Source organism: Hoplias malabaricus, chromosome 14 (assembly GCF_029633855.1).
Source record: "Hoplias malabaricus isolate fHopMal1 chromosome 14, fHopMal1.hap1, whole genome shotgun sequence".
Classification (NCBI taxonomy): Eukaryota; Metazoa; Chordata; class Actinopteri; order Characiformes; family Erythrinidae; genus Hoplias; species Hoplias malabaricus.
This window is the reverse complement of record NC_089813.1, coordinates 77,680-149,768: the sequence shown is the minus strand read 5'-3', so window position 1 is coordinate 149,768 and position 72,089 is coordinate 77,680.

Sequence of the window (72,089 nt, the reverse complement as noted above, 5' to 3'; positions counted from 1 at the left end):
CGCTTATTTTCTGAGGTACTGTTTGCTCCCTGTTTTTGAACCTTGCTTGCCTTTTGATTACTCTTTTGGATTACGTCAATAAACTGTTTACTGTGATCCGCAGGTCAGCTCTCTGTCCTGTCCTGACAATTGATATGGAATAAGAATATAATGAATGAATTACAGCAATACATGAGGGAGCAGGGAGATTAATATATGAGGGAATTTCTTCTGCTCAGAAAATCATTCTGAGGGAAATTGTGGCCTTCTTCTCCGTCGCTGATCCCGAAGCTCTTGTCACCACTTTGAGGGTCAGAGGTCTGAGGTCTTCTTCATGCTCTGGGCATGGCATTGAGCTTTGCTGGAGTTAATCTATAGCTTTCCTTAAACTATTGTTTTCTACTAGAAATAAAATAAAACTTCTGGTTGGAAGTTCTGGGTTTGTTTTATCTGAACCCTTCTTGAGGAGCCCAAGACTGTTTAAGAGAGAGCCATAAGAGTGTCCGATGCCTGAAGAGCTGGACTCTGAACTGTGAGCTCTAGAGAGAGCTGGGGCTCTCCCTTAACTGACTACTCTAGCTGAGATGCATTAAAGAGAGAAGTTCTTCTTTTTCTTTTCTCCTTTTTCTGCATTACCTTTTTTTCCGAGTGAGTTTTTTTGCACCACTGGGTTTTAACCAGTGTAATGGAAAAACGCAGATTAACACTAATGAGTAATGTTTTATAATAACTAATGACAAAAGATATGGGGTTTTGATTAATCTTGGTTAATTCTTAGTCATATAGTAGGCCTTAGTGCTTGAAGTTGTGGTTACGGTGACCTGTGAAAAATTACAGGCCTGAGCTGTTTAGAAGGAACTGAAGGACATTCTCACCATTTTTCCACCAATAAGGGAATGTTTGGGTTAAAACGTTGCTGGTGTACGTGACTGGGGCTCTATATGTATGACTTGATTTTGTTCAATAAACTCGTGAGATAAGAGAGAATCTTTGACTGTGTGTCTTATTCCTCTGTTCTCCCCAAAGAATTCTTTGAGCAATAGACCTCGATTTTCCTTCCTGGAAATTAAAATTCCTGGATTAATTAAAATTTCCGTAACAATTTGGGGGCTCATTGTCCGGGATATCTCGTGTGTCTGGTGTCTTCCGAGCGGGGGAAAAAGGCGGATTGAAAAGAGCAAATACAGCCATCCACCAGAAGCCTCCAGAGTGAGGAGGTGGCTCCGTTCTGGGTCCACCGGCACCGCTGATATTGAATTTGACAAGGGCCTCAGCACCGCCTCTCCCACCGCAGTCACCTGCATTTCCTCCACCCGCCGAGACGCAACCAACCTCAGCCTCAGAACCTTCGCTTTCACCGCAGTCACCTGCATTTCCTCCACCCGCCGAGACGCAACCAACCTCAGCCTCAGAACCTCCGCTTTCATCGCAGTCACCTGCATTTCCTCCACCCGCCGAGACGCAACCAACCTCAGCCTCAGAACCTCCCCTTTCATCGCAGTCACCTGCATTTCCTCCACCCGCCGAAACGCAACTAACCGCTCAACAAAAACTGCAGACTCCGCCAAGGGACCCTCCCTTTCAGGCAGCGCGAGAGATAAGGGTGAAGGAGGACGAGACTCAGGAGGGAGAAGAGCCACTGTTCCCAGGCTCTCCCCCTTCAGACATGCCTGAGAGAATCACAGAGACAAGCGTAAAGCCCAAAGCCAGAAAAATGGAGATTGCTCCACTAAGCATGAAACTCCGCTCCAGGGACAACGACGAAGAGGACGAGATTCCCGGCCTAGTCGAGACCATGAACCAGTTTAGCATGCCGATGCTTGAGGTTCCAATGGGTGAGACCATCGGACAGGTGTTCAGACCATGGACTTTTGCTGAGATCAAAGAGGTGGCCGCTTCTCTCCCCGAGGTGACAGATGGGGGTTAGGAATTCTGCAAAAGCCTCAAACAGTTCTGTGAGACTTTTTGTGTCCAAGCCTGCATGAGCTGGGAAGAGTGCTGGCCGTACGGATGGGAGTTGACTGGACGAGAGTGCAAGGAGATCTCAAGACTGGAGTGGACATTCAACCCAGCAGGACAGAATTGGGTCAGGCGTATCTCACCAAATTTGATGCATTTTGTCTATGCATCAAAGGGAGGTATCCGCACCACCATGACCCGCGACAAATTGCAGAGTGTAAGCAACAACCAGGCGAATCCGCGCGGTCATTTCTTTCCCGCCTCCTGGAAGTGACAAAGAAACACGGAGGCGGCGGACCACCAATGGAGGAGTGGGAAACTGCGAACATAACAGCCTGGGAAAGTCAGCTGAAATATCACTTCGTGTGCGGATTACGCCTAGATCTACGTGTCTGTGTTGAAACCAACTGTTTAGATGTGGACGTGGGCCAGCTCAAAGAGGTGGATAAGTATGCAGCGCATGCTGAAAAAGTTCTGAACGCCAAGAGAGATAAACAACGAGAAAAGGAGGAGCGCAGACTGGTTGATGCACAGCTGGCATTGTGGAAGCAGGTATCGGACCACAATCAAAGAGGTGGGGGATGGCGCGGAGGCCAAGGCAGGGGGAGAGGATGCGGAAGAGGCTATGGCAGAACTAGGGCAGGTGCAGGGTGTTTCGCCTGCGGAAGCCCTGAGCACCTCATAAGAGACTGTCCCAACAGACATGGAGATGAGAGACAAGCCCTGCAAGCAATGGAGCCTTTCGACTGAGAGGAGGCCTTGGGGGTAGAGGAGCTGGACAGGGATGGAGTGCCTGGACGAACATCAGAAACGATAAGTGAACAACTTTTATTATTAACACAAACTAATGCTTACACAGCCATGCCTAGAATAACCATGACAGTGGCAGGGAGAGAGCTTAGTTTTTTAGTTAATTCAGGGGCCACTACATCCACTCTTAGAGCTTCACACTTCCCCGAAAAGCCTCAGCTTACACAGAAAGCCATAACATCAATAGGTGTATCAGGTACCAAAACCACAGAATTTGTCACAGAACCTTTAAAGTGTTCTTTACAAACAGGGGAAACTTTCTTACATGCATTTTTGTTTTCAGAAGTGTGTCCAATTAATCTCTTAGGAAGGGATTTAATGTGTAAATTGAAAATTTCTTTAAAGGCATCCTCTAACGGCATCGAGGTTTGTGTGGAGGACTCAGTGGATTATGCAATGGTAAAGCAGGCATGTGGCCAGCCATTGTATAATTATGAGTGGAAACTGGCTAATTTAATATTAGCTGATGACTTATTGACCACTGTACAAGCTAAATTTCCAATATCCACTGACCGCCTCACAAACATCGATGTGATGTTAGCAGAGGACCTTCACTGTACAGCTTATGTGCATGAAGGCCCTGACAGTGAGTTTGAATCAAAATGGGACATGTGGGTTTTAAATGAGAAACTGATTTTGAATTACATTTACTGGGAAAATGGACGTTCTGCAGCACAGGTCCTTCTCTCACCCTCACAGAGTCATTTGTTTGATCCAGTAATTGAAAAAAGGTGCCGAATTGAGAGCACTATAGCCCATGTTTCACTGACAAAGCCCTGTGAGGATGAGTGGATGGATTTGGGTCCATGGTTGTATAGATGTACCCTTTTGGGAAATTGGGAAAATGCTGATGCTGGGGTACAGAGAAGCAGGGGAACAGGGGTTTTCCGAATCCCATACACAGCTATGGTCTCTGTTTTTCACACTGTTCAGCTCGTCGATCCGCAGATGCACACAGGCCAGAGCTGTGTAGGGGTTTCAGTTCCTACTGGGGAGTCGACAATGATTCCTGAGTGTCTATGGGCAAAAAACAAATACGACGTCGGATTAATAAAATCTGCCCAACCAGTCGTGGTCACTCTAAAAAGCGATTACCGACCAAAAAAATGTCAGTATCCTCTGAAACGTGACGCTGTAGAGGGTATCACCCCAGTATTTGACTCGCTCGTTGAGGCTGGGGTTATCGTTCCGTGTCCTGAATCTCCGGTCCGAACTCTCCGGTGAAAAAAATCCGCTGTCCGGGGGAGCCTGATGAATGGAGGTTTGTACAGGATTTACAAGCTGTAAACTCCGCCATTCACCCGCGTGCGCCAGAGGTTCCAAATCCACACACAATCCTATCACAGGTACCTGCAAATAGTACTCATTTTTCTGTAATTGATCTAGCAAATGCATTTTTTAGCATTCCGGTTCATCCGGAAAGCCAGTACTGGTTTGGTTTTCATTTAAGGGTAAAATGTGGACGTGGACACGCCTGCCCCAGGGGTACGCGGAGTCTCCAACCATTTTTAATGCGGCCCTTAAGGCTGATTTGGAAGATTTTGTTTTCCCAGGGGGAAGTGCACTTGTACAATATGGTGATGATTTGTTGGTTTGTTCACCTCATGCAGAGACATGCAAAGAAGACACAATAGCGTTGTTGTTTTTCTTAGCAGAGAGGGGACACAAAGTCAGTCAGAAAAAACAGGCAGTTTGCCAAATTCCGAAACTGTACTGTAGACAGTGGATTCTAAATTATGCAGAGCGAGAGGCACCATTATCTGCTCTAATTCATGGGAAAGGATTATCCACTCATGACAAATTTGAATGGACTCCTGAAGCTGATTTTGCTTTCACAGATTTGAAAACTGCTTTAACACAAACACCTACTTTGGGTTTACCAGATCCTGACAAACCTTTCTTTCAGACAGTGGATGAGAAAAATGGTTTCATGACTTCTGTGTTGCTGCAAGAGCATGGGGGTCGTAAGCGCCCAGTGGTGTATTTCTCTAGCAAACTTGATTCTGTAGCACACTTAGGGTTGCCTAAGTGTCTGTGTGCAGTAGCGGCAGCAGAGAGAGCAGTTTTAGCTTCCCGAGATATTGTGTGTTACAACCCTCTGACATTGTTGGTTCCACATGCAGTTTCAATGATTTTGTTGGAGCAGAAAACATCTCATTTGTCAGCAGCGAGATGGTTGCGGTATCATGTTATGCTGCTCAATTCACCCAGTGTCACTATTCAGCGTTGTACCATTTTAAATCCAGCAACCTTACTCCCTACATCAGATGATGGAGAACCTCATGACTGTTTAGCAGCCATTTCACAGTTGTGATCTCACAGGCCTGATTTGACTGATGTTCCAATTCATAACGCTGATCTCAATTTGTATGTGGACCGATCTACATCTCGCGATGACTGCGGAAAAAACAGAGTGGGATTTGCAGTTGTAACCTTGCATGAGTGTTTGTGTTCTGGCAGGCTTTCAAGTTCTCTATCAGCGCAGGCAGCAGAATTGGTGGCTCTCACAGAAGCATGCAAACTGGCTGAGGGTAAGACTGTATATATTTGGACTGACTCCAAATATGCATATTCCTGTGTGTTTGATTTTGGAATGATATGGTCCTACAGGAATTTTCTGACATCCACAGGGAAACACATTGCACATCACACATTGGTGGCAGCATTATTAAAAGCACTCCTGTTGCCAAAAGCTGTTGCTGTGATTAAATGCCAGGCTCACACAAAAGACACTTCAGAAGTGGCACGGGGAAATGCTTTTGCAGATGAAGCAGCGAAGAAAGCAGCTGATAATGTCCTAATGTTTTCTCTTTTCCAGGAATCCTGTGTTCCGGAGCACCACCCTCTCAGTCTCTCACACACAGAACTAACCTCGCAGACCTCAGAGGCAGAGCGTTCTGCTTGGCGCAAAGCAGGCTGTGTTTTCAAGGATGCTGTTACACTGACTGTAGGTGAGTGTCTCATATATAATCCTATGATTTCTCTTTTAAACACAGTGTCTAAAGCCCTATTCATGTGTGATTAGTTTTACATGAGGATTTGTGATAATGTTATTATTATCAGAGATTCTAAAAATCCCAGCAAAGTCTCTAAGTGAATGACTCTGTATTTCTGTGGTGGGAAGGCAGTGTGTAAACTATGTAGCCCCTCCCACCTCTGTCCTTCACAGAAAGGTCAGTTATTTCATGAGAATCAGCCATAAATATTAGAGAGATCTTGAGCTGAAATTACATTACCCTACCTCCACATTTAAAACTAATCCGGTTTGTAAAGGGTTTAAAAACCAGTTGAATTCTGGGATCTGGTCATAATTCCACTCACATTGTAAAGGGAAATCAGCTCTGATCTCTACATCATTTCATATCAACAGTGAAACCTAAGCCAACATTGAGAGTGGAGCCTCAGAGCACTGTCTACACTGGAGACACAGTTACTCTGATCTGTGAACTGCAGACAGCACACACTGGATGGAGGTTTGTCTGGTTCAAAGGCACTCAATTAGTAAAACTGAAAGATGCAGATGGAGACAGAGTCAGTGTAACAGTGTCCAACACAGGAACACCAGAGTATCAATGTGTAGCACTCATAGGACAGTACTATCAATCAGAATACAGTGATCCAGTCAAGATTTCAGTGAGAGGTGTGTTACAGATTCAGTTTCTTCACAAACGGTTGACTGAAAATATACTAAAATGGTCAGCAGGGTCCACTTCACCTCTACCCTGTGTCTGGTGACATCACACCACACCCTTAATGTGGATCTTGTGGGTGGTGAGCTCACACAATCTCACAAACTGCTCTTTTGGGCTGAGACCAGCCAGTTTCTGTGGTCTGTCCAACAATCAGGTGCTCACCGTTAGAGACAACCTCAGGTCTGGCTCCAGGGGAGGTCCCATTCACCCTCTCCTGGGCAGAGTACATACTGTTCTTTCTGTACTTTTCACAGGTGTGTTTTTTGGATTGCATTTCCCCTGAAGACATTCAGAGGTGTACACTGACTGACACAAGTTCATATGTTAATTTCAATTATATATCTGTACATATATTTTATTTCTTACACCTCTTCCCTTCTTTAACAAGTAACTATTTATTATATAAATAGTTTCAGATCTCATTCAGATAAAGAAGAATGCCTTTGTTTCATTCTCATCTCAATGAAATCTGGTCTTAAAGTCTTAGAATAGTTAACTCATTGTTAACAGGGTGTCGTCATTTCCGGCTGACAGTTCGCGCGCTCAGTTTGTTTGTTTGCTTGCTGCTGTTTAGTACTGTTCCTAAGCTCTTTACTTAAAGTCTTTACTGCTAATACCTTGTTAACTTATCCTTATTAGTTGTGCTTAGTGTTAGTTGTACACTGTTAATACCACTAACATTTTATTATTGTTGTTTTCATATTAATAACTTCTCTCAATTAATAACTCCTTCTCTCCTGATTATGGCGACCGCGGAGGAGCGATCTCTCTCCAGGCTCAGCACGAAGCTTGAGCAGTTGGGCCGCCGAATTCAGCGTCTCCTGGAGAAGCAGACGGAGTTCCAGCGGGAGAAGACGAGGCTCGAGGCCGCCCGCGATGCCTCCTACGTGGCCGTTGGCGCGCCAGCTCCTCCATCGCGACGGCTCCCCGGGATGGCCATCTTCACTCCAGCCCCGAGCTGGGAGCGTCAGCGTGGGCGTGGGAAGCCGAGGTCGTCTCCCCCTCTACTGCAGCCAGTCTTCACCTCTACTAACCGGTTTGAGGTGCTCAGCTCCTGGCCCTCACCTGCTCCGGAACCGGCACCGAGAACTAAACAGGGCAGTGTTCTTATCATCGGTGACTCTATAGTCAGACATTTAAGAGTCTCAGGCACAAAGAGTAAGGCTAGTGTGTCCTGTCTTCCAGATGCTCGTGTCCTGGATGTTGCCAGGCGACTTACCTCGGCGCTGCGGCAGCGTGAGGATCTCGTCACCGTTCTCGGCACCCCACGTGGGGACGAACGACACTTCCGCCCGCCGCAGCGAGGTCTGGAAAAAGCACTACCGTTCGCTTCTGGATACCACTCGGAAGAAGACGGAGGCCAGGATCGTCGTCTCCGGCCCCTACCCACCTACAGACGAGGATGTGAGGCGTACAGCAGGCTCTTCGCACTCCACTCCTGGCTCCGGGTTTGGTGTGGCACTGTCGGCGTGGACTACGTCGACCACTGGGAGTGTTTTCGGGAACGTCCTGCCCTCTACCGCCGGGATGGGCTTCACCCTAGTCATCTAGGTTCTGCAGTTCTCTCTGGGAACATCGAGGATGTTCTTCGCCAGGCTTGACTAACCCCACCCACCAGCACAAACCAGGCAAGTACATTACACAGCAAACAGGTAAGTGATTTTAAGGATACACTTACAGATAATGGCCATTTGTTTGCCCATAGTAAGGGTATATCTACAAAGCTTGCTTTAAGAATTATAAAAATTTGTTACAGTATCAAGACTGTGTCTGTCCCCCGAATCAAACTTAAACCCAGAAAATATCAAACCGCGTGCCCCAATAACCTAATCACTATCAAACCATCAGAAACAGAGGGTAGTATCATCCCCACAGACCTAAAGTTTGGCCTACTCAATATAAGAGCACTTAACTCTAAAGCAGTCATTATACATGAAATAATAATGGATCAGAAACTTGATGTTTTATGCCTTAGTGAAACTTGGGTCAGAAATGATGAATATTTAGCACTAAATCAAGCCACTCCTACAGGCTATAAATATGTACACAGCCCCAGACTGACAGGCAAAGGGGGTGGATTATGTATAATTTACAAAAATAATTTAATTATTAACCAAAAACCTGGTTACAACTGTACTTCCTTCGAAATTATGTACATTAACATAATTAACCCCGCTACAAATAAGAACATTATCTCCTTATTAAACATTTATAGACCACCAGGGCCCTATTCAGAATTTATAAAAGAATTTGGTGAACTAGCTGCTAATTTAGCAGTGTCCTGTGATAAGTTAATAATTGTAGGAGACTTTAACATTCATTTTGAGAAAAGTGATGATCCCCTAAAAAAGGCGCTCACATCAATCATAGATTCTGTTGGTTTCACACAAAATGTATCAGGTCCTACTCATTATTGTAATCACACACTAGACTTGGTTTTGACCCTGGGCACGAACATAAAAAACCTAAATACACTCCCTCAGTCTTCCACGGTCTCAGGCCACTACCTAATTTCATATGAACTGAGTTTAGATATTAAAAAATGTACATGCCCACATTATTATCTAAAGCGCTCACTAACCCCATCTACAGCCCCTAAATTTACTGAAAACATCACTGATTTATTGACCTCAGTCAGTAGTCCAGCAGACCCACTGGAGCTGGACAGACTAACGGACTACTTAGATAACACTCTTCGATCAACTTTAGATAGTGTAGCACCGCTTAAGCGTAAAAAGCTACAACAGGAAAAACTCGCTCCCTGGTATAATGAAGAAACACTCTCCCTAAAACAAACCGTAAGGAAATTAGAGCGGAAATGGCGGTCGACTAAACTGGAAGTATTTCACTGTGCCTGGAAAGACAGCCTTATCCAATATAGAAGGGCACTCGTCAATGCACGTTCAGCATATCTGTCCTCACTGATTGAAAATAATAAACACAATCCTAGAGCACTTTTTAATGTAATCTCTAAACTTACAAGCAATCGGGCAGCTACTGATCCACAGATCCCAGCCATTCACACCAGCAATGCTTTTATGGACTTTTTTAACAATAAGATTGAAAATATTAGACAAACAATAAATACCATATTACTAAATCCAGCCTGTCTGTCATCTGGTGTGGATGATATAGAACAAAACATAGAAGAAAGACTAGAGGACTTTGACTCACTACCACAGCTAGAACTGGAGAAAATCATCTACTCGTCAAATTGTATGACCTGCACACTTGATGCAATACCAACAAAACTATTTAAAGAAGTATTACCAGTCATAATCAATCCCATTTTAACAATCATAAATTCGTCCCTTAGTCTAGGTCACATACCCAAAGCATTTAAACTAGCAGTTATTAAACCCCTGATCAAAAAACCGAATCTTGATCCTAGTGTACTATCCAATTACAGACCCATCTCTAACATTCCCTTCATATCTAAGATCTTAGAAAAAGTTGTGGCCCAACAACTTAGGTCATGCTTGCATAAGAATAACATATATGAAAAATTTCAATCTGGTTTTAGGCCACACCATAGCACCGAAACAGCTTTAGTTAAGATAACAAACGACCTTCTTCTCGCCTCTGATCGAGGCTGCGTATCCATGCTAGTTCTACTAGACCTCAGTGCAGCTTTCGATACAATTGATCATACTATTCTGCTAGAAAGATTAAAAAACATGGTTGGAATAACAGGAACAGCCCTATCATGGTTTAAGTCTTACCTCACAGATCGCTATCAGTTTGTAAACGTAAATAATGTTTCTTCTACTCATACAAAAATGAGATTTGGAGTTCCCCAAGGCTCCATTTTAGGACCTTTACTATTCATATTATACATGCTGCCACTGGGCAGAGTTATTAGCAGGCATGGCATTACCTTCCACAGTTATGCAGATGACACACAGTTATACATATCAGCCAAACCAGATGACAAACCTACACTAAAGAAAATGGAGGACTGTGTTAAAGAAGTGAAGCATTGGATGTCATACAATTTCCTTCTGCTAAACAGGGACAAAACCGAGGTTCTCCTTCTAGGTCCAAAACCTGCTATAAATAAGGTATCAGACTTAATACATAATTTTGACTTCCCTGTTCTCCCTAGCTCATCAGCTAAAAATCTGGGTGTTATAATTGATTCAGATCTATCATTTGATCAGCATATAGGTAACATTACAAGAACAGCTTTCCTACATCTTCGGAACCTCGCTAAGTTAAGAAATTCCTTATCCCTCCCAGATGCAGAAAAATTAGTTCACGCTTTTATTACATCAAGATTAGATTATTGCAATGCACTTTTATCAGGATGCTCCAGCAGAAACTTGAGTAAACTCCAGTTAATTCAAAATGCTGCAGCCAGGGTCCTCACTAAAACTAGAAAATTTGATCATATCAGCCCAGTATTATCGGCCCTTCACTGGCTTCCAGTTAAATTCCGTAATGATTACAAAATTCTTTTACTCACGTATAAATCCTTACATGGTCTCGCCCCTGAATACTTGCAAGACCTCATCACACACTATGAACCACCAAGATTACTCAGATCTCAGGGCGCCGGCCTCTTACTAGTACCCAGAATTCATAAGACTTCAGCGGGGGGGAAAGCCTTCTCCTACAAAGCCCCTCAGCTCTGGAACAATCTTCCAGCTAGTGTTCGGGACGCAGACACAGTCACTATGTTTAGGTCTAGGCTCAAAACACATTTGTTCAGTTTAGCCTTTGGCAACTAACCTCTGTCTAGTTTAAGGTTGTCATTTCAGGAACTCATGGACATGGAGAATCAGGGTAAACCTGGATGATGTGCTCACAATTTCTCTTGCTTGGAACGAAGGATGTCTTTGCCTGAGCTCCTTCTGGTTTCCCTACTCCCAGTCTGTTACAGTCAGATCCGTCACCACACTAAAAAAATATTCACATGGTCTTATTCTCTGCTGCACTCAACTAAATTAACTGCTTCCCTTTACTGTTTTACTGTTTTCTGAGAGAATGGTGGCCCACTGATGGAAGATTGTTTGCTGGATTCTCCTGCAGACCAGACCAGACCAGCTGCTCACCTTATTATTATTATTATTATTATTATTATGTAGCATAATGACACTTCATTGGTGATCATTTAAAATTCAATCTATAGTTTGATCAGAGGAGGATGGGTCCCCTTTGTGAGTCTTGGTTCCTCCCAAGGTTTCTTCCTCCAGCCTCGAGGGAGTTTTTCCTTGCCACTGTCGCCTTCCGCTTGCTCGCATTGGGCTTTGATTTAAATGTCCTGTTTTGAAACTGTGAAGCTGCTTTGTGACAACGTCAGTTGTAAAAGGCGCTATACAAATAAATTTGATTTGATTTGATTTGATTCATTGTGACCACAATTTCAAAAATGTAGTCATCGACAGAGAAAGTGTTTTTTCCATCACATATACTTCATTTACCAGGTTTTCCCAGTCATCTATTACAGGAGGATCAGGAGTCAGCCACGTCCTGGTTATGACATTTTTTATGACATTCAGATTAATAAAATGCCCCACAAATATTTCAACTAACCCATAATGTTAGGGATATCTCTCCAAGAACAGTGTATCAAAACCCAAAGGTAATCCTAAATTAAATGTTTTCCAGTTTTTAATGCAATTCTGTACAAAAGATGTTTCAGTTTCATGCACTCCCAAAATATAAGCCAATGGCCAGCCTCCTGAACCCCACATAGTCTCTGACATATTTGGCTTTCTCCAGGTTTTTGCTTTGGTTTAATACAAAAACTAATTACACACTTCCACTTAAATTCCCTTGAGTTATATATGAAGTGATACATTTTCATTGAAGCTCACATATCCTAAGCCATATCCTTCATTGTTTTCTCAAAGTAAAGTCACAGCTGAAGGTAATGATAAAAGTCTTGATTTTCAAGGTTGTAAATTTTTTTAACAAACTGAATATATCTCAACTTGCCTTTTTCCACAATACTGCAATATGCTGTTATACCTTTGGTCAATCGCAAATTTAAACATGTGTCAGATTTGGTGTTTCCCTCCTTTCTTTTCTGTTCCCCTTTTGATTTCATTTGATTCTCATTCTCTTTCTCTGTTCTGTGTTTTGTTTACATTCTACATGTTTTTTGTGATTTCCTTTGTGACTTTGTCCGTTCTCTGTTAATAAATGTCTGTGTGTTTACCTCCATTTCCTCGTTCCTTGTGACACTCTATTACCTAGATATTGGGTGTGAACTCAGTGTCATAGATGCACCAGCTAATTTAATAGTTTTTCTCAAATTATATTGCCTTATTATTTTAATCCAACATTTTAGTTGTGTTTCTATCAGAGGATTCTCTACAATGTCAACATTTTGAACTAATTCAGTGTTTCCTATTAGCGCCTGTGTAGGAGGATCTTTTATCAATAATGATTCATCCAGATTTATCCAGATTTGGTCGAGCCATATCTCTTTAGACTTTTGGGAGCTGTAAAGTCTGAAATTTTATTCTTAGTTTTCTTCCCTGCCTCATAAACCTGGAAATGATCTTATCCCATTCAGAAACAGCATTAGGAGGAATTTTAAAAGGGAGAGCGTGCCACAGAGAAAACATGGATGTATGTTCATCTTTATGGCTTCAACCTGGTCCTTAATACCAAGAAATGAAGTCAAGCCCCATCTTTGAATATCTGTTTTAATATTTGCAGTAAGAGGCCCCAAAATTTACCTCTGACAATTTAGAATGATCATTAGGTAAGGTAATACTGAGTGATGTTCCAGGAGTTTCAATTTTGCACGATAAACGCACTGTGACTGAAGATCATCTGTTATTACTCCACAAATTGCAAGTAACCAAGCACTGCACTTACAAGACAGAGGTGGTGTGTCTAGACTTTTTCAACCAATGGGGAACAGATTCATTTTTTTAATTTGTGGATTTTATTTTGAACAGAGTAAAGAGTTATGGCTTAGTGATTACATTATATACTTTCTGTTTTGTAAACAAAAGAAAGCTGCAAGCATACCAGGAAGATGCTACGACTGTGAGGTGTCTGGTGACTATGTTCAACTCGTTGACAGTTTATACACTTATCTGACATTACATTATTTAAAAATGTAGACACACTGACAGGTCAAATGACCGTTTCAGCTGCTGTAGGTCTGTATCTACAGTTGGATGAACTGGTTCTGTGGAGAGTCTAATGGGAATGGGTCAGTGAATGGTCAGTGCGTTAGTGAATAGAGCTGTATTTTTGACAGTGAGGTGAAACATCTGAAAAATACAAGATTGTACATATAATACAAATAATTTGTGTGTGTGTCTTACGCCTGTCTGATTCAGGAGCTTCATTCTCAGTCCTCAGTTTGCTCAGTAGTCTAATGGCAGTGTGTCCATATCTGCTGGTGTCCATCATACTGGGAATGAAATGCTACAGAGCTCGAGGTAAGAGCTCACACTCTTCATGTTTTTCTGTAAAGCTCTAAAGAACCACTAAAAGGAACTGAGTAGGTGTGTTACACGCCATCAGCCTTCAGACATTGCTGCATTAAACCTACACTGAATCCTGACGTTATGTTCATCATTGTGTATTTCACAGCTAAACCAGATGAGATCATTACATGAGGCCTGACAGATGCTGGAGCATCTTACCACTGCTGACAACCACATTTATATTTTTATTTCCACTCCTCTGTGCGAAAAGCTCCTTCAACTGAAACTTATACACATCATAGGCCTTTTCTCACTTCCATTAATAACGTACAAAATTATTTTCCTATTTTAATAACCGTGTGCCTTGCTTATATTATTATATTCATAGCATAATGTAACAAACAATGCTCTATTCTATTTGTAAAAAGCTAAGGCAGTGGCAGTGTTAAACAAGAGTTTTCACAAATGTATTAATGTATTTGTAAATGGATCAATTTACATTTGAGAAGCTAAAACTGATCATTGTTAATTAGTGTGATTAATCATTTATTCACTGTTATTGTTGTTAATGGTGTTTTTCATATGGTGTGTTTCCTGTTCTACTCAGGGTTAGTTTTTTATTTTATAAAAAAATGCTGAACTGTATTAATAAGTGTAAAGACTCTTGTTGTAGAAAACAATTTTATTACTTTGTGTTTGTTGACAAATATCCTTAAATGATGATTAGTTAAATTAGCATACTCATTGTGTGAAATCCTGTACCCTATATGCATTTATATGAATGACTAACCAGCATTTACATTATGAATTACTTACACATGTAGTTAAACATTTTTGCTTGATTCTGCACTACTAACTCATATGATAATTACTCCTAAAGATATATTATAAGCTAACTTCACTATATGGCATGATAACTTGATATTTACACACAGTTTTAATTCTTAACGTCTAACCTTGAACAGATGTGCACTCCAGGATTGTAACACACTGACATCATAATGTTGGGCATGGAGGCGCTGATCTGTAGCTTCTTCTTGTGGCCTTGAAGTGTATTTCTAACTCCTTCAAATTGGTTTCTAATCTTCAAATTGGTGACCCCGACGTGCGGGAGGTCCAGACGGCGGACAACTTCGGACTCCTTTCCACTTGCGGCCGCAATATAATAAGGTGGGTGTGCAGACCCTGTTTTATTCAAATTCTGCATATTGGACATTTTAAATTGGAGTGGTGTGGAGCCCCGAAGGTGGTCCGGAGTGGGGTATTGAGCAAATCAATTTATTTTGAATATGTTTTTATAATTTTTTATTGGTTTATACATTTGGGGTTGCTTGGTTATGGAATAGATGGATGTTGTTCCCATCATGGTATTTTAAATTGTATTTATAATGGTATAGATGGACGTTGTACCCATCTGAGACAGAGTGGTGGCGTCCTCAGCTCGGAACCTGACGAGGTTTCGTGTTAATTGCCTGGTCTAAGGGTAGGCCGTGAGAATTCGTCTCCTCAGAAGTATATTAATATTAGCGGATGTTGTACCCGCGAGCGGAAGTTGTCCCCGCGTATTAATTAATTAAAAAAAAAAAAAAAGCAGCGGAAGTTGTCCCCGCGTATTAATTAATTAAAAAAGAAGCAGCGGAAGTTGTCCCCGCGAAATGATTAAAATAAAAAGAGCAGAAGTTGTTCCCGCCACAATTTGTTGTATATTTTAATGAAATTTGATTGTGTATTCATGTTTTATGTCTGTTTGGAATTGCCTGTTATTCTTACAGGCTGTTATGTGACTGTCGTGTATGTTTTTGCGAGCTAGAGGGCGATAGAGGAGTGTCTTGCTGTGTATGTGTATGTGTGTGTGTCAGCTGAAACAATTTTTTTTTGGGAGAAAATGGAGAAAGTGGGGGACTGATCAACCCCCTTTTCTTCTCCGGTTGCTTTTGAGTGTGGGTGTGAAGAAGTCTCCATGTGCTGTACAGAGCCATAAATTTTATGTGAGTGTGTTTAGAGAAAAGGGGGGAAAGGACATCTCTGTTTTTAGAGTGTCAGAGAGAGAGTGTGTTTAATGAGAACGGAAAATGTCATAAAGAGAGATTTAGAAATTAATAGGGAAAGAAATTTGTAATGGTATAAATTATGAGCTTCGTTCAAGGACAGTTATTTAAAGAATATGAACCTCAATAAAATGAGGGGTTTGTTTATCTATGACAATGAGCCTGAACGGAAGACGTTTTAAAACAAAATATATAAAGTTAATTAAATGAGCTTTCTTGGAGACTATACATTAAGAAAATATAAACAATGAGCTCCAGAAAGACGTTTTTAGAGGTTGAGAATAGGTGAAAGGAGAGCAAGGTGTAAAGCTGAGTAATTAATAGGATACATTGGGGAAACTGTAAGGTTTAAATATGGGAATTAAAGGGAAAATTGTTAATTGAACACTTGCTCTAATTTTGAATCTGGTGTCTTTGATATTGTTAATTTAGATTTGTGGTGGATAAAATATATTTGGTATTTTGTTTACTGCTTATTGTCTTAAGAATCTTATTTTTCCCGTTTAGTTAGTATTTTTTAACTATGGTAGTTTGTCTAAAAATTTATTTTCTGCCACGGTTTGAATTTTTCGTTCATCATAACATATTTTGTAACCTGCTTGCTATTTCTCTAGTTCATAATATTTTGCTTTCACTTGCTATAACATATCTTGTGATTTCACTGTGGCTTGTGGACTGTTGAGTGTGGCTGGAACCTTGTTTTCGTTTTTAAAATATAGTCGTTGGTTTAATTCTGTGTTGTGTGATACTAGTCCTGCTTTTCTTGCTTTTTCTATTTACTATAAATTGTATTTCGTATATTGGCGTGGTATTTGCTTCTGCCTAACAAGCTTTTTCGGTCCGTGGGTCGGTTTCATAATTAATGTAAATTAGGCTTGACTTGCTTTTATATTCAATACTGTGTTTGAAGACAAACTTATGTTTTATATCTACCTGTGAAATTATTCACAGGGTTGAGGAGGTTCTGCTTTTCTTGGCTGAGTTTGTAAACTTGACTGTAAAACTTTGGACTTTTTCTTTTATATAAACTAAGGCGGACTGTGCTGAGAGCAGCGGCGGCTGCGTGGGCGATTTGTGTGGGTGCTGGGAAACTGTTTTGGTTCACTCTGAATTGATTTGCAATTAAAGGGTGAACTAGAACGAAGACCAATTCAGGTAAGGTCCAATTTTTTAATCAGCTTCTTACAGACATTATGGCTACTACTAGAGACTTAAATAATGAATTAAACGCCATTTACGGCGTGGGGAATTGGGAATGGAAATTGTTTGTAAAACAAATTGAAATAATAAATGAGGGATTAAAACAGGGAGAAATATATTTGGAAAAGCGGGATATTGTGCACAAAAGTGTGCTACAGAGATTTGAAACGTGGGCTAAAAATACACACAGGGGAGAAAACTTATTTAATCACCGGTATTAATCAGTTGAAAAGAGAGCTGGAGGTAATATTAGGTCAGGCTGAAGCAGAGGTTAGTAAGGCTAGCCTTTTCCAAAGACCTAAGGCAAAGACAAGTTTAAAAATAGCTAAAATAGACATTGCGGAGCTTCAAAATTTTAAAATGGCATTCCTCAGTCTCATTCCGCAGCTCTTACTTTGAAAACACCAGGTCCGTCACACTCGAACGCCGTTTCACTCACTGCGGAGAACACGGAAGTGGACAGTGAGTATATGAAACACAAGGGGGAGGAGCCTACAGCTCCGCCTCCGCCATACAACCTAGGCCTCGTCATAATAGTTGATAATATCCTACCAGTCTTCAGTGTAGAATCAGGTAGAGTGAGTGTTTGGATGGACAACAAGGGAGGGGCTCTCTTTCTGAGCAGCCAGCTCAAAGAGTCAGAAACACAAACGTACACACAGACGACCCATTCCAATTGCGAAAGACACGAGTCAATTTTAAATACACACACGGATATTAACACCGACTGTTCTGACATTATGGATGACAAGGGAAAGCATGTAGAACAGGATAATCCGCGCCTTGTCGATAAACAAACACTGACAACACCATTTAAGAACCCGATGCCACGTAAAAATAAACAAAAAATCAGGATTAAAGCTGATTTAGAGGGATATATCATGTGATGACTTTGATCAAGATGAGGGACTTATAGCAGATGATGAAGACAAAACATTGCATGCCATGGAAAAACTCATATTGGAAGAACAGAGACAATTGGACTTAAAACAACAGACTTTAGAATGCGACATGCATACTTCAGACAAAACGGACATTTTGAGACGTAGCACCGGACCCCGACACCCGCCTGACAGATATACGTCTGACACTAACATTGATACTATGCTTCCATTAGTGGCCACTAGTACAGGAACATATAAATATGTACCATTATCACTAACTGATGCACAGACTTTGGTCGATCAGCTTCCGCCTTTATGTAGTGGAGCGGCTGCTTGGATTAGAAAGCTGGACAGTCTGACAGGTGGCGTGACTATAGCACTTGGGGATTTTAGAAACATTATTAAAAGATCAACTACTTCCATGGAAGCAGCTGAAATAGAGAGACAGGCTCAGACATCTACTAAACCTAACTATGATCTTCTCTATATGAACAAATATAAGGAAAAATTAGATAATAAAGACAAGGAGATACTTAAGTTACAAAGAGACCTACTAACTGTTCAACTAGCAGAAGCCAGGAAATCTATAAATAATAATAAAAAGCAAACAAAGTCTGACACCATGATGCCTATGACTGCACTGCCACATATGCAATCACCACAAATATTTATGAACAAAAACACATACATGCCTACTCAATCTGGGCCACCACAAAACCCACCGTATAATTATGGACCAACTCCATATTTCTTATATCAGCCCTACTCATGCGGCAGGGGGCGCGGTAATGGCAGGTGGAGGGGCAGGGTCCACCACCAGACCGGGGCGTGCCTAAGATGTGGAGCTTTGGATCACAGGGCAGCACAATGGAAGGCACCACTCTTTACTGACACCAGCTATCCACACCAGGCACTACACCCACAGGCGGCACCAAAACCGGAACTATCACAACTTCCTGCTGGCCAATACAGCATGGAGCCGTGGGGTGGACATTGACGGGGCCCAGAGGAGCACCAGGACAGCAGGGCCAGGGCAGAACCCATGCTGTCATTAACTGTGGGGGCCTCCAAAATCACTTTTCTGGCAGACACGGGAGCCACATTGTCAGCCATCAACACAGTATTACCCGCACACCTGATGAGACCTCAACAGGATGAGTCGGTAGACATTTACTGGGGTTTGGTGACGGACACGTCACCACCACTAATTGACTTGTTCCAACAGTGGGCGCCTTGGATTACAGCAATGGCACCCTATGTCCCTCTGCCCGACCCATTCCATGTCACCTTGTTCTATGATGTAGGGGGAGATTTAACTTACTATGAAGCTTTTCAAACTGAATTAGAGGGCACACAGTGGTCGGTTGACACCACAGGGATTTATGTGGGTCCTGAAGGGGTGGCATCTCCTGTCTCACTAACACCACAACAACTAAATTGGTACAAACTGTCTGACACGGCGGCACCACACATTTCACTAGCTCTCCATCCGGGACACGAGGCCAAGCAGTTGGGCCCTATGGTAAAAAGAGCAAATGAGGCCACGGATTGGGTCCGGACCTAGCTGCCTGGTGTCATGTTTTCAAAGTCAACATAGACATATCACATCACTGATAACTCACCAATCTTAGTCACATTGCACCATCAATTGCTGCCTAGACACCATGGTTGTGAGGACTGTGATTATCTACAGATGGAGGTATTATTAGCATCACTACCTGACACATTGTGGTCCACAGGACCAGATGATGTATGATAGACTAATCAGACACTTGTCTATTTTTGTATGAATATTACACAACCAATTTGGATTGCCCAATATAACCACAAAACCAGAGACTGTGTAAGACATGTTAGCATTTTTAGAACTGACTGGTTACAGCAGACAATACATTACTGACTTTGTCGGACGAACATAACCTTTTAGGGACATGGTGAAATTTATAGGGATGAGAAATTTGTCTGGTAAGCTGAATTGGACGGTGGAGTCGGTACAGGCGTTTATAGACGTTAAACAAGCCTTATGCATTGCAGTTGACTTGGCCAGACCTGACTATTAATTACCTTTTTACATGGATGTTTCTGAAACAGACACTGTGATTAATGGTGTACTGTTTCAGAAAAAGGGGGAAGGTAGAGCAGTACTAATGTATTTAAGTGTCCCATTGGACCTTATAGAGAGGAGACAATCACAGTGCACAAGACATGTAGCAGGACTGACTAAATTAGTTTAGAAAACAGCACATTTGGTAGCAGGATATCCATTGCGCATTCTAACCACACACGGAGTAGTAGCGTACATAAACTCACAGATGTTCACACTCACTACATTGAGACAGAGACGCATTCACAAAGCATTGACTGCACCCAACATCACCTACACACACGAAGGAGTTAATATGGCAGATGGGATGTTGGAAGGTCCACCACATGAATGCGAGGAACAGGTGGAAAGGCAAGGAAAAGTAAGACCAGACTTACAAGCCACACCCATTCCAGGGTCATGGAATTTATGGACGGATGGGTGTGGGTATAGGGCAGATACAGGTGAAGTCAGAGCAGGATACGCAGTAGTTCAGGAAGCGAAGGGGGAAACACATGAGTTTCAGACAGTTATAGCAGACGAAGTGAAACAAAACCCATCGGCGCAGAAGGTAGAGCTGCACATATAGGAAAACAACAAAACACTGGAAAATTAAATACAATGGTGGCACCCATACATGTCAGCATTAGTGGTTGATTACATCACTAAATGTCAGATTTGTAACACTCAGAATGTAGCAAAAGCATTTAAACTAGCTCCAGGAAGGTTTCCATTGCCAGATTCTCATGGACATGAGATTCAAATGGATTACACAGATATGATTGACCCCATTAGGAGATATAGATATCTCCTGGTCGTTGTAGATAGATTCTCGGGGTGGGTAGACGCACTCCCCACTCTGAGGGAAGATGTAAAATCAGTCTGTAAGTTTCTGATTAATTGTTGGATTACGAACCATGGGTTTCCTAAAAAAATTATTTATTTTTTATATTTTTTCAGATAACGGGAGTCATTTCACGAGTAAAACACTGCAGTGGGTGGAGCAGTCGTTGGGGCTGCGCCATAGCTATGGTTGTGTGTATCATCCTGCCTCACAAGGTCAGGTGGAGAGGATGAATCAAAATTTGAAATCCAAATTAGCAAAGATCGAACTGGCCACGGGCATGAATTGGCTTGATGCCCTTCCAATTGTTTTAATTAGTGTCCGTAGTTAAGTGAACAGAAATACAGGGTTCACTCCTTTTGAATTAGGGAGGGGCATACCTTTTCAAGGCCCCTCCAGTGCGCTTGCGTCCCCCCAGAAACTACCTCAAGCAGAGTACCGACAGCTATATGAAGAACTAAAAGCTGTTTGTAAAGATTTCTCTATACAGGTGCAGGAAAGGAGAGAAGGAGAAGAAACGGAGGAGAACGATCCAGAAGTGACAGTCTCACCCTGGGTCCTCCTGAAGGTTATCAAGCGGAAGTGGTATGAACCTCGCTGGACAGGACCCTACCAGGGGACAGAGAGAACCAGTTGGGCAGTCTGGCTGAAGGGTAAAGGCTTATAGTGGTACCACCTCACACAGTGCAGAGCCACACCGACACCTAACATCAAACATTCACTGAAGGAAAAACAACACCTCAGAAGAGGCTGATCAAGCAGCCTCAACCAACATAGGGGCAGAATAATCCCCTGAGGCAGGGGCACGACAAGGAAAGTCTATCCTTGCCCCCAGCGCAGATCCCTACCAACGGATGAAGAATACACTTTAACACATACACATATAGGGCTCATTGTAATCTCTTAGTCCAGAGAGTGAGTGGTAGGACAGAGGTGTCCACTCCCAACAGGAGTGGTGTAATTGCCCGCTACCACCACAATCTGCCATCATGCTCTACCTAAGTCACTCGCCAAACCGGGGGTGACCTAGGCAGACCAATCTAACATTAATTGTTTACCATTTATCTAAATGTATTGACCTGTCAGTTGGACAGGTCAAAAGGGGGAATTGTTGTAGAAAACAATTTTATTACTTTGTGTTTGTTGACAAATATCCTTAAATGATGATTAGTTAAATTAGCATACTCATTGTGTGAAATCCTGTACCCTATATGCATTTATATGAATGACTAACCAGCATTTACATTATGAATTACTTACACATGTAGTTAAACATTTTTGCTTGATTCTGCACTACTAACTCATATGATAATTACTCCTAAAGATATATTATAAGCTAACTTCACTATATGGCATGATAACTTGATATTTACACACAGTTTTAATTCTTAACGTCTAACCTTGAACAGATGTGCACTCCAGGATTGTAACACACTGACATCATAGTGTTGGGCATGGAGGCGCTGATCTGTAGCTTCTTCTTGTGGCCTTGAAGTGTATTTCTAACTCCCTAAATTTTAGTCTCTAGGGAAAAAAAGTGCTGAGAAGAGAGGCCCATTGTAAGCCTGACCAGATAATGAATGTCTTCAGGGTCACAACAGGCACCTGAATATTGCACGTGAAGAGCTGAGTACTAACACGTGACATCATGCATATTAATATACGCTAATCAGCCAGAAACGCCTCACCACCAGGTTATACGTCATCATGGGTATAACTTTTTGAGTCAGATGATGGGAGGTCAGAATTTTCACTTGGGACGGGTATTAGACTGTTCTCAATGTGTGAATTCTCCTGGATCCAGTATTTTGGTAAATAAATACTTTGATTTGCTTTGAACTTCACTCTGTGTCTGCGACTCTCTCGTAACGGACATGCCTCCCCCGAAGAGGGAGAGTGTATTTTGGACCTTTTTGTTATTTTCTCATTAGTTGGTAAATTTTAAATACTTCGAGAACGGTCTAAAGAAACATTTTTATCTTCACTCTTTACTGTGTCTAAACTGAATAAATGAGTTGTTCATGGTATTTCAATCTTTAGTTAATAACTCTCTACTGTTTTAAAACCAGTAGCAGCTTTTCAGCATCAGACGTTACCGTCTCACTCTTGTTCATGAGATCAAGGCGAACTGACAGCAATTACTTACACACTGTAGTTTTTAAAAAATAGTCTATTTAAAAACTTTGTTAATATGATAGAGAGAAATCTCTAGTCTACATGAGTCACTCAGTCATCGGAACACATCTTGGAGTATGATGATCTACTCTCTCTGACTTTACATCTACAAGGTGGACCACTGCGTTCGGTGTGTCTAACAGAGTGGACAGAGAGTGGACACAGTGTTTAAAAACTCAGTCTATTTAGGGGTGGAGCGTCTGTGGCTGAGTCTACATTCAAGTGTAAAGTTGATAGAAGTTAAAGTGTAAAGTGAAAGGCTTCACCTGTTGGGTCACCAGAGACCAGCTTGAGGGCATTATCCACGCACATGCCCATCAAACACACTGCCACTGATGAGAGTGACTCCACTCTTCAATAAAATGAATCCACACTGAACCCTGCTCTTTACTGTAGATCAGCACAAAGGAGAGGGGGACACTTCTGGTCCCAAGTGTACACTCTTAACAAAAATGGTGCTACAAATGGTTCTTTGAGTGACGTCATAGGAGAAGCACTTTGGGTTCCACAAAGAACCATGTTTGTTTAAGAGATGTGTGTGTGAAGAACCTTTTAAAGGTTAAAAAAAATCCATCAATCGATCTTAAATTTCTTTACCCACGTAAAGTTATTAGCAAAAAAGTTTTTTTTTAATGGAAACAACAGTGGTTGGAGAGTATGTAGCTCTGTACTAGATCTTTTTGGTCCACGTTCCTACAGAAGGGTTCCAGGGGTCAGTCCTAATCTTCTTGTACATTACCTATATTCTATTCTGATCATTCATTACGTTTATGAGATTATTTTTAAGTTGCAAGAGCTTTTTCAATATTTTTTGCTGCTGACCCAGGTTTAACTGGAAAGTCAGCAAGATTAAAAATTAAATCTGATTATTTATTTCTTGCCACCTTTGGACCCAAAAGCAGGACCTCTGTTTTGTTGCTGTTTAGAAGGACATCTAGCCTTTCACGTCTTTTACACAGTCCTCTATTTTCTTTAATCTGTGTTTCTCAGTGGGCTTGGCTGAAATATACAATTGCGTGTTTTCTGTTCACAATTGCCTGGACCCAGCTCTGGATTGTCTGCAGCTGTTTACAGTACTCTGCTGACTAACTACAAAATTATGTGTTATGCTGCAAGAAAGTAAGGCAGCACCCTCCCACGTGGGATGGATAACATCCCTATCTATAAGACCAGGCTTGCCCTCAAAATGTAACCAATTGTCTATAAAACCCACTTGATTTTCAGAACACCACTTGGACATCCAGCAGTTTAATGCCTTAGTCTGCTGTAAGCTTCAGCGCCGCGCCCCATTGGGATGGGACCAGAGCAGATTATGGCATTGAACGTTGTTTGGGCCAGTTTAATCACCTCTCTAATATTACCCTTACTTACCTCAGACTGCCGCAGACGAATATCATTGGCTCCTACATAAATGACTATCCTCGAATATCTCCTATTAGCTAAGGTTGCCACTAATGTCCGGTGCTCTGGCTCCCTGTAAACAGCTAACTGTTACTGCTGGTGCCCCTAACGGAGTCGAAATTAGCTACTCCTCAGCAGTTGCTTCGCTGAGTCGTGCCTGTTTGACATGCGAATCAGAGGAACATGGTGTCCCAGTGCTAGCTTTGGCCTCAGCGATAGCATCATCCTTAGCTTTCCGACTATGATGCCAAGATATCACCCATTCACCCTGGCATTTCAGGTACTTACTGCTTTTGGTAGATTTATGAACTTACACAAGAAACGTTACTGCAGGAGCAAGTGGAAGTTTTAGTGCCTCTGTAATAAATGATCCTGTGGAGATAATCTATAAAATAGATCTATGGATGGTTAGTAAGTGGTAAAGACAAAAATAAGTACAGAAATAACAGTAGAAACAAGTAACAGGAAAACCAGGGCAAGCAAAACAGCTTCTTCTAAACAGGTACAGGAACGTCTGACTTCTTAGCGTATGGGTCTGATCTCATAACAGCTGATAGCTCACTCAGTTGGGTACTGGACACAGACCTGGGTTTGGATTTGGAAGCTGTTCATTAAAATACCAGCTGGTGTTTGCATTGTTTAGAAGTTTTATGAACTGAGCAGTAGAAACAGTATAAAATATTTTGAATTAAATGTTTTTACAATAAAATAAAATGTATTTTTCCCTTCTGCTGTAAAATGACTTTAGGACAGAGGTTCTCAGACTTTATCGACCAAGGGTCACTTAAATTGAATGCAGAGGTGCGTGCGTTGCTGAAGGCTAGAGATATCGCTTTAAAATCAGGCGATAAGGCGGCCCTGAGAACAGCGAGGGCCAAACTCTCCAGAGCTATCAGAGAGGCAAAGCGTGCACACGGCCAGATCATTCACAGCCACTTCCAGAGCAGTAGAGACACTCGGCGCATGTGGCAGGGCATCCAGAGCATCACCAGCTACAAGACTACACTACCTGCTTGTGACAGAGATGCTTCCCTACCAGACGTGCTGAACCATTTCTACGCATGGTTTGAGGCACAGAACAACGGAACGGCGAGAAAGTCAACCCCTTGTCCCAGCGACCAGGTGCTGTCTTTTACTGCAGCCGACGTGAGGACAACTCTATGCAGAGTCGAACCGCGGAAAGCTGCTGGACCAGACAACATTCCTGGCAGAGTGCTCAGAGAATGTGCAGACCAGCTTGCTGATGTCTTCACTGATATCTTCAATACCTCTCTTAGCAGTGCCGTTGTTCCAACATGCTTCAAGAACACCACCATCATCCCGGTGCCTAAGAATTCTTCTGTGTCCTGCCTCAATGACTATCGTCCCATTGCACTCACACCTGTCATCACAAAGTGCTTCGAGAGGCTCGTCATGAGGCACATCAAAACCCTACTTCCCCCCACACTGGACCCTCTACAGTTCGCGTATCCTCCTAACCGTTCAACGGATGATGCCATATCCACCACGCTCCACCTGGCACTCACCCACCTGGACAAGAAAGACACTTATGCCCGAATGCTGTTCATAGACTTCAGCTCAGCATTCAACACCATCATTCCTCAGCACCTGATGGGGAAGCTGAATATACTGGGCCTCAACACTTCTCTCTGCAACTGGATCCTGGACTTCCTGACTGGGAGACCTCAGTCAGTCCGGATCGGTAGGAACACCTCCAGCACCATCACACTGAACACTGGAGCCCCCCAGGGCTGTGTGCTCAGTCCACTGCTGTTCACACTGCTGACCCATGACTGTGCAGCGATGCACAGCTCAAATCATATCATTAAGTTCGCTGATGACACGACTGTGGTGGGTCTCATCAGTAAGAACGACGAGTCAGCATACAGAGAGGAGGTGCTGCGGCTAACTGACTGGTGTGAAGTCAACAACCTGTCTCTGAACGTGGACAAAACCAAAGAGATGGTTGTAGACTTCAGAAAAACAAAGGGTGAGCACTCGCCGCTGAACATCGACAACTCTGCTGTGGAGATTGTCAGGAATACCAAATTCCTTGGTGTTCACCTAGAGGATGATCTCACCTGGTCCACCAATACCAGTAACATCAGAAAGAAAGCCCAGCATAGCCTCTACTTTCTGTGCAGGCTGAGGAAGGCGCATCTCCCCCCTCCAATCCTCACCACTTTCTACAGAGGACTCATCGAGAGCATCATGACCAGCTGCATCACTGTCTGGTTTGGAAACTGCACGGTGGCAGATTGCAAGTCCCTCCAGCGGATCGTGAGGACAGCTGAGAAGTTTATCGGTGCGTCTCTTCCCTCCATCACAGACATCTACACCACTCGCTGCACCCGCAAAGCACTCAGCATTGTGGGAGATCGCACACACCCTTCACACACACTCCTCAACCTACTGCCGTCTGGAAAAAGGTATCGAAGCATTCGAGCCCTCACATCCAGACTCCGTAACAGCTTCTTCCCACATGCTATCAGACTCCTGAACACCTAGAGACTGAGACTGGACTGAGGAAGCGCACACACACACATGTAGTGGAGTATGGACCAAATATGAATATTGGACAATGAAGGAATAATGAAATGAAAGGTTTTGAATTAAACCTTTCTCACTCTGACCAGGACCTTCGTCTGGTTCCGAAGTCAACATTCCACAGGACTGTTTGAACAACAGGGTGCAAAGCCTCCACACACGCACGCACATAAGATCAAAGAACCCCCTCACGTAACATATGGCATCTGGATCCCCTAACCTCTTCAGGAACTCGAGATAACTTTTATGATGCTTTTAGAGAGACAGGAACTTCAAACAAAGAAGAGAGCTTTTACGGCCGCCTATGACAAAATGGCGCCTCAATATCCCTTATCTTTCACGGGGATCAACAGATGTTCAAACCAAAGTGACCTCGAGTGAACTCCCGTGAATCACCAACCAAAAGCACGGATCAACAGCGACACCGAATGGACACTGGCGAAACTACGCCTCGCTCAGAGTCGCCGGAAAACAATAGCGAAAATAATCGAACTCTGAATTATTTGTATATAAACGAATGTATTAATGTCACTTTCTGTACCCTCAGATGAATGCCTACCTCCTAATGAAATGATGTATAGTGCCGATTGTTTCTATTACAAAGATCAGTTTTGTCTCTGAATGAGAGAAAATGGATTAATGTTTTATTTTTCAGCGTATCATCACGAATTGGACGTGAACAATGTACTCAAGATGGGACCTTATGTAAATGTCTGATATTAATAGTCCAATGTACTCATTGTTATAGGTTGATAACAGGTATAAGAATTTTGATACGAGAAACTCATATTCCTTATGTATGAATCACAGATTCAAACCCCCTCCTCCTACTCTCTCTCTCTCTCTCCCTCACGAGAGTCACGTGAGTCTGGACTCGCGTCCAATCAGAAAGAAGACGCCTCCCATTAGGGCGTGACCGCGCCAGCCTTGAAAAGGCCAAACAGCAAGACAGACAATGAGTTCGAAGTTTGAAGAGTCGCGAGGACTCTACAAAAGTAACGGACCACTGAAAAAGAGAGGACGCCGACGAGAAACCTCGAAAAAAAAAAAACGCTGTCTCTTCCACGCCGACAACGAAACAAAGGAACCCTCTCAGAGACTTCAGAAAAGCTTACGAGAGACGTCTCGAAATTAGCTAAGAGTATGAAGTTTAACTAATAAGTCGAGTAATTTGAATATCTTTCTTCTCTTTTAATCTTGTTTATGTTTATTACCTACCTAAGTTTAATCTCACGACTAATCGAAGCAGGGGAACTTATTCGTGGCCAGAATAAGGAAACACTGCCGAGGTACCATAGAGTCTTAGAATAAGTGAGTTTATTGAAGCGGTTTTTCAGTTCTGGAGCTGCAGCAACCAGCGAACTTTCGTCTAAACGTCCATATTTTGGACTCTCCCACTCCGGACCGAAGGCCGAAGAGAGGATCCTGCCGCCTGCGTCATCACACTCCGGGTACGCCCGAGACAACTCAATCAACAAGAAAGACCTCCACGCTAAACCAGCCTGGACGCTTCTGCGGTAAGAACCGCGAGACTAAGTGAGACGCCTCCATTCCCAGGATTCCAAAGAGCCTCTGCATCCAAACGAGTGGTGAAAAACCGACGAAAAGTAAGCTAAACTTATGCACTTCCAGAGCTGAACACCGAATTAAGTTCTTGATAAATTCTGTATTAATTAAACCTTAGTTAGTAACCTTAGTCACAAGTTAGAAGTGCCTAGCTCACCTTAAGGTCAAAATCAGTTCCCCCTGCCGGACACCGTGAGATTACAAGGTTGTGCTATGTTAACTAAATATCTTCTTTTTATTAATAAAAATCTCATTATTTGAAGTCACAGTGTTTGCAATTTATTCATTAGAATTTCTGAAAATCCTGAAGAACTCATTTAGCATGATTATTATTCATTCTCAAACTAATTATTAATGTTTTAATTGCTTAAACCAATTATAAATCTTAATTAATATCATTAAGTCAAATATCAGAGGTTGGAGGAGTTTGAATAAGGTCAAGGCTATAAAACAAATTATAAAATTATATGTATATGTATCGGGGTGTATGACCAGCATCCACTACATATAAAATATATATATTTTATTGGCGCCCAACGTGGGGCCAGGAAAAAGGCTTTTTAATGAACAAAACTGTAAAACACTACACTGAATAACGATTGAGATTCAAAGCTTGATGTGGGTAATTTCGTGTTGTGTTTGTTACTGCTGAAAAACTGTTCTGTGATATATACCGGTTAGAAAATAAGCTTGGTTGTTTTTGAAAGAGCGCGGCTCTGCGCCATTTTGCATGCATTAAATTGAGGCCTGGGCACGTCTGAACTGCGCGAAATTCCGCTGTGAGACTTTGCCGTCGGATTCGACCTCCCGCCGCGAAATCCCGGCGAAGAGAGACCACCGAACCGAATACCCCCGTTCGTTTTAAACTGGGTCGCTACCAGCGTTAATAACGAGATCGCGCGCTAGGCGATTGGGAGGTTATTAAACAGCCGAAAATACGGCTTGTATGAAGAGCAGTCTGCTCTCGTCAGCTGTTCCTGTTAAACTGAAATCATATTCAGAAAGGAACGAACCCCTTTTAAGGGGCGGAGCTGAAACTAAGGAGGGAAATTCAAAACGCCCCCAAAACAGAGGAAGACAAATTCCCTCTTGTGGTATAAGTGCGTAATTGCAGGGAAAAATACTTCATAACTAGCGTCTATTGAAGCGTGTCCTCCCTTGCTCCTCCTTGTGGTCAAGTGGTGCTACCCTTGACGTTTGATTCCCGTACACCCTCTAGTGGTTGGGAGGTTGTCCGCCGAGACAACATAAGTGTTTAGCAGCCCTCTGGTGTTTAAAAGTTGTCATTACAGATGAAATTCTTTTAAAATACCTTAGTGTAAAATCTCTGTTCCCCTTTTAAATTGTTATTTTTACTTTTGATAGAGTATCTGAGCGTTTAAAATCTTTATCCCATTTTAGATTTTAATCTGATAACGCCCTCTAGTGTTGAAACTTCCCGCTACAGTGGAAATTCCCACTTGTGTTATATTGTGTCTGCCCGTACTGTGTCGATTGGGATTCCCACCAGCGCCGACTGGTGTCCATTGCTGCTATTGCATTGTAACTTGCTTGTCGCCCTCTGGTGTCCTAGTCTGGTATTACAATTTAAGCTCAACTTAAATACTGAAGCTCGCTGTTGCCATTCAGACTTACCTTCAGTACCCTCTGGTGGAGAAAACTTGCTATCGCAATTGAAATTGTCGACCAGTTCACACTGATAAGACCTGGTATCACAGCTCTAGTGGCTGTCTCTAAACTCTGCACATCTGAATAATTACAAGTGAAGGCTTGGAAGCATAATAAGTTGATACAACCACAGCAGACAGTGTGCAGTAATTAGAGATTGACATTTTAACTTGATACCAGACCACAAACGCAGTTAAAAGAGAGAGTCTTTTAATCTTGCTGTTCTTAATAATTCTTTAATTTGGAAAATTCTTTTACTTTCATAATTCCTTAATTGGAAATTATATCTAATAATAAACCTCACTTAATATTAAAATTCCTTCATCCAAATTTTTCCACAATCCTTTAATTCAAAATTTTTAATAATTTTAATTATTGAAAATTTTTTTTCCTCTCTCTCTTCTTTTATTCACTCGCGCATAGCAACTTTCACTCCACCCTCTCCTACTAACAGACTTCCCTTAGAGATTCACAAGTGAACTCTAACACCATACATACTAGCAGTTACTCTTAGAGCACTCGATACAGGTGAATTTAGTTCAGATTTAGTTAAGAAAAGGGATTAGCGGAATTAATCCTAACTAAATAGAAGTAAGTTACACCTCGCAGTTAAAACACAGCTAACATGGCAGAAGGGACTTTTTCTTCGGAAGTATATGTAGAAGGTTTGTGGGATGAGGCATTCTCTGTTCTGACCAGCATCACCAGTGATGTGATGCCTGGACTCGCAGAAACTGTGCAGAAAACCTCACAGGCCCATCGTGACCACATGGTGGCTAAGTGGGTAGAGAACCACTTAACCGACATCCTCAAGGGCAAGCCCCTAACTGAGGCATTAGGTCAGATAGCCCTCCTCGCTGTAGTACAGCTAAGAGCCAGCGAACGTGAGCTTGAGGTATCAAGGCGACAGCAGGCAAAGGTAGAGGCAGAGCTAAGTCGACTTCAAAGCGAAATAGCTGAAGGGAACACGCTGCCCCAGGTCACACCCGATGTGCCACCTAGTGCCGCTACAGAAAGACAAGGCCAGCAGGAAGATAGTGAGGATCAGGAACCAGACTCAGGGACCGTAACCTTTAGAGCTGCTGCAGCACCTCCTCTGGTATCAACGGGTATTTCCCCTTCCCTTGTGTCTCCTGTCAGTCGTCCCTTACAACGCCCTGCTAGACCCAGAGCACTGCAACCCAGTGTCTGGTCCCCTCAACCTTTACCCTCTCATGGTCCCTCATACAAGGACCTAGATAAAATCGCGCGTAATATAACCCGCTTTGATCCCAAACCTGACGGTTCTAATGATATCTTTTCCTACCTAAAAGATATTGACTTCTACCTCCAAAGGTTCCCCGGGATCACCATAGATGACAGACTATATGTGATTAAACTGACCTCCAACCGAGACGTCAGCAATTTCATTGAACGTCAGCCAGACTATGTAAAAGCGCGATATGATGTGCTGTGCCAAGCCTTGGAGGAAGAATTCTCCAATCACCTGTCACAGACCGGACTGGCCGCTGCTTTGAATATAAAACAGCAACGCCAGGAATCCCCTCAGCAATATTATAACCGACTCAGACAGGCGTACTTCGGACCTAGAAATGACTCCGGAATGGAGGAAGAGTTAAATTTCAAATCACTATTTATCCAAAACCTCCATCCCCACACCAGTCATCAGTTGGGAGTCTCAGCTTGCCCTCGCACCCTGTCTAGCAGGCAGCTGCGTGATTTAGCACTCAGAGGTTTCCTCAAAACCCAACAAATTCCCAACAGGCGGTCCGAAACACCCCAAGTCTTCAATGTCGACTCCAGTTCCCCACATTTAGAGTTAGAAGGTGCCACCCAGGCCGATCCACCAAGATCCGCCCTGAACCCTTCCTCCACTCCGTGGACCAGTGAGGGCCCGAAACCTCATCCGCCCTCACACCAATACAAGCGCTACCCTCCTCGCAGGCCAGACAGAAATCACGACAAAGATTTCTGGAACCCTCGGGACAGGGCTGGGTATGGTCGTGACTATTACCCTGTAGAAAACCGCGGTGCGGGCCGTGGAAAACCATCACATCCCCATAAGGGATATGAGCGAACAGCTCCGAACCAGCTTTCTGATTCCTATAGAGAAAAGAAAGAGAAATACTGGTATCAAAATAAAGGAAATCACGCTAGAGACAAGCTCAAAGGCACGGAACTCAGCTCTAAGGAGTTAGAGGACATCCGCCGAATGCTTGCAATGATTTGCAAAGAGAAAAAGAAAAAACCTGACGTTCTTTCTATCACCTCTTCGCGGTCTAACCCAAAGCCATCCTCTAACACCCCAGAAATGTTAGAAAGTTATGTAGGAGAAGTGACAAGCGAAGCTCCGTCTTGCAGCGCACCGTGCAATCTCCTCGTGACCCAAACAAACACTGAAAACCCGATGATACAGGGGGGTGACTCGCAACCACCCTCCAGTGCTGTTTTAGTTGTTCAGTTAGACGGTAAAGAAGGTTTAATGCCAAATGACCCTTCAGTCATTGAAGGCGACACACCCGTCCGACAATTCATGGGACACTTAACTGAGAAAGGGGTTGCACGCAAATTCTACTTGTCCACCATTGTGGAAAGAAGGCTAGTACATGAGGCCCTATTGGACACTGCATCAGATGTCACGCTCATGTCTTCCGCCTTGTTCCACCAGGTTCGAGCCATTGCGCGGCGTGAAAATCGCGAGATACAGCTCCAAAACTGTTCTCTTAAAATTCAGCCGTATTCACATGCAGGCCTCACTATCCAATCTATGGCACTAATACACTTAGCCATTGGACCAATGACTTTAGTGCATCCAGTCCATGTGTCTCCTCTCGAAACAATTCCCTTCCTCATCGGCAAAGATCTCCTTAATCGCTTCGAACCACTGATTGACTTCAAAAGGTCAAAGATCTGGGCACAAGTGCGTGAGCCTTTACCCATCTGCACCCCACACCACCGGGAAGCTCAGTGTTGCCGCCTCGAAATCCGGCCTGAATCAATAGGAGATCCACCAAGTCAGATCCCTCACTTCGAGGAAGAGGAAACTGAGCCCATGGCAGCCACACCAGAGACAGCAGTCTCTCCCTGGCCCCCTAGTGCCATGTTAGAACAACGGAACACATTCCTGTGCACTTTCACACAGCCGTCCACAACAGACGCTCCAGGCCTTCCCATCGTGAATGGTCTCACAATGCAGGACTATCGTGTAGACAATGCAGTTCTGGCTCTATGGGCCGACCAGTCCGCCATAAGCCAAACCCTCTTTAACACTCTGCGCCTTACTCAACCAAATATTCCTTTGGTGAGCAGTCCTTGTCGCTTTCCTCTTAACCTGACATCAAAAGCAATGTCACCCACTGATGGAATTTGCGCTTTAACCGTCCAGTGGAACAAAAGGGTAATCACCCATTATTTCTTAGTCGTCCCTAACTTGCCGCACGACGTTTACATTGGTAGTGACTTCTTGGTGCGCCTCGACGTCCACGTAGACACCCTCAATAGTGTACTGTGGTCTTTGACTGATGTTTCAACGGAAACCTGGTCCTCCGATCTCAGCAACCTAGGCTCAGGACAAACTATTCCCGAGATATGTCAGGTCACTAACCAAGGTTCACTTGTGGTACCTGCGAACGCAGCAAATGTACCCATCCGCTTAGTCATGCGACCTGGCCAACACTTAAGCCACGCGCATGCACTTTTCCAACCGTCACCTCAGTTCTTCGAACTAGGCCTCACCCTCGAAGCCACACCTTTGGTGGAGACGCGAGCAAGATCCACCTATCTATTCGTACGGAACGAAACCACTCAACCCTTGACGATCCCTCACTCATCTCCTCTGGGTTGGTTAGTCAGTACGAAATTCCATGACTTCGAGTTGCGAATTCCGATCATAGGACCAATGCCTGAATCCCTGCTTCTTGACCAGGCAGAATCAAAGGTGTTCTACACTCATCCGACACGAGCTGTTGCTCTCTTCTCAGCTCTGGACATGAGTAACGACGCCATTTGCAGGATAGATCTCGCTGACGACGGTCAAATGACGATCACGGTCCTTTCCATAGATTCATCCCCGGAATCCTCCCGGGAACCATCTCTTCTTCCCGAAGCGGGAGAATACACTTCAAATCCACGTACTTCAAAAGAACTATCTGACTCCGAATTTCGTATCCAAGTCGAACAAGTTCTAAAGGAGGCCGACGCCCTCCAAAGCAAAGAAGAACGTGAGAAACTCTGTGAAGTGCTTCTTAAATATCAAAAATCTTTTTCCAAAGATTCAACGGACTGTGGTCTCACTGACATTCATTCAGTACGTATTCCCACTCGTCCAGGAGCACCACCCACGTTTGTCCGCCAATACAAAATTCCGTTGGCATCCTATGAACCGGTACAAGAAATCATTGATGACTTGCTGGAAAAGGGCATAATTCGACCCTGTAACAGCACGTACTCGGCACCATTATGGCCCGTCATAAAACCAAATGGTAAATGGCGCTTAACCATCGACTATCGGAAACTAAATCAACAAGTTCCCTTGTCTCGATGGCCGATGACACAATTGGAGCAAGAACTTCCCTCGGTCCGAAACGCTAAATACTTTTCCACCATCGATGTAGCCTCTGGCTTCTGGACCATCCCGGTGCAAGCAGAAGACCAACACAAGCTCGCTTTCACTTTCGCAAACCGACAGTACACATTCACTCGGTGCCCTTTTGGATATGCCAACTCACCCGCGGAATTTAATATTTTCTTAAACAAAGCATGCCCTGATGCCCGCGAGCGAGGCACCCTCATATATGTGGACGACATACTCATGCGTAACCACTCCCTACAGGCACACATTGACGAGATTGATCATGTTCTTGACCAGCTTACAACAGCAGGTGCGAAAATATCACTCTCCAAATGTCAGTGGTGCAGAACAAAAGTGAATTACGTCGGTCTGCTCGTAAGCACTGATGGTGTTGAACCACAAGTGAGTCGAGTGCAAGGGGTAACAAACTTCGCAGCACCCACCAATCTTAAGGAACTCCGCAGTTTCTTAGGAGTATGCAACTACTCACGACAATTCATAGAGAACTATGCGGACCTAGCTCGTCCACTTTATGACCTCCTGAAAAAGGACACTCCGTTCACCTGGGGCGAAGCCCAGGAACACGCCATGCAGGCACTAAAATCGAAACTGTGCACGGCTCCATGCCTTGCCTATCCTGACAGTAGCAAAGAATTCTACCTAGAAGTAGGGTTCTCGAACCACTGTCTCAGCTCCGGTCTGTATCAATTACACGACAGAGACAAACGTGTCATAGCCTATGCTAGTAAAACTATGCTGGCTGCCGAAAACAAATACAGTGACTGCGAAAAAGCACTACTAGCAACAGTGTGGGCAGTCAAACATTTCTCCAACTACCTAGGTGGTCAGAAGGTGATTGTTGAAACTCATCATCAACCAGTCACTTTCCTAAACAGCCAACGAATTCGAGAGGGTGTAGTAACTAACGCTCGAGTAGCATCATGGCTAATGGCTCTCCAAAGCTTTGACTTAGAGGTGCGTTACGCGCAAAACTACAAGAGCCCCCTAGGCACAGGCCTTGCTTCCTGCAGGCGATGCGAAGGAGACATGCCTTCCCAAGTGCCACAAACTCTAGAAACCCTCTTACCTACCATGGCTAACCACCACTATTTTGATCCTAACACATGCAAAGACCTTGTCACTGCATATGTAGATGGTTGTTCGTTCCGCCGAGAACACACCCTGATGGCAGGGGTGGGTATTATCGGAATAAACGGATGGCCTCACGAACCCCTAAGTTTCAAATTGGGTGCTCAGTCCTCCCAATATGCTGAAATAGCAGGAATTCTCATCACAATCCAGTCTGCGGTCCAGAAAAGCGTAAAAACGTTGGTGATCTGCACAGACTCCAACTACGCACGCCTAAGCTTCACATGCCACTTGAGACTGTGGAAAACCAACAACTACACCACGTCAAACAAAAAGCCAGTTAAACACAAAGAGCTTTTCGCGGCATGCGAACACTTGGTAGACACGCATGACCTGCAGATCTACTGGAAGAAAGTGAAAGGTCACTCCCGAGTCCCGGGAAATGACAAAGAATTCAATGGTCAAGCAGATAGCTTAGCCAAGCAAGGGGCCCGCGAAGGCACATTGTGGACATTCGATCCCTCCCTTTTTCCAAACCCACCCGACATCGAAGTCCTAGCTGTCACACGGTCTCGAACTGTAACAAAGGCGTCGCCTGACAATGCCAAAACTACCATTGTCTCTATTAACCCTGCTTTTTCGGACGCTGACTTAGTTACTCTCCAAGCTCGAGACCCATCCATTTCGAAAATGCTTAGCCATGTCTCTGACCCATCTACTAATCCCATTACAGCACAAGATCTTGACACCATACCAGGCCTTAAAGACCTATACGGCGCCAGAGCGTCCCTCCAAGTCGTCAAAGGCTTGCTAGTTCATGCCACTGACTCGCACACTTCACCTACGTTCGTGGTTCCTCAGTGCCACAGGGGGGTGATGCTGATGCACGCCCATGACTCCCCATCTGCGGGACACAAAGGGGTCAAAGCAACACACCATGCGCTCAGGCAGGTGGCATATTGGCCCCACATGGTAAAAGATGTGGCTGACTACATTAAAGGCTGTCTGGTATGTTGCCAATTTCAACCCTCGAATCCTCTTCATAGAGCCCCCTTGCAAAAGAAAGGAGTATCCTTCCCTTGGTCAAACCTCCAGATAGACTGGGTTGGACCACTCACTCGAACAGTAAGAGGTAACAAGTACTTCCTCACAGTCACGTGTGCATTCACTAAATGGGTAGAATGCCTCCCCGCACCGAATGACACAGCGCTAACCACTGCATACTTACTGATGAACCATGTCTTCTCACGGTTTGGCCTACCCAGCCGTGTCGACTCTGACAGAGGGACACATTTCACAGCTGAGGTCATGCAGCAGCTCTGGCAACTCTTAGGAGTAAAAGCCAGCCTTCACATTAGCTACCATCCTCAAAGCTCAGGTCAGGTAGAACGAGCCAACCGAACTGTTGTTAGCATACTGAAAAAGTACGTAGCAGCAAACCAACGAGACTGGGATGTCAAACTCCCCCTCGTACTGATGGCCATACGGGCGACCCCACACGACGCGGTCGGGGTCTCACCCTTTGAGTTGATGACAGGGAGACAAATGACTCTGCCTCTACATCTGTTATATCAGCCAGGTGAAGCTAGCATAGCCGTAGCCTACACCACTCATCAGTATATGGAGGATCTGCAGAAACACCTCAAAGCCACCTTTGCCTTTACCCAGCAGAAACTGGAAAAAAGTGCAGAAGGTCGCAAAGCGTACTACGATCACAAAGCATCCCACGATGAACTCCAAATAGGGGACAAGGTATGGTACTACATCTTTGTCCAACCTGTTGGAAGGTCGCGAAAAACAGGGGGGAATTTGGCCCGCAAATTCCTACCCCGATGGTCCGGTCCCTACAAGATAACAGACAAACTGTCCCCCGTTGTTTACAGGATCAAAATAAACAAAGCTCGGGGCAGTACTGAATTCAAATGGGTCCACCGCAACCAAATCCGACCACACACAACCCCCATGGGACTTGTAGGGGATACTAACGCTTGTGTTAGATCATAAACGACAGAACCCAAGGCAGAAAGGGTGTTAGTTAACAAACAACTATAACCTTCTACTCACACCTTAGTTCTCCTATCCCTTTTCCCTTTTTCTCTCACTCTTTAGCAGGCAACGAGCTTCTAACCAGACTGAGGACACTCAGGGTGCAAGACCCTGGTCCCTCATCGTCAATTATTGTAGAGTGCTTACCCTAGGAAATTTTTATCAAAAAGGGGGGTATCATGAACATTTTTTATAATTTATCTAAACGACTCGCCGTAAATACCCTAAACCTAATCATGAGCATCTCTTCCGGTAGGATGGCCCCGCTGCTCATTCTCCTGATCGTCGGCTCCCTAGGAACCGCCGTGCTCCCTGAAGTGATTGAACCGGGTCCTGACTCAGGAATAATAGTGAAAGACCAGCCGGGACTGCTAATCACTAATTGCCGCCTCCATACCCAGAGAGTATTTGTACGGTTGAATCCCGCCGAAGCGTGTAGCAAAAACCTACCGATAACCACGCTGCAGACTGGCCGGAATGGAGTTAGATGGACTGAGGAAGCTATCAGCCATGCTGAAGCCGACGTAACTCACATGTTCCGCCAGCTACAAAAGTTTACCGTAACGCAATCAGAACTAAATGGTTTTAATAAACGACCTAAACGCTTCATAGGCGGATTACTAATGGCAGCTGCAACTGTGGGATCACTACTGAGTCTCGGAACGTCCGCCGTCAATGCCGTCAATGTAGCCACTGTTAAACGTCAAGTAGGGGAATTGCAAGCGGAAATTCCGAACATTAAAACCCAATTAGACAAACAGCAGCAGCACCTGCAAACCATTGGGCAAACCCTACGTGGCACCGTCGTAGTGCTCAACGCTCACAGTGTCGCTTTGAACAAAACGCTCCAGACGGTTAACTCCATGCTTTCAGTAGTACAACTTGACCTTGCCCACATCCAGCTTGTGAATATGTTATTGTCTGATATGCTACAAGAAATCAGCTCCTCTGTAGATAGCCTAGCCATGGGGAGAATCCCTCCCTACCTGGTGCCCCTATCCTTAGTACAGGAGATTTTATCCACAGCAACTCGAGAAGTAGTTACTGATCTCCAGGCCCACCTAGCCTATACCTTAGGTAGCGCCATCCCAATTTATGTTAATCCTCAAGACCGAGAATTAGCATTCATTATTAACCTTCCCATAATGGCGCCTGAAAACATATACCGTTTGAAAGATGTTGTCAACGTTGGTTTCTGGCAAGATTCTGCCTACGTTCGTGTGAAAACAACATCTCTTGTAGCATACCAAGACGATAACCCTGACCTATATCTGGTACCCAATTTGCTTATGTGCACACTCACTAAAGACATTCACTACTTGTGCCCTAGCAAACCTTTCATTCGTGACAGCGCAAATGGGATCTGCGGCCTTAAGCCTATGATGAGTGACACTCAATGCCCGGTAGTCGTCACACCCCGACGTTTGGTAACCAGTACTCAAGCTGAAATTGTTGGAAATCGTTGGTTGGTTAACACCCCCTTTAGAGAGGCCCTACTAACCTATGATCAACATGACACCTCAGAAAGGGTACTCCTTCCTAGCCAAACCTTCTGCGTAGACGTCCCCGTAAACGCAATCTTACATGTAGGAGACCTGGCCCTGTATCACCTAAACCCTGACCAATATGAGAGCGATATAGAAATCTCAGAGTTCTTCTCTAAACACACCATCGAGCTAGATACTAAAACACTAACTCGCCTAGAATATGAGGGAACCCAAGTCATTGACCTAACCCCCATAGATAACACTCTTAGAGAACTATCGTCTCAACCCCTATGGCCAGTTCAGCCTGTCACCTATGCATGGTCCACCCCGGACACCTTACTAGTTACCCTGGTAGGATTAGGATATCTTTTGACCTTTGGTATAGCTTGGTTCTATTTCAAACGCACTCGAGCCCTCCAGAGCAGGTTAGAAACTTGGTCTAATAAAATGGTCAAATTCGTTAGACATAAGAGAGCCCAGAGAGGTGAACCCCCAAGTTTTAGATATGAAGCCGAAGGCCATGTCGAAGAATCAGCTCTCGAGGTTGCGTTTGAACAAGACCTGCCCCTAAATAATTAGGATCCCTTCAGCCTGCAAACATACACATTCCATATGCACCCATACACTAATAGTAATACATCAGCTCTGGAAATGTGTTTGAATATGCTTGCTGATCTCACCTTCCTCCACAGCAAAGTTTCTTTTCAGCTCCATGCTCCCTGCAGAACCATAAAACTGAAAAGAAAGGGGGGAATGTAGTGGAGTATGGACCAAATATGAATATTGGACAATGAAGGAATAATGAAATGAAAGGTTTTGAATTAAACCTTTCTCACTCTGACCAGGACCTTCGTCTGGTTCCGAAGTCAACATTCCACAGGACTGTTTGAACAACAGGGTGCAAAGCCTCCACACACGCACGCACATAAGATCAAAGAACCCCCTCACGTAACATATGGCATCTGGATCCCCTAACCTCTTCAGGAACTCGAGATAACTTTTATGATGCTTTTAGAGAGGCAGGAACTTCAAACAAAGAAGAGAGCTTTTACGGCCGCCTATGAAAAAATGGCGCCTCAATATCCCTTATCTTTCACGGGGATCAACAGATGTTCAAACCAAAGTGACCTCGAGTGAACTCCCGTGAATCACCAACCAAAAGCACGGATCAACAGCGACACCGAATGGACACTGGCGAAACTACGCCTCGCTCAGAGTCGCCGGAAAACAATAGCGAAAATAATCGAACTCTGAATTATTTGTATATAAACGAATGTATTAATGTCACTTTCTGTACCCTCAGATGAATGCCTACCTCCTAATGAAATGATGTATAGTGCCGATTGTTTCTATTACAAAGATCAGTTTTGTCTCTGAATGAGAGAAAATGGATTAATGTTTTATTTTTCAGCGTATCATCACGAATTGGACGTGAACAATGTACTCAAGATGGGACCTTATGTAAATGTCTGATATTAATAGTCCAATGTACTCATTGTTATAGGTTGATAACAGGTATAAGAATTTTGATACGAGAAACTCATATTCCTTATGTATGAATCACAGATTCAAACCCCCTCCTCCTACTCTCTCTCTCTCTCTCCCTCACGAGAGTCACGTGAGTCTGGACTCGCGTCCAATCAGAAAGAGGACGCCTCCCATTAGGGCGTGACCGCGCCAGCCTTGAAAAGGCCAAACAGCAAGACAGACAATGAGTTCGAAGTTTGAAGAGTCGCGAGGACTCTACAAAAGTAACGGACCATTGAAAAAGAGAGGACGCCGACGAGAAACCTCGAAAAAAAAAAAACGCTGTCTCTTCCACGCCGACAACGAAACAAAGGAACCCTCTCAGAGACTTCAGAAAAGCTTACGAGAGACGTCTCGAAATTAGCTAAGAGTATGAAGTTTAACTAATAAGTCGAGTAATTTGAATATCTTTCTTCTCTTTTAATCTTGTTTATGTTTATTACCTACCTAAGTTTAATCTCACGACTAATCGAAGCAGGGGAACTTATTCGTGGCCAGAATAAGGAAACACTGCCGAGGTACCATAGAGTCTTAGAATAAGTGAGTTTATTGAAGCGGTTTTTCAGTTCTGGAGCTGCAGCAACCAGCGAACTTTCGTCTAAACGTCCATATTTTGGACTCTCCCACTCCGGACCGAAGGCCGAAGAGAGGATCCTGCCGCCTGCGTCATCACACTCCGGGTACGCCCGAGACAACTCAATCAACAAGAAAGACCTCCACGCTAAACCAGCCTGGACGCTTCTGCGGTAAGAACCGCGAGACTAAGTGAGACGCCTCCATTCCCAGGATTCCAAAGAGCCTCTGCATCCAAACGAGTGGTGAAAAACCGACGAAAAGTAAGCTAAACTTATGCACTTCCAGAGCTGAACACCGAATTAAGTTCTTGATAAATTCTGTATTAATTAAACCTTAGTTAGTAACCTTAGTCACAAGTTAGAAGTGCCTAGCTCACCTTAAGGTCAAAATCAGTTCCCCCTGCCGGACACCGTGAGATTACAAGGTTGTGCTATGTTAACTAAATATCTTCTTTTTATTAATAAAAATCTCATTATTTGAAGTCACAGTGTTTGCAATTTATTCATTAGAATTTCTGAAAATCCTGAAGAACTCATTTAGCATGATTATTATTCATTCTCAAACTAATTATTAATGTTTTAATTGCTTAAACCAATTATAAATCTTAATTAATATCATTAAGTCAAATATCAGAGGTTGGAGGAGTTTGAATAAGGTCAAGGCTATAAAACAAATTATAAAATTATATGTATATGTATCGGGGTGTATGACCAGCATCCACTACACACACACACACACTTCTTCACGCAAACACTGGTCTGTTAGACTGAAAATGAGTGTACTGTTTACACATATCCGGTTTACATCATGTTTACATCCAGTTACCGTTTACAGCACAAATACACTTTAAATTGCAGTGTCTCTCTCCCCGTACTATGGTTTTGTATTGCCTTGTATTGCATTCTATTGTATTGTATTGTATGGACATTGTTTTGTATTTTCTTCCATATTTTCCATATTTTTGCCCTTTAATGTGTATGCACTCTTTTATGTTGCACTAGCTTTGCACTAGTTGCACTTTAATGTTGTGTATTGTTTTATGTTCTATGTCTTTTGCACTTTAATGTGTGTGCACTGTTTTATGTTTGCACTAGCTTTGCACTAGTTGCACTTTAATGTTGTGTATTTTTTTATGTAGCACCTTGGTCCTGGAGGAACACTATTTCGTTTCACTGTGTACTGTAAACACTGTAGACTGCTGAAATGACAATAAATTCAAACCAAACACTCCACGTACCAACTGTGAGTCTTGTCACAGAACCATGTGCCCTCCTGCTTCTTCCTTTGTTCCAGGGGCAGGTGAGGGGCATAAGGCAGAGTCTTGCTTGAATTTCTACATGGTTTTGTTGCCTTTAACTGGAATTTGAATGATTTACACAAAATGATTCTACAATAATTACTAAATATTACAGAGAGAACACATGACTCGGCCTAAACTAAATGTTTTAAACACAGTTATAAATTTATGAGAAAAAATGTGAAATAAGCATTTTGAATGAATCAAAAACAAGGAGAGGTCAATTTAAAATCAGTTGTGAGTTTTAAAGGCTATAGGTGAAAACAGCACAGTTCTTGGGGCAGATGTTCACAGTGGCTCTCAGGGCTCGTATCAGAAGATCAAGGAGGAGCGGTGCCTGTGTTAAACTGTGTTTAAGATTCTTGATGGGAAACAGACAATGTACTTTTCCTTCAGCTGAATATATTCTTTTATTTTGTCTTCACGTGTACAGAGGTCTCACTTTGTTTCCCTCTGTTTTTGTCCTTCAGTGTTTCTCAGGTTTGGTTTCTCAGCCTTTTTTTAGGGTTCAAGCACTCAGTGCGTAGTTTTCTCTTGTTTTCACTTTGCCCTTTTTGTAATGAAGTCCAAATTGCTCACGTCTGTCTCTAGCCTTTGCTTGCATCCAGTAAGGAGCTGAAATTGGGCTTTCTTTACATGGATTTTGTAAATGACTGGGGGATTACATTCCCTCGCTGGAAAAGAGAAGAGGAACTCTGTCTCTACTGAACTATGGTGTAAGCCCATGTTGTCATTTTATTTTATTGAATTTTTTTTTTTTGACACAAATGAATTTCATTAAACATTAATTAAGAAAACTATGAAACATTATGTAATTCACACAATCTTTAGATCTCCAGTTATTAATAAATTAGTATTTTTGAGGTCATCTGATGTACCTCCTCTTGCTGCTTCACGTATCACCACTGTGTTCCACAGTCTGAGAACCATATTAGGAGATACGAGCTCTGACCGCGACAATATGTTAGAGTTAGAGTTCAGTGAACGTCACAAATCAAACATGTGTCTGTCTCAGAGAACACAGGAGTTATGTTAATGTCTGGGGTCTGACTTCTTGTGTCTGTTTTAAACTGTGGTAATGACAAAATGGAACGGAAATGAGGAACGATCCCCAAAACAGCATCATTTCACACTTATCTCTCACAGTTCACACCTATCTCTCACAGTTCTGAGCATGAACCTGTAGAATAACTGTACACTATGAATCCAAAAGCTTGTACGCACATTCTATAATCATTAAATTAACATGTTTAAAGCACACACACTGTAGGAGTAGATGTGGGTTAGATGGGTATAAACCTCCAACCACTGGGCTGTGGAGCAGTGGAACAGTGTTCTCTGGAGTGTAATACATGTGGGAGTGAGTTGGAGTGATGTTTTTAATCCAGATTAATCATTCAACATCAGTAGCTGCTCTCCCTATGAGGAAGGTACTAATGATACATATCATTATAGAAATAATTTTAATGATCTTTATTAATATTGTAGCTTTGATAATCTTAATGAAGCATTGCAGTTGTCACATCCTGGCCCTTTCTTGTTTGTTTTCCCCTGCCATGTGGCTCTGTTTGTCTGTCATTGTCCATTTCTCCGCCTTTGTCCCGCCTCTGTTCCGCCTTTTTTACCCTCGTTATCTGTGTCAGGTGTGTCTAGTTTGTTTTGGTATTTAAGTCCCTTTCCCTCACTTCCTGGTTGGCGTTCATTGTTCTTTGTACTATTTCGTGTATTGGTGTCCGTACCCGTTTCCTTTCCCTAGCCAAGTCGTGTTGTGTGTTTCCTTATCTAGTGTGCCTGTCTTTGTTTGTTAGTTTGTTCTATAATAAAGTCTGTGTTATTAGCGTGTTCGTCCCTCGATCCTGACAGCATTGGATGACAGGACATGAGAAACATAAATAAATAAATAAATAAATAAATAAATAAAACAAACAAGTATCAATAACTTGGTGAATATAAACCTGAAAATAAAACAGCTAATAAAATAATAAACAATATTATTTGAAAATAAAAGTGCAGTGGTCTGAGGGTTGGGGCTTTAACAGAGAGATGTCCGGTGATGCCTCAGATGTCCGAGGCTGGGAGTCCAAGAGAACACTACTGGCCTCTGGGTGGGTAGGATGACCCTTTATTTTCCCCCAGCTCCTAGCATAATGCTAATCAATGTGGGTGACAAAACAGCTGATATAAATGATCTGGATATTTAGCATTCTCCTCCAAGTGTGTTGATGTGCTCAGTTCAGCTGTGTTTGCAGCAGTTTGAAAAGAAGCAGTGGTTGTCCTTAAGTGTCTCAAAGGAAGGCTGTGCTCCTCTTTCTCCCAGATTAGAGCCAGTGTGAGACTGAAGAAATCTGAACGAACAGGAGGAATTATCTAATCTGAGGAGAAATATTACACAGTTATTTAAAAATACATTAAAGCAGGAGTAACTTTCTGTTTATTTTGGACGATCAGATTAAATCTTCTGTTACTGTTGTGACACCAACAAGTCCTTTATGATATTTAAATCCACTGTGTGTGTGTGCGTGTGGCTGTGTGTGTGTGTGTGTGTGAGTGCGTGTGAGAGAGAACAGAGGAAGTGCTGAGTGCTGAACTCAGACCATTAGTTCTTCAGACAGTCAGTAATTACTGGGACAGTATGGAGCTCAGTTCACTCTCAGTGATGCTCTGTGAGTAAATATGCTTTTATAATTTACTTTAAATCTTGATTAGAGTGAATTTCTGAGAACTGTTTAAATTCACAGATGTCGGGGTAAGGACTAGAGAAGGGTTCATCAGTTTGAGTTAAAAATAATAAAATATTGATGTTGTTTCTGTATTTTATTCATTCACAGTGTATTTTTTTTTTCACCTTGTGTAAAATCTTGCCCTAAATTTAACTCATTAATAAATCAGTATTGAAACAGTGTTTTACATTAACGCATTTTATAGAACATGAACTTATTAATGTACAGTTTTTTAAAAAGCAAAAGGAAGTTTGAAATAAATGTGTTAAAAAGGAACTACTCCCACAGTCAAACATCACACACACACAAACACAGACACACACACACACACACACACACACACACACACACACACACAAATATATACATACACACACACACACACACACGTACAAATGTCCAATGTTATTGGTTTCTGAATGACTATGTTCTGGTCTGTGGCAACACTGTTATCTTTCTCAAAGATTGACTCCAACCTGTAGAACCAGCTAAACGTAGTTTTGGAGTTCAGATGCCCTCTGGTGGTCCAAACGCCCTCTAGAGCCTGTTATTGGCAGTTTATCTGCAGCTGGTTCACAGAGGCTCCGATGTGCACTTTCTCTGATTTCACTTTATATTTGATGGAGAAACCTGGACAAACGTGTAACGATTTATATCTGCACCAGCCACAACATTATGACATCCTTGTTTCTACACTGTGTCCATTTTATCAGCTCTATTGACCACACAAGAGCACTTAGTAGTTCAATAATCACAGGTTGTAGTCCATCTATTGCTCTACATACTTAGTTACGTTATCTTATTCTCCAGCAGTCAGGCCCACCACAGAGCAGGTATGATTTGAGTGGAGGTAGAAACAAATGAGGTCTTGGGGTCGTAGGTGTACTTCTACAGTAGGTGTATTTCAGTTAAATATGGATTAGACATGTATTAGAGGTTTTAAAGTGTTTTCTTCGTGTTGTTGTTGTTGTGTGTGTGTGTGTGTGTGTGTGTGTGTGTGCAGCATATAATCTTAATTCAAAGTTTAATCATTCTCCTGCTCCTTAGTAATATTTTTCAACAAAAATTGAGTAGATTGAAAATGGTGAGCGAGAAGAATTCATCACTGAATTCAGGAGTGTTTGAATTTTGAATTACACATTAAACAAAGGTGTACAAAGAAGTTTGAAAGCATTTAATACTTTCCTTAGCTCTTGAAAACATGATTTTATGTCTTGTTGTTCAAAGAAAAACTGAAATACTTTATGAAAAATTAAAGAAATTGAGTGAGAGCTATTTCCTGCTTCACTCAGATGTTCACAACTAAGCCATTTTCTATTCTTTGTCTCACAGCTAAATGGTAAACACTGATCCTGGGTCTGTGTGTGCTCAGTCTGGAGAGTATGGCTGTTGTGATTTCTGCAAACCACCAGATGTCACTGTTTTAAACCTTTAAATCTTCTGGCCAATCAGGATGAAGCTTCAAAACAGCCTCCACCTGTCTGGGACTTGAATGATTACTAATTGGAGTCAGCTGTGTTGTCTCGGTTCGGTTCGGTTCAGCAGATTTCCCAGCAGTTTTGTTGCTTTCTGAAAATAGGACTTTATTTTGTTGATATTTTGGCTGTTGTCTTTAGATGAGGCTGAATTTGGGTTCTCTTGGGTAAATGCGTTTCGGAGACATCTGTTTTTTTTTATTACTTGATTGATTTACAATTTTGACACAATGAATGCTGTAAACAAGGGTTGTTTGTAGATTGTAAAGTTCATCAGCTCTTTATGATTTATTTTTACTTTTATTGGAGATTTGTAGTTTTCTGTTATGACGAAATGTGCTGTTTTTGTTAGGTTTTATTCTGTGGAATCTGTTGGGTTCTGTTTGGACACTTTCAGGTCTTTGTTGTTTGAAAGGGCTTTTATGTTTCCCCAGGTCCATTCAGTAAGGGGCAATAACTGAATCCGTCTTAAGTTAAAAAAGAGACTTTCCATTCAATCCACTCACATCTGAGAGGGCTTGGTTCCAGTCTATAACCAGTGGGATCCTCTTGAAGAGATTTTGAGCAAGGTCTGTGAGGTAAGTCAGAATCTTTTTTTGCTCTCTTGTGTGTTTTTCACCTCTTATATGAAGAGCCATGGTCCTAGTCTATTGAGGCCACCTCTTTGTTTGGGGCAGGATTAGGAGCTGGATGGTTGCTTTTAAAGTCTTGGTTCAGGTCTGTGGAGCTAATGGGATCTTTCTAGAATATTGAATTCCATTCCATTAGACCCTGTTTCTCTGTTGTAAAAGAGGGCCAAAAGTTTGGTCCCACCCCCCCCCCCCCCCCTGTTTATGTAAAACACACATACACAAACCCGAATGTGGTTTACAAGGACTGGCATGGTTTACTAGGACTATGTCAAAAAAGTGTTTATGGGTCAGTGACAGATAAGGTTTGGGAAGATGATCAATTAAAAAATATGTTTAAAACTTTAAAACCAAACATGCCTGAGGTTTGTGAAAGTGTATATTTTGTGGTTTTGTTGTATTCATATTATTTAATATGATATTTATACTATTTTTTAAGAAAACAGACAGCCTTTTAAATTGTCAAATGGTGTAACCACAAAAAATGACAAACATGTAATATTTCACACCTCCTAGAGTTCATGCAATTGCTTGTAAAATTAGCCATTTATTTTATATTATCCCATAAGAATGTTTTATTATATTTTTTCTAAATTTAGATTTTATGGGATTTTGTGAGACCATGTGCCGTTAACATCTTCTTTTACGTGTATTCTTTGACCATGGTAAAAATGGTTTAAACACCCATTATTGTATCTACAGTGTAGTAGAGTATTAAATTATAATCCATATTAACTTTTTGTACAATATTAGTATTTTAGACAAGATACTGGTTACACCAACTGACCACAAACCTTCTACAGCAAAAGAACAAGATTAACTTGTGTTCAATTCTGATTTCAGTTCAGTTCTCATACAATTTCAGTTCGTAAAATGACAGCCATTGTTTTCAAAGAGAGTGAGTGAATGAAGGAGAGAGAGATTGTTATTGAGAGCGTATCAGACATTGTTTTTTCATTTCTTTCATCACTAAACTGTTTTGATTAAACTTTTAAAAACTGACAACCATCAGTGTGAGTTCCTGTCATCTGATGAGATGTGAACCAATTGTTTCACATTAACATAATAATATAAAGGAAACAGCGTGTCAGAAACTTAAAACTTGAATTATTAAAGGGGTTGAGGATGCCTGTGGTACCTCTACATTTGGCTGCACATAGTCATGATCATGAGTTAACTATGGGTTACTGGACAATATGCTGGTCATCTCCTGAAGTGTTAATCGATAGAGGAGTAAGGTTTAAAACACCAGTACCATTTTATTCTCTATATACTGTCTATGGTACTGCTTCCAACTTTCCCTCATCTTTTGTTGTATGTGCACCTTTCCCGTCTTTTGGCCAGGTAATTTGCCCTTGCAGCAAGATCTGCGTTCACTCGCGTTCTGTGGCCAGCCACTTGTAAGTGACAAAATAAAACTTTGACATTTCAAAAATTGATAAATAACAATCTAAATATAACCCTATTAAAACTGTTCATGCTAAACAGTTAGTCACTATTTAAGTAATAAAAATAATATAATTGGCACCATAAATTACACTTGACCCTGAATATGATCAAAGTGGTCTCAAACAGAAAAAAGTCAAATGGTGTAACCAGTTACACTATTTGACATTTCTAATTAATTCTCTTAATACACTCTCAAAATGGAATAAATCCAAAACTTTAAGATTAGGGCACCCCCTCTAGGGTGTGTTCCTGCCTTGCGCCCAATGATTCCAGGTAGGCTCTGGACCCACCGCGACCCTGAATTGGATAAGCGGTTACAGATAATGAATGAATGAATGAATAATTAAATTCCTACAATTCATGTACAGACTATATTTTAATGTTATTTTTAATCAAGTTTCCCACTTTATATTGGTTTAATTAATAAAAAAACTACCTCTATGCACTTTAATATTGTTTACCTCCTAAGTATTTGAAACACATGGAATTAAAACATACTATAGCTGGAACTATAACATACTAAAACATACTATAGCTGGAACTATAACATACTAAAACATACTATAGCTGGAAATCGCCTTGTTTGAGACAGTTGCATGATTATCATTACAGAGTCATGGCTACATGCTCAGATCCCCGATGCTTCAGTGCAGCTAGCAGGCCGCAAGCTACACAGATGGGACAGGAACAGCAACTCCGGAAAGAACAGAGGCAGGGGGCTCTGCATCTGTGTGAATGAAGGTTGGTGCAATAGTAGCACTGTACTGGTTAGACACTGTTCTCCTGACTTAGAGTTTGTCAGTGAGATGCAGACCATTTTACCTGCCCAGGGAGCTAACTGTAGTTATCATTACTGCAGTCTACATTCCACCAGATGCTAACACAAAAATAGCTCTTAATCTGCTGCTAAATGCCATTAATAACCATCAGCGTGCCTATCCAAATGGCATTCACATCATTGCGGGGGATTTTAACAAGGCAAATCTCAAAACTGTTCTACCAAAATTCTGCCAACATGTAAAATGCTCAACAAGAGGGGCAAACACTCTGGACCATGTATATTCCAACATCAAGCGTGCTTAAGAGCCATACCCTTCCCCCACTTGGGCCAGTCAGACCACCTCTCTCTGTTTCTCATCCCCACATACACCCCCCTCATCTGACAAACAAAGCCCAAAAGGATCACCATTAACACCTGGCGTGATAATGCCCTAGCCACACTACAGGACTGCTTTGAGCAAACACAGTGGGAAGTCTTCCACCATGAAGACCTGGCAACATTCACAGACACTGTACTGTCTTACATCAGACACTGCATGGATACGGTCACTGTGGAAAAATCAATCCGGGTATATCCAAACCAAAAACCATGGATGACTAACCAAGTCCGCATGCTCCTCCAAGCCTGTGACGCGGCCTTAAGATCGGGCGACAGAGCACTATATGGTACCACTCGTGCTAACCTGAGGAGAGGCATCAGAATCGCCAAAGCAGAGCACAAGAGGATAATAGAGGAGCAGCTAAACAACCCTCGTCAGGTTTGGTAGAGCATCCAGTCCATCACCAATTACTAAGGCTGTGCTACGACATCCGGTGACTCAGATGTGGCACTGGCGGAGGGACTGAACTGCTTCTATGCCAGCTTTGAGACCCAGGCACAGCTCTTAACTACAACACCACCCACCCTCCCACTACAACCCACTTCTGTCTCTGTCTCCCCCGCACTCATTCTTGCAGCTGAGGATGTGAGACGGGTCATCAACAAGTGCTTTGAGAAAATGGTTCTAAAACACAACAGAGCCTGTCTCTCCCCTACTGTAGACCCACATCAGTTTGCATACCGTACTAACAGATCTACAGAAGATGCAATAGCCATCGCTCTCCATTCAGCGCTGAGTCACCTGGAGAAACGGGGGAGCTATGTCAGGATGCTCTTCGTTGACTACAGCTCTGCCTTTAACACAATAATTCCGGACTTTTTGATCCCCAAGTTAGTCAATCTGGGGCTCCCACCATTAACCTGCAACTGGATCAAAGACTTTCTGACCAACCGACCCCAGCAGGTGAAACTGGGTTGTCACTTCTCTTCCGTCCGTACCATCAGCACCGGCTTCCCCCAAGGATGTGTGTTGAGCCCACTTCTCTTTTCACTCTTCACATCCGACTGCAGTCCTGCCCACCCAGAGAACATCATAGTGAAATTTGCTGATGACACAAGTGGGACTGATAACAGGGGGAGAAGAGACAGCCTACAGAGATGAGGTCCTGAAACTTGGTGAGTGGAGTGCAGCTAACAACCTGGCACTGAATATCACTAAAACTAAAGAACTCATCCTGGATTTTCAGCGGAACAGGACTGCTCCCCCACCCTTGAACGGTGAACGTGTGGAGCAAGAGGAATCTTTCAAATTCCTTGGAGTTCACATCCCTGCAGACCTCTCTTGGACAGTCAACACCTCTGCACTGGTTAAGAAGGCCCGGCAGTGGCTTCATTTCCTGAGGGTGCTCAGGAAGGAGCAACTACACACGTGCCTGCTGGTGACCTTCTACCGCTCCACCATAGAGAGCCTACTGACCTATGCTGTGTCAGTGTGGCACTCCAGCTGCACAGAGGCTGACAGAAAGAGGCTGGAGAGGGTGACCAATACTGCAGGAAAAATCACTGGCTGCTCTTTGCCTTCCATAAACTCCATCTACAATTCTCGCTGTCTCAGTAGGGCCAGGAACATTCTGAAGGATAACACCCATCTTGGCTTCCACCTCCTTAACCTGTTGCCTTCTGGTAGGCGCTACAGGTCCATACCGGCCAAAAAAAAAGACTCAGGGACAGCTTCTTTCCCAAAGCCATCACGTTGCTAAATGAGAATCTGCACTAGCTGACATTTACAGTGTGTCATCTGTTCTGTCTGTCCTATTTTTATATAGGGTACTTATGTTTCTATAGTTTTTATTAGATAGTTCTAATTTTTCTATTTAAATATTGCACTGTGGGCACTTTAAGGAGCAGCTTCCAACTTCATTGTACTATGTATACTGTGTATGCTGTGTATAATGGCAATAAAGGCTTTCTATTCTGATCTATTTTTATTTGAGAAGACAACGTTTATTTTAGGGCAGCACGGTGTTGCAGCAGGTAGTGTCTCTGTCACAGCTCCAGGGACCTGGAGGTTGTGGGTTCTAGTCCTACATTTTTAATTAAAATAGGTTGTGCTATGAAACTGTACATTTCCATGGAAAAAAGGCTGAAATCTGCTCAAATCACCATCATCATATATGTATTACGCAATATGTATACACTGTATTTTGTATATGGAAAACTTCTGTCATGTGTTTATGAACTATGAGAGGAACTGAAGACATTACTAACTATGGAGAAATCTGAATATGCAGATCTGCTAGGAGATGAGGAATGGTGCCCAAAGGCAGACATTTTTCCATCACCTCAGCAAACTCAGTTTGCGAATGTAAGGGACAAATGAAAACCTTCTTACTTTCACAAATTGCATATTCAGCCATTAAGAAATGCTGTGATGAAACAAAATTCATAATAAATATATAATGCAAATACAATTAAAGAAGAGTGAACATAAAAATCATACCTTTATTCTCAGCAACAAAAGCCTTACTGGTGCCTGCACCAATGTTTTTATCTAATCAGTAAATTTCATAAATTAATTTTGCAATTGTTAGATTTTTGTGTGCACTACACTAACGATATGAAGAGTTATAATTCACCCTATTTGTTCTACAGCCCTTAATAAATTAAATCCGTAGAACATTCATGGCTGAAAGTGTTGACACCCCTATAATTTTTCCCCCAGAAAACAGAAATTCCCCCAGAAATTTATTGCAATTACAAATGCTTTGTTATACATGTTTATTTGCTTTTCCTTCAAAAAACAGAGGACAAATCAGTCAAAATGTATATAATTTCATGCAAAACTTGAAAACTTGACCAAATTAATGGCACCTTTTAAAAATCATGGGTAAATAATTAGTTTCAAGCATGTGATGCTTATTTAAACTCACTTGTGGCAAGTAATAGGTGTGGGCAAAAAACAAAACAAACAAACAAACAAAAAAAAGTTTACAACAAATGGCACTGTAGCTAATCTCTCTGGACGTGGGCGGAATAAAAAAATTCATGAAAGGTTGCAACTCAGGATAGTTCGGATGATGGATAAGGAGCCCCAATCAAGTTCCAAAGAAATTCGTGCTCAGGGTGCATCTGTGTCAGCGCGAACTATCCATCGACATTTGAATGAAATTAAACAGCATGGAAGAAGACCCAAGGGGACACCACTCCTGATAGAGACATCAAAACCTTAGGCTGCAGTTAGCCAAAATATATGAGAGTAAGCCAAAATCCTTCTGGGAACACAACTTGTGGACAGATGAGAAAAAAAATATGGAGCTTTTTGGTAAAGCACATTATTCTACTGTTTACCAAAAAACGAATGGAACATAGTACCTATGGTCAAATATGGAGGCGGTTCAAAGATATTTTGATGTGGTTTTGCTGCCTCTGGCACTGGGTGCCTTGACTGTGTGCAAGGCATCATGAAATCTAAAGGAGGATTTTGGGTTGCAATGTAGGGCCCAGTGTCAGAAAGGGTCTTCCAGCAGGACAATGACCCCGAACATACTTCAAAAAGCAAAACAATGGAGAGTTTTGAAGTGTCTAGCAATGAGGCCGGATCTAAATCCCATTGAACACCTGTGGAATGATCTTAAAATTGCTGGTCCAAAATTCAAGTTGAGAGGTGTAAGAAGCTTGTTGATGGTTATAGGTTTTACTTGAGGTGACCTTAACTAAAATAGGTGTGCACCCTATTTTTTTTATTTTGCATGAAATTATATCAATTTTGGCTTTTTTTTGTGTTGTTCCAATACCCACAAAAAGAAATAAGCATGTGTATAACAAAACATGTTTAATTGTAAATATGACAATTATTTAATTATTGTATATATGACAGTCACAAACAAATACTAAGACACTAAATACGTATATCCTGACATAGGAAATGTCCCTCTAAACCAGTGGTCACCAACCTTTTTACATACAAGATCACCTTTTGAAACCTGAACGAATTAAACAATAACATAAGATGAAACTTTTACTTACTTCATGTATTGGTCCCTGAGGCTGTCTGTAAGAACTAAACAGGTGTTCTGACAAGTTGTGCTACCTATAGATACCTATCCTACAGCAGCTCTGAACATGCTCAGTCACAAATTTTTTTATTTTTTCATGGGAAATCTGTTGTCCTTAGGTTCATTATACAGTCTTAGCTTACTGTTATTTGCTTCAGCATTCCAAAAACATACATGCTTAATCAAATGAACAAAATCAAAATTATACATTTATACACAATGCATTATTAATGAAATTCCCTTTAATTACCTTATTTTTTGCCCTTTTACAGGGATTTATACTGTGCATATCTCTTTCTTTTGGGAGTATTCTCTGATAAACTTCTTTTAGCCTATCAAAATATCTTACCTTTTATTTAGGCAGCTGCACATAAAGTACACTGTGATCACACATTTCCACAAGTAACACAAGACGACAGAACACCAGAAAGCAGTGTGTAATTTGTAATCTGCATGAAATATTTCTGTAATGTCTTAGATCTTGAAACTGAAACTGCCAACTCTGCCATCATGTTGGCTCAGAGAGGGCAGAGACAGAGCAGTAGAACTTTTTGTCAGGGAAGCAAAGCCCCATGTGACTGCAGCTTTGTTTGTTCCTGTTAACCAAGAACAAACTTGCGGAATGAAGAAACTATATTAACTGAAAGTCCATAACTAAATCAGCCATGATTTATTGCGATCAACTTGTAGATCGACCTATCGATTGACATTGACTGGTTGGTGACCACTACTCTAAACCATAACTAAATGTACACTGATAGGACATAAAGTGAACAAATACCAAGACACTAAATACGTATGTCCTGACATACCAAATCATGTTCCTATAAACCATAACTGAATATACACAGATATGACAGTCACGAACCAGTACCAAGACACTAAATACGTATGTCCTGACATACCAAACCATGTCCCTCTAAACCATAACTGAATATACACAGATATGACAGTCACAAACCAGTACCAAGACACTGAATACGTATGTCCTGACATACCAAATCATGTTCCTATAAACCATAACTGAATATACACAGATATGACAGTCACGAAACAATACCAAGACACTAAATACATATGTCCTGACTTAGCCAATCATGTCTCTCTAAACCATCACTAAATATACACAGATATGAGTCACGTACCAGTACCAAGACACTAAATACGTATGTACTGACATAGCGAATCATGTCCCTCTAAATCATAACTGAATATACACAGATATGAGAGTCACGACAAAATACCAAGACACTAAATATGTATGCCTGATGTACCGAATCATGTCCCTCTAAACCATAACTGAATATGCAGAGATATGACAGTAATGGAACAATACCAAGACACTAATTACGTGTCTCCTGACATAGCGATTCATGTCCTTATAAACCATAACTGAATGTACACAGATATGAGAGTCATGACAAAATACCAAGACACTAAATATGTATGCCTAACATAGCCACACATGTCCCTCTAAACTGATTGTACACAGATATGACAGTTACGAACAAATTCCAAAACACTAAATACAAATGCACTGACAGAGCGAATCAGGTCCCTCTAAACCATAACTGAATATACACAGATATGACAATCACAAAACAATACCAAGACACCAAATACGTATGTCCTGATTTACCGAATCATGTCCCTCTAAACCATAACTGAATATACACAGATATGACAGTCACGAAAAAATACCAAGACACTGAATACGTAGGTCCTAACATACCAAACCATGTCCCTCTAAACCAGAACCGAATATACACAGATATGACAGTCAAAAACCAGTACCAAGACACTAAATACGAATGTCCTCACATACCGAATCATGTCCCTCTGAACCATAACTGAATATACACAGATATGCCAGTCACGAGCAAATACCAAGACACTAGATACATTTGTCCTGATATAAAAAATCATGTCCCTATAAACCTTAACTGAATATACATATATGACAGTCACAAACAAATAGCAAGACACTAAGTATGTATCTCCTGACATAGCGAATCATGTCCCTCTAAACCATAACTGAATATACACAGATATGACAATCACAAAACAATACCAAGACACCAAATACGTATGTCCTGACGTACCGAATCATGTCCCTCTAAACCATAACTGAATATGCAGATATATGACAGTCATGGAACGATACCAAGACACTAATTACGTATCTCCTGACATAGCGAATCATGTCCCTCTAAACGATAACTGAATATACACAGATATGACAATCACAAAACAATACCAAGACACCAAATACGTATGTCCTGACGTACCGAATCATGTCCCTCTAAACCATAACTAAATATGCAGAGATATGACAGTCATGGAACAATACCAAGACACTAAATACGTATGTACTGACATAGCGAATCATGTCCCTCTAAACCATAACTGAATATACACAGATATGACAATCACAAAACAATACCAAGACACCAAATACGTATGTCCTGATGTACCGAATCATGTCCCTCTAAACCATAACTGAATATGCAGAGATATGACAGTCATGGAACAATACCAAGACACTAATTACGTATCTCCTGACATAGCGAATCATGTCCCTATAAACCATAACTGAATGTACACAGATATGAGAGTCATGACAAAATACCAAGACACTAAATATGTATGCCTAACATAGCCACACATGTCCCTCTAAACCCTCTAAACTGATTGTACACAGATATGACAGTTACGAACAAATTCCAAAACACTAAATACAAATGTACTGACAGAGCGAATCAGGTCCCTCTAAACCATAACTGAATATACTCAGATATGACAATCACAAAACAATACCAAGACACCAAATACGTATGTCCTGATGTACCGAGTCATGTCCCTCTAAACCATAACTGAATATACACAGATATGACAGTCACGAAAAAATACCAAGACACCAAATACGTATGTCCTGATGTACCGAGTCATGTCCCTCTAAACCAGAACCGAATATACACAGATATGACAGTCAAAAACCAGTACCAAGACACTAAATACGAATGTCCTCACATACCGAATCATGTCCCTCTGAACCATAACTGAATATAAACAGATATGCCAGTCACGAGCAAATACCAAGACACTAGATACATTTGTCCTGATATAAAAAATCATGTCCCTATAAACCTTAACTGAATATACATATATGGCAGTCACAAACAAATAGCAAGACACTAAATATGTATCTCCTGACAGAGGAAATCATGTCCCTATAAAACATAACTGAATGTACACAGACATGACAGTCACGAACAAATACCAAAATACTAAATACGTATGTCCTGACAAATCGAATCATGTCCCTCTAAACCATACCTGAATATACACAGATATGACAATCACAAAACAATACCAAGTCACTAAATACGTATGTCCTTACAAAGCAAATCATGTCCTTCTAAACCATAACTGAATATTCACAGATATGACAGTGACGAAACAAAACCTAAACACTAAGTACGTATGTACTGACATAGCGAATCATTTCCCTCTAAACCATAACTGAATATACACAGATATGACAGTCACTAAACAATAGCAAGACACTAAGTAAGTATGTCCTGACTTACCAAACCATGTCCCTCTAAACCATAACTGAATATACACAGATAGGACAGTCACGAAACAATACCAAGACACTAAATACATATGTCCTGACATAGCCAATCATGTCTCTCTAAACCATCACTAAATATACACAGATATGAGTCACGTACCAGTACCAAGACACTAAATATGTATGTACTGACATAGCGAATCATGTCCCTCTAAATCATAACTGAATATACACAGATATGAGAGTCACGACAAAATACCAAGACACTAAATATGTATGCCTGACGTACCGAATCATGTCCCTCTAAACCATAACTGAATATGCAGAGATATGACAGTCATGGAACAATACCAAGACACTAATTACGTATCTCCTGACATAGCGAATCATGTCCCTATAAACCATAACTGAATGTACACAGATATGAGAGTCATGACAAAATACCAAGACACTAAATATGTATGCCTAACATAGCCACACATGTCCCTCTAAACCCTCTAAACTGATTGTACACAGATATGACAGTTACGAACAAATTCCAAAACACTAAATACAAATGTACTGACAGAGCGAATCAGGTCCCTCTAAACCATAACTGAATATACACAGATATGACAATCACAAAACAATACCAAGACACCAAATACGTATGTCCTGATGTACCGAATCATGTCCCTCTAAACCATAACTGAATATACACAGATATGACAGTCACGAAAAAATACCAAGACACTGAATACGTAGGTCCTAACATACCAAACCATGTCCCTCTAAACCAGAACCGAATATACACAGATATGACAGTCAAAAACCAGTACCAAGACACTAAATACGAATGTCCTCACATACTGAATCATGTCCCTCTGAACCATAACTGAATATACACAGATATGCCAGTCACGAGCAAATACCAAGACACTAGATACATTTGTCCTGATATAAAAAATCATGTCCCTATAAACCTTAACTGAATATACATATATGACAGTCACAAACAAATAGCAAGACACTAAATATGTATCTCCTGACATAGCGAATCATGTCCCTCTAAACCATAACTGAATATACACAGATATGACAATCAAAAAACAATACCAAGACACCAAATACGTATGTCCTGACGTACCGAATCATGTCCCTCTAAACCATAACTGAATATGCAGATATATGACAGTCATGGAACGATACCAAGACACTAATTACGTATCTCCTGACATAGCGAATCATGTCCCTCTAAACGATAACTGAATATACACAGATATGACAATCACAAAACAATACCAAGACACCAAATACGTATGTCCTGACGTACTGAATCATGTCCCTCTAAACCATAACTAAATATGCAGAGATATGACAGTCATGGAACAATACCAAGACACTAAATACGTATGTACTGACATAGCGAATCATGTCCCTCTAAACCATAACTGAATATACACAGATATGACAATCACAAAACAATACCAAGACACCAAATACGTATGTCCTGATGTACCGAATCATGTCCCTCTAAACCATAACTGAATATGCAGAGATATGACAGTCATGGAACAATACCAAGACACTAATTACGTATCTCCTGACATAGCGAATCATGTCCCTATAAACCATAACTGAATGTACACAGATATGAGAGTCATGACAAAATACCAAGACACTAAATATGTATGCCTAACATAGCCACACATGTACCTCTAAACCCTCTAAACTGATTGTACACAGATATGACAGTTACGAACAAATTCAAAAACACTAAATACAAATGTACTGACAGAGCGAATCAGGTCCCTCTAAACCATAACTGAATATACACAGATATGACAATCACAAAACAATACCAAGACACCAAATACGTATGTCCTGATGTACCGAATCATGTCCCTCTAAACCATAACTGAATATACACAGATATGACAGTCACGAAAAAATACCAAGACACTGAATACGTAGGTCCTAACATACCAAACCATGTCCCTCTAAACCAGAACCGAATATACACAGATATGACAGTCAAAAACCAGTACCAAGACACTAAATACGAATGTCCTCACATACCGAATCATGTCCCTCTGAACCATAACTGAATATACACAGATATGCCAGTCACGAGCAAATACCAAGACACTAGATACATTTGTCCTGATATAAAAAATCATGTCCCTATAAACCTTAACTGAATATACATATATGACAGTCACAAACAAATAGCAAGACACTAAATATGTATCTCCTGACAGAGGAAATCATGTCCCTATAAAACATAACTGAATGTACACAGACATGACAGTCACGAACAAATACCAAAATACTAAATACGTATGTCCTGACAAATCGAATCATGTCCCTCTAAACCATACCTGAATATACACAGATATGACAATCACAAAACAATACCAAGTCACTAAATACGTATGTCCTTACAAAGCGAATCATGTCCTTCTAAACCATAACTGAATATTCACAGATATGACAGTGACAAAACAAAACCTAAACACTAAGTACGTATGTACTGACATAGCGAATCATTTCCCTCTAAACCATAACTGAATATACACAGATATGACAGTCACTAAACAATAGCAAGACACTAAATAAGTATGTCCTGACTTACCAAACCATGTCCCTCTAAACAATAACTGAATATACACAGATAGGACAGTCACGAAACAATACCAAGACACTAAATACATATGTCCTGACATAGCCAATCATGTCTCTCTAAACCATCACTAAATATACACAGATATGAGTCACGTACCAGTACCAAGACACTAAATATGTATGTACTGACATAGCGAATCATGTCCCTCTAAATCATAACTGAATATACACAGATATGAGAGTCACGACAAAATACCAAGACACTAAATATGTATGCCTGACGTACCGAATCATGTCCCTCTAAACCATAACTGAATATGCAGAGATATGACAGTCATGGAACGATACCAAGACACTAATTACGTATCTCCTGACATAGCGAATCATGTCCCTCTAAACGATAACTGAATATACACAGATATGACTATCACAAAACAATACCAAGACACCAAATACGTATGTCCTGACGTACCGAATCATGTCCCTCTAAACCATAACTAAATATGCAGAGATATGACAGTCATGGAACAATACCAAGACACTAAATACGTATGTACTGACATAGCGAATCATGTCCCTCTAAACCATAACTGAATATACACAGATATTACAATCACAAAACAATACCAAGACACTAAATACGTATGTCCAGACATAGCGAATCATGTCCCTATAAACCATAACTGAATGTACACAGATATGAGAGTCAGGACAAAATACCAAGACACTAAATATGTATGCCTAACATAGCCACACATGTCCCTCTAAACCCTCTAAACTGATTGTACACAGATATGACAGTTACGAACAAATTCCAAAACACTAAATACAAATGTACTGACAGAGCGAATCAGGTCCCTCTAAACCATAACTGAATATACACAGATATGACAATCACAAAACAATACCAAGACACCAAATACGTGTGTCCTGACGTACCGAATCATATCCCTCTAAACCATAACTGAATATACACAGATATGAGAGTCACGAAACAATGCCAAGACATTGAATACGTATGTCCAGACATAACGATTCATGTCCCTCTAAACCATAACTGAATGTACACAGATATAACAATCACAAAATAATAAACAGACACTAAATTCGTATGTCCTGTCATAGCGAATCATGTTCCTCTAAACCATAACCGAATGTACACAGATATGACAATCACAAAATAATAACAAGACACTAAATTCGTATATCCTGTCATAGCGAGTCATGTTCCTCTAAACCATAACTAAATATACACAGATATGAGAGTCACGAAACAATGCCAAGACATTGAATACCTATGTCCTGCCATAGCGAATTATGTCCCTCTAAACCATAACTGAATGTACACAGATGTGACAGTCCTGATCAAATACAAAGACACTAAATACGTATGTATTGACATAGCGAATCATGTCCTTCTAAACCATAACTGAATATACACAGATATGACAGTCCCGATCAAATACAAAGACACTATTTACGTATGTATTGACATAGCGAATCATGTCCCTCTAAACCATAACTGAATGTACACAGATATGACAGTCCCGATCAAATACAAAGACTCTATTTACGTATGTATTGACATGGCAAATCATGTCCTTGTAAACCATAACTGAATATACACAGATATGAGAGTGACGAAACAATACCAAGACACTAAATAAGTATGTCCTGAAATAGCCAATCATGTCCCTCTAAACCATAACTGAATATGCAGAGATATGACAGTCAGGGGAACAATACCAAGACACTAAATACATATGTCCTGACATACCGAATCATGTCCCTCTAAACCATAACTGAAAATACACAGACATAACAGTCATGAACAATTACCAAGACACTAAATACGTATGTCCTGACATAGCGAATCATGTCCCTCTAAACCATAACTGAATGTACACAGATATGACAGTCCCGATCAAATACAAAGATACTGTTTACATATGTATTGACATACCGAATCAAGTCCCTGTAAACCATAACTGAATATACACAGATATGAGAGTCACGAAAAACAAAGCCAAGACACTGAATACGTATGTACTGACATAACGAATCATGTCCCTCTAAACCATAACTAAATATACACAGATATGACAGTCCCGATCAAATACAAAGACACTGTTTACGTATGTATTGACATAGCGAATTATGTCCTTCTAAACCATAACTGAATATACACAGATATGACAGTCCCGATCAAATACAAAGACACTATTTACGTATGTATTGAAATAGCGAATCATGCCCCTCTAAACCATAACTGAATATACACAGATGTGATAGTCCCGATCAAATACAAAGACACTGTTTATGTATGTATTGACATAGCGAATCATGTCCCTCTAAACCATAGCTGAATGTACACAGATATGACAGTCCCGATCAAATACAAAGACACTATTTACGTATGTATTGGCATAGCGAATCATGTCCTTCTAAACCATAACTGAATGTACACAGATATGACAGTCCCGATCAAATACAAAGACACTATATACGTATGTATTGACATAGCAAATCATGTCCTTCTAAACCATAACTGAATGTACACAGATATGACAGTCCCGATCAAATACAAAGACACTATTTACGTATGTATTGACATAGTGAATCATGTCCTTCTAAACCATAACTGAATGTACAAAGATATGACAGTCCCGATCAAATACAAAGATACTATTTACGTATGTATTGACATAGCCAATCATGTCCCTCTAAACCATAACTGAATATACACACATATGACAGTCATGGAACAATACCAAGACACTAAATACGTATGTCCTGACATACCGAATCATGTCCTTCTAAACCATAACTGAATGTACACAGATATGAGAGTGACGAAACAATACCAAGACAATAAATACGTATGTCCTGAAATAGCCAATCATGTCCCTCTAAACCATAACTGAATATACACAGATATGAGAGTCATGAAACAATGCCAAGACACTAAATATGTATGCCTAACATAGCCACACATGTACCTCTAAACCCTCTAAACTGATTGTACACAGATATGACAGTTACGAACAAATTCAAAAACACTAAATACAAATGTACTGACAGAGCGAATCATATCCCTCTAAACCATAACTGAATATACACAGATATGAGAGTCACGAAACAATGCCAAGACATTGAATACGTATGTCCAGACATAGCGATTCATGTCCCTCTAAACCATAACTGAATGTACACAGATATAACAATCACAAAATAATAACAAGATACTAAATTCGTATGTCCTGTCATAGCGAATCATGTTCCTCTAAACCATAACTGAATGTACACAGATATGACAATCACAAAATAATAACAAGACACTAAATTCGTATATCCTGTCATAGCGAATCATGTTCCTCTAAACCATAACTAAATATACACAGATATGAGAGTCACAAAACAATTTCAAGACATTGAATACGTATGTCCTGCCATAGCGAATCATGTCCCTCTAAACCATAACTGAATGTACACAGATGTGACAGTCCTGATCAAATACAAAGACACTAAATACGTATGTATTGACATAGCGAATCATGTCCTTCTAAACCATAACTGAATATACACAGATATGACAGTCCCGATCAAATACAAAGACACTATTTACGTATGTATTGACATAGAGAATCATGTCCCTCTAAACCATAACTGAATGTACACAGATATGACAGTCCCGATCAAATACAAAGACTCTATTTACGTATGTATTGACATGGCGAATCATGTCCTTGTAAACCATAACTGAATATACACAGATATGAGAGTGACGAAACAATACCAAGACACTAAATAAGTATGTCCTGAAATAGCCAATCATGTCCCTCTAAACCATAACTGAATATGCAGAGATATGACAGTCAGGGGAACAATACCAAGACACTAAATACATATGTCCTGACATACCGAATCATGTCCCTCTAAACCATAACTGAAAATACACAGACATAACAGTCATGAACAATTACCAAGACACTAAATACGTATGTCCTGACATAGCGAATCATGTCCCTCTAAACCATAACTGAATGTACACAGATATGACAGTCCCGATCAAATACAAAGATACTGTTTACATATGTATTGACATACCGAATCAAGTCCCTGTAAACCATAACTGAATATACACAGATATGAGAGTCACGAAAAACAAAGCCAAGACACTGAATACGTATGTACTGACATAACGAATCATGTCCCTCTAAACCATAACTAAATATACACAGATATGACAGTCCCGATCAAATACAAAGACACTGTTTACGTATGTATTGACATAGCGAATTATGTCCTTCTAAACCATAACTGAATATACACAGATATGACAGTCCCGATCAAATACAAAGACACTATATACGTATGTATTGACATAGCGAATCATGTCCTTCTAAACCATAACTGAATGTACACAGTTATGACAGTCCCGATCAAATACAAAGACACTATTTACGTATGTATTGACATAGCCAATCATGTCCCTCTAAACCATAACTGAATATACACAGATATGACAGTCATGGAACAATACCAAGACACTAAATACGTATGTCCTGACATACCGAATCATGTCCCTCTAAACCATAACTGAATGTACACAGATATGAGAGTGACGAAACAATACCAAGACAATAAATACGTATGTCCTGAAATAGCCAATCATGTCCCTCTAAACCATAACTGAATATACACAGATATGAGAGTCACGAAACAATGCCAAGACATGGAAATACATATGTCCTGACATAGCGAATCATGTCCTTCTAAACCATAACTGAATATACACAGATATGAGAGTGACGAAACAATAACAAGACACTAAATACGTATGTCCTGATATAGCCAATCAAGTCCCTGTAAACCATAACTGAATATACACAGATATGAGAGTCACGAAACAATGCCAAGACACTGAATACATATGTCCTGACATAGCGAATCATGTCCCTCAAAACCATAACTAAATATACACAGATATGACAGTCCCGATCAAATACAAAGACACTGTTTACGTATGTATTGACACAGCGAATTATGTCCTTCTAAACCATAACTGAATGTACACAGATATGGGAGTCACGAAAAACAATGCCAAGACACTGAATACGTATGTACTGACATAGCGAATCATGTCCCTCTAAACCATAACTAAATATACACAGATATGACAGTCCCGATCAAATACAAAGACACTGTTTACGTATGTATTGACATAGCGAATTATGTCCTTCTAAACCATAACTGAATATACACAGATATGACAGTCCCGATCAAATACAAAGACACTATTTACGTATGTATTGAAATAGCGAATCATGCCCCTCTAAACCATAACTGAATATACACAGATGTGATAGTCCCGATCAAATACAAAGACACTGTTTATGTATGTATTGACATAGCGAATCATGTCCCTCTAAACCATAACTGAATGTACACAGATATGACAGTCCCGATCAAATACAAAGACACTATTTACGTATGTATTGACATAGCGAATCATGTCCTTCTAAACCATAACTGAATGTACACAGATATGACAGTCCCGATCAAATACAAAGACACTATATACGTATGTATTGACATAGCGAATCATGTCCTTCTAAACCATAACTGAATGTACACAGATATGACAGTCCCGATAAAATACAAAGACACTATTTACGTATGTATTGACATAGCCAATCATGTCCCTCTAAACCATAACTGAATATACACAGATATGACAGTCATGGAACAATACCAAGACACTAAATACGTATGTCCTGACATACCGAATCATGTCCCTCTAAACCATAACTGAATGTACACAGATATGAGAGTGACGAAACAATACCAAGACAATAAATACGTATGTCCTGAAATAGCCAATCATGTCCCTCTAAACCATAACTGAATATACACAGATATGAGAGTCACGAAACAATGCCAAGACATGGAAATACATATGTCCTGACATAGCGAATCATGTCCTTCTAAACCATAACTGAATATACACAGATATGAGAGTGACGAAACAATAACAAGACACTAAATACGTATGTCCTGATATAGCGAATCAAGTCCCTGTAAACCATAACTGAATATACACAGATATGAGAGTCACGAAACAATGCCAAGACACTGAATACATATGTCCTGACATAGCGAATCATGTCCCTCTAAACCATAACTAAATATACACAGATATGACAGTCCCGATCAAATACAAAGACACTGTTTACGTATGTATTGACATAGCGAATCATGTCCTTCTGAACCATAACTGTATTTGATCGGGACTGTCATATCTGTGTACATTCAAAGACACTATTTACGTATGTATTGACATAGCGAATTATGTCCTTCTAAACCATAACTGAATATACACAGATATGACAGTCCCGATCAAATACAAAGACACTATTTACGTATGTATTGAAATAGCGAATCATGCCCCTCTAAACCATAACTGAATATAAACAGATGTGATAGTCCCGATCAAATACAAAGACACTATTTACGTATGTATTGACATAGCGAATCATGTCCCTCTAAACCATAACTGAATGTACACAGATATGACAGTCCCGATCAAATACAAAGACACTATTTACATATGTATTGACATGGTGAGTCATGTCCCTCTAAACCATAGATGAATGTACACAGGTATGAGAGTCACGAAACAATGCCAAGACATTGAATACATATGTCCTGACATAGCGAATCATGTCTCTCGAAACCATAACTGAATGTACACAGATATGACAATCACAAAACAATAACAAGACACTAAATTCGTATGTCCTGTCATAGTGAATCATGTCCCTCTAAACCATAGCTGAATGTACACAGGTATGAGAGTCACAAAACAGTGCCAAGACATTGAATACATATGTCCTGACATAGCGAATCATGTCCTTCTAAACCATAACTGAATATACACAGATATGAGAGTGACGAAACAATAACAAGACACTAAATACGTATGTCCAGATATAGCGAATCATGCCCCTCTAAACCATAACTGAATATACACAGATATGACAGTCCCGAACAAATACAAAGACACTATTTACGTATGTACTGACATAGCGAATCATGTGCTTCTAAACCATAACTGAATATACACAGATATGAGAGTCACGAAACAATGCCAAGACATTAAATACGTATGTCCAGACCTAGCGAATCATGTCCCTCTAAACCATAACTAAATATACACAGATATGACAGTCCCGAACAAATACAAAGACACTATTTACGTATGTACTGACATAGCGAATCATGTCCTTCTAAACCATAACTGAATATACACAGATATGAGAGTCACGAAACAATGGCAAGACACTGAATACGTATGTCCTGACATAGCGAATCATGTCCCTCTAAACCATAACTAAATATACACAGATATGACAGTCCTGAACAAATACAAAGACACTATTTACGTATGTACTGACATAGCGAATCATGCCCCTCTAACCCATAACTGAATATACACAGATATGAGAGTTCCAAAACAATACGAAGACAATAAATATGTATGTACTGACATAGCGAATCATGTCCCTCTAAACCATAACTGAATATACACAGATATGACACTCACGAAACAATACGAAGACAGTAAATACGTATGTACTGACATAGCGAATCATGTCCCTCTAAACCATAACTGAATATACACAGATATGACAGTCCTGAACAAATACAAAGACACTATTTACGTATGTACTGACATAGCGAATCATGCCCCTCTAACCCATAACTGAATATACACAGATATGAGAGTTCCAAAACAATACGAAGACAATAAATATGTATGTACTGACATAGCGAATCATGTCCCTCTAAACCATAACTGAATATACACAGATATGACACTCACGAAACAATACGAAGACACCAAATACGTATGTACTGACATAGCGAATCATGTCCCTCTAAACCATAACTGAATATACACTGATATGACAATCACGAAACAATAACAAGACACTAATTACGTATGTCCTGACATAGCGAATCATGTCCTTCTAAACCATAACTGAATATACACAGATATGACAATCACGAAACAATAACAAGACACTAATTACGTATGTCCTGACATAGCGAATCATGTCCTGCTAAACCATAACTAAATATACACAGATATGAGAGTTACCAAACAATACCAAGACACTAAATAGGCATGTCCTGACATAGCGAATCATGTCCCTCTAAACTATAACTGAATATATACAGATATGACTGTCACTAAACAATACCAAGACACTAAATAAGTATGTCCTGACATAGCCAATCATGTCACGCTAAATCATAATGGAATGTACACATACATGATGTCATGAACATACATCAATGCACTAAAAATATACATGCTGCTGAACCTAATAATGTCCCTTTCAACCATAACTTTGTACAGACATAGGTCATGTACAAGGATAAATCATGCACAAATGTATGATAAATATTGGTCCTCTAAGCCATGACTGAACAGTACGAATACGATCTAGGTAGTCATAAACACCTATAAATTAATTACATGCATCCGGTTAGTCTTTGATGCTAGCTAAATAACTACATTTTTGTGTGACCGAGGTCACACAACCAGCACTTTTCGAAAATGCAATCACACCATCTACACTAGGATTTTCCATGTGCGTCTACATTGCAGTTTATTGTAGAACGTGTGAGAGGGAGGGGGAACTCGCAGAAAAGCGCAGACAGTGAAAATCCATAAGAAATGGCATTTAAAACATAATTTCACAAAATTCACTACAGTTAATAACAAAAACAGGCCAGGCTGGCTAAAAGAATGTTTTGAAAGTCCAGAAAGGTCCATAGAAAAGAGTTAAGTTTCACTGAAATTAAACTTAAAAATCAAACTGTTACCAGAAGATTCCACTGTTGATTTGAAAACTATGTTCACAGGGTATAATATTTATGTGTATTTACTGTAGGAATTAGGATTAATATGGTTAAAACAGCTCAGATATTAAATTCCATAAAAGGGATAAATCAAACTGTTACCAGACCACTCCACTGCAGCCTTGAAGAACGTGTTCTCATGTCCACAGGGTATAATATTCATACATTTTTAATGTAAGAATTTGGAATAATAGCATTGCACATGTCAGTAAAATTTATGTTTAATTTGCACATATTGCAAAATTGTGAATGCTATTAAAGGGTTAAATCAAACTGTTACCAGACCATTCCACTGAGGCCTTGAAGAACATGTTCTAGAGTACCCAGATTCTAATGTTCATACATGTTTACTGTAAAAATGTGGAGTAATAGCATTAAAAACTTCATAAGAACAACAACCCAATTCCATAAATTCCAGAATGCTGAAGGCCATAAAATGGTTAAATCAAACTGTTACCAGACCACTCTAGCGCTGCCTTGTTCTGAGAAAAAGAACATGTTTTGAGGTACCCAGAGTATAATTTTCATACATTTTTACTGTAGGAATTTGGAGAAATTTAAAGCACTCAAAATTTTGCAATATGCATCATATTTGAATTTGAAATTAAAGGGTTAAATCAAACTGTTACCAGAACACTCCACCACTGCCTTGAAGAACATGTTCTCAGGTACACAGGGTATAGTTCTCATTTGTATTGTACGAATTTGAAGTAATAGACTTAAATATGGCTCAGTTTAAAAAAAAAAAAAAAAAAAAAGAATATTCATACTGTCGCTGATATTTGGTTTCCTGGTGTCAGGGTGTGACCAAAAACAAGGCTAAGAGGCACATTGAGGAGTCATGTCTACACATTTATTGACCCTTACAAATTTAAAGTTTATGCAACAAGCACAGCTTCTAGCCTGTGAGCTTGAGAGAACAGAAAAAACTCATCCTTGACAGCACAATCAGTCCTCTTTTAACACCATGGATCAAACCAGTTAACATTCAAGGTACATTCCCCAGTAACAATGAATGTGAAGAACTCCACTTAGCTGGACATCACTACTTCACATTCAATCTCACACTTTAGATTAACCATCACAAGATTTCAATATTAAATATCAATGGAAATAATGTTGTAAAATACCCACTAGCTCTTTATACAAACATGGTTTAACCCCTAGAAAGGTTCCAAGTAGTACAGTCCGGATTACCCAGAATTCCAGGCATTTCTATAAAGACATGCTCAGTAAGCCCGCACTTCCTCTAAACCAACACCCACTGACCCACGCTGCAGACATGGCTCCTGGGAATCAAACAAAGAAGTCAGCAGAAATGTTATGGTGAAAACAATAAAAATGTTAAAACTGTCCCATCTTATGATCTGACTCTTCTTTACTAGCGTGCCCAACTAGTATAGAAAAGATAAGTTTAAAAGATGTTAAATTATTGACCATTTACCTGAAATATAGGATTTGAACAGAATTTTAACCTTTTATGAGCTAATCACTTTAAAGGATTTTATAATGAAAAACATTAACTTTAAAATGAATAAATATAACCAATGTATACATTCTGGGCAATCTTAAAATCAGAACTAGGGCTATTACTGCAATGTACTCTGAACTTGTGCTGAACAAAATTTAAATTCATACTTTACTCCATAAACACACTGCATCCCTTATTCTTACATGTGGGGCCTTAGTGGGCCATCACACCTGGCAAGGTATATTTCAGCCAAAATACTTATTTTTAGAGTGGAATTATATATAAAATTGTACAATTAATAAAAAGCTTTAATATAACACCTTAACTGTCTATATTAGACTTATAATACATCAGATATACTGATGGATGTAAACAACTGATTTTTGCAGACAGCCGCTAGTCTAATTATGCACATAAGATTTCATTTTTTAAAGTATACACACACAAATAAAAACACAAATTCCAAATAAAACACCAATGAATCCAATGTTATTGGATTCTGAAGGGCTATGTTCTGGTCTATGGCAACACTGGGATCTGTCTCAAAGATGGATTCCAACCTGTAGAACCAGCTGAACCCAGTTTTGGAGTTCAGATGCCCTCTGGTGTAAAAAAAAAAAAAAAGGGGCTAATTCCACTTCAATCCCTGTCCCATTCTCTCTCTCTCTCTCTCTCTCTCTCTCTCTCTCTCTCTCTCTCTCTCTCTCTCTCTCTCTCTCTCACTCTCACACACACACATGAATCCAGTGTTATTGGATTCTGAAGGGCTATGTTCTGGTGTAAAAAAGGGCTAATTCCACTTCAATCCCTGTCCCATTCTCTCTCTCTCTCTCTCAAACACACATACACACACACACACAAATATAATGTTATTGGATTCTGAAGGGCTATGTTCTGGTCTATGGCAACACTGGGATCTGAATCAGCGATCCTTTGGTGTAAAGATCCGTGGGAGAATTACATTTTCATTCTGTTCTGAGTTTAACCGGAGACTTTCTTAAACCTCTTAGCGGCATTTTCTTTGTTAAAAACGACTAGCGACAAATCGAGCTTCTTTTTATGGTGGGATTTTTTGTAGCTGCTTGTGTTTGGAGACTGAATTTTATCACACTTTCTGAGTTCTATCGAAGTTTCTGTCCAGCGGGTGCTGCTGAGCCCACCGTCACAAAGCACTCACAGGCGGACACACGTCACATGGGCCAAGGCCATTTTATTTTGGCTGTGGTCTTTAGATGAT